Source organism: Typopeltis vanoorti, chromosome 13, assembly GCF_054136105.1.
Source record: "Typopeltis vanoorti isolate ZY-2024b chromosome 13, IOZ_Tvanoo_1.0, whole genome shotgun sequence".
Taxonomy (NCBI): Eukaryota; Metazoa; Arthropoda; class Arachnida; order Uropygi; family Thelyphonidae; genus Typopeltis; species Typopeltis vanoorti.
The window spans coordinates 19,450,412-19,522,500 of record NC_143561.1 but is presented as its reverse complement, the minus strand read 5'-3'; the positions used below and the strand labels follow the sequence as shown (position 1 = coordinate 19,522,500).

Below are 72,089 nucleotides of genomic sequence, written 5' to 3'. Positions count from 1 at the left end.
GTCCATTACTCCTCTCATACGGCTGTAAATCCTTACGAAATCATAGCGAGTCCTGAAATAATGCGACGTTTTTCCGTAGCGCAGTTGCGATTACGTTACAATATTCAACCTTCAGCTGAAACGACCTCAGTTTCAATGCTATCTAAGAGAACTCGAGGAACCTTCATGAATTTTCAACTGTAGGCGAATTAACCGTTTCATCCGGTGGTGATAGGGCTTTTCTTCCGCAAAATTGAATTTTTCATCCTAATAAGGCAGGCACACCGAACCCAGAAAGGCACCCAGTGAGCAGATATACTATAATACTTGAGTTGAATTTCCTGTCTTCGAATTTTGGATTTCGCATAAGATTTGCTTACCTTTATATATTTAACGGGGTAAATGGGGGGAAAAAATCGATTTTTACTTGAAAAAAAAAAAGTTTTTTTATTTTATTCTGGGAGAAATGGACAAAGGAAGCGGAGCCTTATTAAAATAATTAATAAAACTAAATTTAATCTGAGACTTCCTGCATTTTATAGTATGAAGAAACTAGCAGAACTTACGTCAATTTCATTTCCAATAAGCTCTGCTAACTCATATTAATATCTAAAACGTTGTGCTCTGTGAACTTAATGGTTCAGAAATTCTAGTTATTATTATGAAGCGATTTCGTGAGGCTGCATAAAATAATGTCAAGGGTCATAGTCTGCAGATCGCTGTATCCGATTAAGCAATATTGCCAATTCATAGAAGGAAAGTTTCATAGAAGTATTCATAGAAGGTTATAGTTACAGTACATGAAATCATTTTTTTTTATAGGAGATAAACAAAAAAGTTCACGGTTATTTTTATCGCAATTTCTCCCTTCCTGCCTTCTTTTTCTATTATTGCAAGTACCAACTATAGTTTCGTGCACTTCATCTCAAAAGATGAACGAAATGTATAGTAAAAATGGGGCTACAAACTTTGTGTAATCATCCCTAGCATTTGTCATTGCTAAAAGGACTGGTTTCCCTTGAAGGTTAAATAACAAGTGACAGGACGTCATGTATCAGCAACCAGCAAAGTTTTATTTTTTCGTTTTCATTTTGTAGTCTTCAAATCGAGAATAAAAGTGGGGCATTTCAATTGGAATTCTCAATAACTATGCACAAAACATATCCGCTTATTATTTCGAATTAAATGAAAAAAAAAATATAATGACAGCATGAATTCATAAACGTTCTCGTGCGTAGGCAACAGTATGGAATACGTATGATTGTCGTCTGCTTGGCTTTATGAGACGTAACTGCTTGGCTTTGGAAATTTTATTCGTAAAACACGTCTCTACTTCCTCTTTTACAGGATATATGTATATATAAATCGATTTTTATATTTGTTATCATTTTACACTAGTTAACGGAGTTTGTCGTGGTTATATTTCCTGGATAATTCAGTGTTAAATGCGAAACTTTAGAAATGGTTTCTGGAAAAGCTGAAATTTGACGTTTTTTTCTTAGTTCATATATAATGTATATTAGATTAGATATTATTTTTTAGACTCTCATTACCAAATGTCAGTTCATCTTCTGTGTGTACATATCGTTTGCAACTTGGTTTAAAGCAGGTTGTGATGTAATTTTCTTACCATGTTTACAGTGCAAAATGAAATTCCTTACATTTCGTGTATATATATATATATATATATATATATATATATATATATATATATATATATATATATATATATATATATATATATATACATACTTCAGTGTTATAATATATATATGTATACTGTATGCGTGTAATTAATTAATTTATATTAATAATAATTAAATCTATAATATGTAATGAATTTAATTCCATTCACATTAATTTAAATTTAATTTAAAAATATGAATAATTTATGATAATTACTTCCCAAAACTTGAAGACAGGCATTCAAGTCTGTTCAATTAAGATTAAGGGCGATGGTTTCGAACAAGACGATCGAATTTAAATATACTGTGGTGTACAATCTTTGTTTGAACTCAATGAACTCTATGTCTAGTGTCGATGGCATGAGAAGCAAGGCCCGAACCCTCTATAGAAATTTTATGTAATCTTGGTGTCTTGAATTCTGATCGTAGCAAAATGAACCGTTTATTCAGCTGTCACGTGGAGTAGACGCATAGCGTTTGACTCATTCTTGTGTCAATGTTTTGAATATTGTAACTAATTATTTTTCTTTCTCCCTGAATGATGTCCATGTTATAGTGACGAAATGTATAGGAGTTGTTAAGAAAAATATTATTTCCCTTACATGTGTTAAAACTTCTTTTTAAGTATTATTATCTAATATATATTTTAACACTTGCAACAGATATTAACTAACTCACCATAACCGAATCATCAATGAGAACAAATTACTGTACTGATCCTTTTTAACCCACATACATATATTGGATTGTGTTCGTTGGTAATATGGTAGAAGCAATCGAGGATCTGCGGCCTGTGTATTATGTCTGTTTCTTCTGAAGGAGTAGCCTGCTTTGCGAGACTAAAAAAAATTCAGTTAGCAAATCCCTTATAAAGGTTTCTTTCATTTTCTTTTTTTTTTTTTTTTTAGACAATTTGAACGGTCTTTCCGACCGCGGGACGACAATGTTATGTCCTCTTTCTGTTGGAGACATATATGGTAAATCATTAATCTTATCCTTTGTTTGTTTATCAGACATTCATTACTTCGTTCTAAATAGATATCTAACAAGCGAAAGACAACTTTCCTCCTCTGAACATGTAGCTCTGTTTATTGATGGTGATTTTACAAGGAGGAAATTTCGGGAAATAGGTGTGTTTCGAATTTCTTGGAAATGCGTGGGTTAAACAAAGGAAAATACATCGAATTTATGATCCTTTGCAAGATTCGAAAGTATACTCATATTTGTTAAATCTAATGTTGCTATCACTGATTAATGGTTCTAACCATGACCTTTTATAAACTACTAGTTATAACTCCAACCACACTTAATCGTCAAACAGCTGCATCGTTTAAATGGGGCTGTAACTCTACACAGATTTAACAATCTTAATAATAATAATAATAATAAAATTGAGAGTTGAGAGCTTTGAGAATTGTGCGGGAGTTATACTGTTATTGTTCTTGTTCCAAAAGGTAACTTTGGAACATTGAATATTGATTTCAAAAAGGTATCCGTACTTCTGTATATGAAAAATATTATTATCTCCTGATTTTAAAGGTTCTTTTTCTCTTTCTTGATTTTTAAATAATCATTTGCGTCCTCATTATTAGACATATTAATCTGGTCACAGTGTTTGTTTCTTGTCCTAACACTCGTTTGTCCTTGTGTGAGCGTAATTTTCTTTCATTGTGTACATGAGCAGTCAAGCAATTAACTACAGCCTTCAGAGAATACTGTAATTGCTCCCAATTATAAAAATAAATAAATAAAATAAAATAAAAATAAACGTCTTTGTAATTATTTTATTTGTACAGTAGTTGAAAGATACATGATTTGATATAACATGATTTCGTCGCTATGGTTTGTTGCCCATTTATATTAAAAAGAGCTGTTGTTTTTTAAGTAGTGCAGCCACGGTAACTCCATTGCCATGGATTAGATTCTCATAAATTCTCGGGCCTCTTTTTCGAAACTTTTTTAATTTTCTATACGTTCTTTTGTGAAATGAGAATGGATTTATATTATCTCATATTTCTATTAATTTATGTTTCCCGAAATGAAGCCTTTTAGGCTATCCTTCAATAATAATAGTTATCTTTTTAAAAGTTATCTTGTCGCTTCCCAAATAATCATTGCCACCAATAAATCTATAAAAAAAAATAGAAATCAAGTTTAAATTCAGTTAATTTAATAACAGCATTGAAAGAGCGTGTATCTAAAACAAACTGGTAAGTGCAAAATCAATTATTACATCTTTCATTCATTTGCTGAATTATCAATCATTCTTTACTCATATTTTTTATTATTAAAACAGCTTCCGTGATAAATTACGCATTTTAAAGAAAATGCATATTAATAATTATGCAAATTAAATTCGAATTTGTTTAACCCGGTTCCTTTCTCTTGTTTATCGCACTTTAATTGACAAAGGAGGAACGGTGCCATATAGTATGCAAAAAAAAAAAAAAAAAAAAAAAAAAAACGAATATTATACTGTAAATAATTATTAACAAAGAATTGCTACAATTTAAAGGTGATCATTTATTTTAAGGCATCTGTTCCGTGAATATCTAAAGCGTACTCTTTAAAATATTACAAATTAATCTACAGACTAAATATCGAACGAGTTCAAATATTAATCCTAATTTTTTAATATATACGTACGCTGGAAGATTTAGGTTCTATTTCATCCTCTGATTAACCCTACTAGGCGTTTCCTATTTTTCTCTTCTTCCATTCAGTTGATCTTTGACATGGGAAATTAGGCCTGTTAGGCCTAGAAGCAACTCGAAATTTTCATTCCACAATTCGGAAAAATCGACCGAAGAGCATGCACGGGTGTATACAGATAAATTCTCGGTAGGATTTAGAAATGTGATTCTTATTCAGCAGGCTATGGGAATGCACTTAACGACTTCAATGGTGAGAAGTGCAAACCAGCTGCCTACTATTATCAAAATAATAATAACAATAATAAATAGAGTTAGGGTGCATAGCCCTAACTTTAAGCACCCGAGTCCTAAAGCCTTGTGGTAATGTTTCCATAATGTTAAAATAAAAGCCATCGAATGACTGAATCATTATAGGGTGGATTTTGCTCGCCTATTAGATGTATTTTTTCTAAGATTTTTTTTTTTTTTTTTCAGTTGGAGTTCCAGAGTTAACGTTCTTTTGAACTGATAAGTTGTCTTTCAGCCGTTCATCAGAAATGCGAATTTTAATTTCTCAACTCAAAAAAAAAAAAAAAATAGTAGAACTCAGTCATTGATATCAAGAAAGGTTTAGTTGGAACATGAGTTGGCGGCAGTTATCTTCTGTATTCCCTAAGTCACTGGTAGTCACTCACCTTCTCATGACAACTAAAATTTGAGTTAAAAGAGTTCATCCGCCCTTTGGGAAATAAAAGACGTTAGGAGAGTTATTTATTATTACTTTTATATATATAAGTTAGGGTTAAAAGATGTCGCCTACTCCCTTTGAAAAATAAGAAGGCTTTAGGGGATTTCTGATTTCATAGAATAATGGAAAAAGACCAGTACATATTATGAACTATTTGATAATATAAAGACTGTTCCAATAGATGATATCGATTTATCTTCTTCTTCTTTTGCAGTTTGTCCCACTTAAGTTAGGGTCGCCTACTTTTACAGTGAGTCTCCTCCACAAGCTCCCTCCATCTCTTCTTTGGCCGCCCGCGCTTCCTCCTCCCCTGCACATCCATCTGCATGACCTTTCTTCCCACATACTCGTCCTCCCTCCTCAGACATGATCAAACCATCTCAACCTTGCCTCCTGTATCTTTGCTCCTAAGTTCGTAACTTTCATCGTTCCCCTTACATAGTGATTTCTCAGGCGATCCTTTCTGGTCGCACCGCACATCCACCTAAGCATTCTCATCTCCGCTATCTCCATCCTGCTGATGTTATTTTTCCTCAGGGCCACAGTTTCAACAGCATACGTCATAGCTGGTCTCACTACTGTCCTGTAGATTTTCCCCTTTAGATTGACCAGCACCCTCTTATCGCATAGAACTGCAGCCATCTCTCACCAGTTCATCCATCCCGCTGGTATTCTGCATCCCACTTCCTTCTCGGCCTCTCCATCCTCTTTTACTATGGAACCTAAGTATCTAAATTTACTAACTTCCTGATGACCTTACCTTCCAGCTCCAGATCTGTCTCCCGGCCGCCGTCCACTTTGCAACACATCTCTTCCAGTACTTTCCTCCATCTTTCCAAATTAGGTGCCACTTTTTCTCTTGATTCTGCAAACAGAAGATGATATCGATTTATAATTTATATAAAAAAAGACTAGCCCGCGCGGTTAGCAGAGTGGCTATGTGCCTCGCAACCATATGCCTGGGAAAGGAGTGTTCTGGGTTCAATTTCCGTCACTGACATGAGGAACTTAGGATCTTTCTCAGACATAGCCAAGTTAGCTGGTAGTGGGCGTGGACTGCAGGCGGGTGGGTTTCCCAGTTTATCTGGGGTTTTTCATCTCGCAAGCAGGCAAACCGGGCTTGAGAACTCAACGCTTTTATAGACATAGGATACACCGGGAGGCATAGGGCTAACCACCTTATCATTGTGTCCAGTTGGGGTTAAATGAATAGAAAACCCCTCGACACCGCAAAGTAAAAGACGGAAAAGGAAAGAAGAATAATAATAAAAAAAAAAAAAAAAACAGAAAAAAAAATCAAATGCCTTGTCACCTTCGCAGGAGATCCTAGTGTTGACCATGCACCTAAAGCTAGCTTGGTGGGCGTATTACACTTTGAGAAGAAAGAGGAAGTCTTGTCGTTAACGAACAAAGGTAGCTATTCCATAGAGAGAGAGATAATGCCATTATCTTCAAAGCAGATAAGTTTTATTATAGCCATAAGGGAGGTCAGTGTAAATCTGTCAGTCATGTGTTTCCGGGAGAAAAACCCTTCATCTCCACCCAAGACCAATTAACCCAATGAAACACGCCTGGAAAATTTTTCTTCTGGCCTTAACAAGAATCGAACTCGGGTTTTCCAAATAAGAACAACTTTATTCGCTACTTTCAGGTGCGTCATGGGGTTGAGTGAGGTACAGAAGATAAAAGAACCCAATAATAAGAATACATTTAAGACAACCTATAAATGAATTGATATACGGATGTTGAATTGTGCTTCTGTTTTAAGAGATTTGGAAGAATGCATGCGTATAAGTTGTGGGGGAGAATTACGGATGAGTTTATGGATGGAGTGTAAGTACTTGTACTAAGACATAAAGCAGATACAAACATCTGTGTGATTGAATGGGGTTCAGAGAGAGAGAATCGATAGCTGAAATGTTCTCCCATCAATATTTTTTGTTTGGTATCACGTCAAACAATTCAAAAATGAAAGTTTCTGTTTTGAACGGAAATAAAGTGGATACTTTCACAGCATTTTTTAACCACTATTCGAGAGAATGGGTGTGACAGGAAGAGATATTCCGCCGTCAAGTATACAGGAAGCGGGATTGTTAGTGCCTCTGTTATCTCCATGCTATCGCCTGATTTTTATTTTTGTTTAATATGCTTTTATGACATGAGCAGGTTGAAATATTTATATTTTGTTAAAATCTTCTGAAGACTGGCTGAAAATTACAATATTAGTCTTTCCTTCAGGTTTCTTTAGTAAGAGCATGCAAAAATAAGGCTAATATACAGTACAGTGCCCTCTATGGGGATTGCACTGTACTGTACATCCGCATGGAGACCAACCGTTGCCAAGAAAAAATTTTATGTGTTTTCTACTCATGAAAGGTTGAGCCAAAAGAACATTAGTACCGTGGTTGGGCTACAGTTATTATTATTTTTTTTTATATATATAATTAGAAAAACTCTGCTCTAGAAACAGTGAGGCAGTGGATGAGGGCCTGCAGAAGTCGAACCCGCAGTCTGTTGACCACATTAAAGTTGACACTACTTAATTAACAGCGAATATTTCAGTTGAACAATTATCGGATAATTCTATATCGAATTCGAAAAAAAAACTGATAGAATTCTCCTAATACTACGTGTTGTATTGCAACAGTAGGTGGAACCATGTCATAATTAAAAATAAATATAAATAAATAAATAAATAAATAAAACTTTAAAATAAATAACCATTGAAGAAGAACAATAGTAAATCCTGGTTACCTTATATAGGTGTATAAACGGCCCAGTCATTTAGTACAAAATCTTGACTACGACTTGAAAAAGTAAATGTGACATTACCTCCAACCAGCGTACGGTTTTTACCATTAATCGAGAATCGCTATTTAAACAACTAGAAACTCCTGCTCACGTTAGGTCACAAGTTCAAGATGCTAAACTTCCATTTATATGTCTGCATACAATATAATGCTTAGTCATTTGAGGAAATTAGCCAGACGAGAGACTAAACATGAACTTGATCGACTTTTATGTCTGTCACACAGTATACTATAATATTCCGCACAGTATAACCTTTAAACATAATAAATTCTAAAATATTTTATTTAACATGGCTTATCTCCTAAATAGTTTCCTGTAAATTGTATTATTATCGCTTCGTGCATAATTAAAAGGAATCATTAATAACAGCGTTATCACTAAATACAGAAAGCGCATGTCAATTTTCTGTTCACGTGATAACGACAGTTAAGACAAGTCATTTACATAGCATAACAGCTTGTGATAAACAAGAAATTTGTTCTGAAAGACTATTCGGTATTCTTTTTTAAATTTGATTTTGACTAGTCCACTTTATTGTAATTCTAATAGTCTATTTTCAAAAATATACTTTTAGTAGTGAATCGTTAATTGCTAATATATATATAGCTTTTAATTCAACGAACAGTAAACAGAATAAACATTGAAGTATATTATAAATATTTATAATTCATGAAACCTTCATTACAGCTCCATAGTTGGCAGACGACAGCTGCTCATTGCTTGCTACCGGAACAGATGATTTACGAAAACGCCAACAGCAAATCAATAATATCCAAATTTGCAGCCTGCAAGCAGGGTGAAGGTGATTGTCCGATATGAACGTAGAATGCAGTGCAATTATATCGGTTATAAACCTCCTACTTCATCGTGTGTTTATCTTTCTTTTTATTCCGGTGTTCTAGTACTTTAAAAATACAGCATATTTTATGGTGTTTTCACTATAAAAATATAGTCAGTAACAGCCACGTATTTTGGTTTGGCTTGGATTGTTGTTTGAATTACGACCTAAGCAACAAGGCTACGAGGTCAATGTATTATGTAGGTTAGTTGTAATGCTCTTTGGTCCAGTTTGTCTGTCTTGAGTGGAAAAATACGAGTTACCAGTTTGGGAAAAACTTGGTTATCTCCGTATGAGACGGGTGTTCATTAATATTCTGAAAAACTTAACAAGAACCGATTGTAGGCAACTAAACAACTAGATAGCTAAGCATCGTCACTGTGCTGATAGATGGACCGATATGTCAGAAAGAGCAAATGTCTATCGATGTGATTTGAAACTATACAGGTCAAATATCGTTGTTAATGGCCTAGAACAGGTATTCTGGAACACACTTGCATAAGCCACGCATTAAAGTCAGAACAATACGTGTATCGGAATTTTAACAGTGTTCAGTTGTAGATCAAAGTGCTGTTGTTCTTGCCTCTATAGAGGCGTCCAGAATGATATCGTCCCATGTCCTGGAGCTCTCATCGTTCAGCAATGATTTCCAAGAATATGAGTGACTGCTTTTTGTCTTATTTATCTGATTCGAACAGAACATTAAGGGGATAAATGAAATAAGTAGTTAGGTATAGTTATCTACTCTTTCTATATTATCTCATAAGGAAGAGATATGTTTTTATATGATAATATTCCATCATCTCGTTGATTATTTCCAAAAAAAATCGTAGCAATCTTTGAGCTAAAGGACATGTTATGCAATATTCGTATTAGCCAGATGTACAGAATAAATATGATGATGGTTTGTTATGTGAATCTCATCCATGAAAGCTGGAAAACTGAAGCACAGTACAGTGGATGGTACTTCTGAAGACATTCCAAACATCTATGCCCATAACGGATTTCAAGCCCATAACTTGTTTGCTGGAGAATAGACAGTCTACCCACTTAGCCGTAGACAGTCTACTCACTTAGCCAACAAGGGCTACAGTGACTATATGTATTTACATAATAGGTGTAATCACTGCAGTTTACCTTAATGGCCATAAAATAACTTTCCCTCTTTGGAGGCATCTGTAGCTAAAACCAATAAACGGAATTAGACCAAATTTTATATTAAGACTTTTAAAGGCATGGGGAGATGATTTCCGCGAAAAAAAAAAAGATTTAGTACCAAAAGTCGCCGATTGGGGAAATTTTGACGCTGGCGGAGCCGAAAACAAGCGGATAATTACATTAAAGACAGATAAAATGGAATAATAACATTTCGACGGTGTAAGCGACAGCCGCGTCACTCATTCCAGTGTAAAACTCGATATAGCTTGGAAATACTAAAGCGCTTTACATCGATTTTTACAGAGGTCAAGTCTCATGAAATTGTTACAAATATAACCTTGTATGTCTCTATGTATTTTACGCTAAGTATTAACGTAAATAACCCTATGGGAAATGACTGTATTTACTGATTTAACAAAAATTTCTAGAATGTTAAAAAAACAAAGGCAATGGATTGCCACCGGAACTTTGTATAATGTATAATAGCTATGTATAAGCGCACAAGAAAGTTGTTTACGATTTAAGTGTATGAGAAAGTTGTTTGCGATCTCTGCACATAAACACCTTCAAAGTTAGTGTCAAAGAGATCGGCAAGGTTCAGACAAGTTTCCACTGCCCGTCAAGATAGGATTAAAGGAGTGCACGGAGGAGAAGAAAGAATCGGTCGGTCTTAACAGAACATCATGGAGTCGTGCTGAATTCTTTGGGCGTTACAACCCTTCATGCAAGGTCCCGGCGAACTTGAAATAAAAAGGAACTGGGCCGAACATCGAGGTGAGCAGTTATCGGAGCCGGCAGTTAGAGTCGTCAGCAGTTAAAAGCAGAAATATCGGCAGTAGGATCCAGAGGACCGGACGTTATGACAAATCCACGCCAGAGGAGAAGAATGGGAATGACGAGAGAACAGCTGATGTAAATATCCGAGACAGTGTCGGTCCGATGTCTTTTTGCTGCAGGAGATCAACCAAAGAAAAAAACCGCAGAGCGATCTTCAAGCCCATATGCTGAAACCTCTTGCCTGAGCTTTTCAAGTACCAGAACATTACAGTCCAAAGCGCACCAATATCCCGTCGAAATACCCCCTGAAGCAAGACTCTCCAGATGGATGCCTAAGGTCTGAGATGAAAGGAAAAGCATAGTGAATTTAGCGCAGGACCTTTGAATGAGTGTGCGACACAGAGCCTCTGTAAGTTGGTTCCATCTTTTGTTGCACGTTCCTTTTGTAATCTAGGAGCTACATTATAGATGGACTGATAAGAAATAGTAATAAAAAGTGTCTATAAGAGAGTCCTCTGATTTGTTATTAATTGGAATATAATTTGTGAGATAACATGGCATAGCAAGCTAACCTCTTTCTGAGTAAATTAGTTTCAATAATTTGATTTAATAATCAGAGAAGTAATTTGGTAATTATATTGTATAGTCATTTAGTGTTGAAAAGGGAAAGATTGTTTCTTTATGCTAAAAGTCTAACAGATAGGTAGAGAGAGAGAGAGAGAGAGAGAGAGAGTAACCTCCCTCTCCTTTAATTAATGTAATTTGTTATTAATGTAAATAAATGTTTTAATTATATGTCAATAGAGTGTTGCCTGATCTTTTATTTTACAATGCACTGTTCCTAAATAAAGTCGGATAGTGAGTGGAAAACAACTAAGGCATTAAAAGTGTAGTTTAAGTACTTAAGAACCACGACTTTATTGAAGGAATATATGGTAGTAAGAGAGAGAGAGAGAGAGATCTATCGTTACAATAGCATAGCCGACAGGATTAAATCCACAGTAATTAAAGTAAGAAATAGTGAATTGGAACAGTTTTGTAAATAAAGAACAGGCAAATAAATAGAAAGTGTGTATATATATATAGTGTAAGAAAATTTTTTAAGAACCATGAATGTGAAGAGCTGTAACTCGGGAGCTACTAGTACTAACACGATGGGGGATATAGAATTCTTTAGAACAGTAAATCTTCACCTCATCATCACTCAATTCTCTGCAGAGGACCACAATGATGTGTTGTCATTCTTCAAGTTTGTACAGGAGGTAAGGAACATCGAAAACTGGTCGGACTTCCAGCTTCTAATAATATTAAGGAATAAACTGATTGGCAGGGCCAAGAATTTTTTGAATTCCTCTCCCATACAGAGAGACACTTTGGAATACAATAAATTGAAGAATACCCTGATATCTCAGTTTTCCAAAGTTAGAAGCGTGGGTCCGAACCTGTGGAGGCTGAAAAAATGTAGACAAGAGAAAAAAGAATCTATCACTGATTATTACAATAGGCTGCTCACCTTAGCTAATAGCTTGAGCATGTCCAGTGAGGAAAAGAGCCATCTTGATTGGGCAGTCTTCAACCAATTCAGGTCAGGATTAAGAGAGAGACAGCATATAGAAGGAAGATAAGTAATTTAGAAGAATGCTATTGGGCCATAAAAGAAAAAGAAGAAAGGCTAGGCGATCTTCATCCCGCATCTAGTGCCAGCCCGATACACAACATTACAGAGGTGTCAGATCCAAAGATTGAGATTAAGAAAGAGAAAAATCTAGTTAATCCTAAAGGAAAAAGTAAAGACCAACAGAAGAGAGGAAAGGAGGAAAATAAGGCCACAGAAATAAATAACATGGACCACAACAGACTGACTGTTGCAGAGTCTATTAACATGGAAGAACTACACTCTTATATCCAAAAAAAGAGATAGAAATACTACAGCAGCTCTTGATGGAGAAACTTGACTCCATTCTAAACCAATTAGGAAGTTCAAAAAATCTCCAAGGAACAGCTGGGCTCTGAACAAGAGTGTACTGAAAGGGAAAACAGGAGGAAAATACCTCCGTGCTTAATTAGGACACATTGCCAAAAAATTGCTATAGCAGTAAAAGAGACTCAAGTAAAAGTATGAATTGGAAATCTAATGTGGTAATGACTCACCATTATCCCACATGGAGGATTAAGAAGTGGCCAAGAAACATTAGGAATCAGCATGAAAATTCCATGACAGTAATATGGGGGAAAATAAGAGGGCTAAAGTGCAGAGTTTTATTGGACACTGGTTCCCAAGTTTCAGTGATAACCGGATCTCTGTTCAGGAAATTGTGATCCTGAGTATCCGACGGTATCACTAAGCTAAGAACACCTGTCGTTGAAGGGAATAACAAGCCCGACCACTTATGCCTCAGAGAAAGGGAAAATAAACATGTGGTTGCCGCATTTTAAGTTAAGCATTTCACTAGAGTTGTTAATTCTCCCGGAATCCTCTCAAACTACGGAAAAAGTAGTACTTGGAACCGACTTTTTAGAGAAACATAAGTTGTCTTGTGATTTCTCTAAAAGGGTGATTTCTATATTGGGATTTAACCAGGTTGCCCGGCAGAGAGATAGTCAAAGGCGTCGTGCTGGTGAAAATGTTGATGAGATCAACACACAGAACGACCATTCCCAGTTAGGAAAGGGGAGAGCAAGGAAAAATAGAATTGTTGATAAGAAAGACAGGAAAAATTCTTTGCCTGATCCCCCAACTGTTAGAGATACCGAACAGGTAAAAGGGGGGAGACCTTACACATCTCGAGTGTCAAGGTGGCTGCAAATGAGAAAGAGGAATTAGAGACCACAATAAAAAAATGCAAAGAATGTAATAGGAGTGAACACATTAGAAAAAAATAATAGTGGAGGTCACCACCCAGGTAACTGGAGAAATAGAAAGAGTGCAAGAGGTCGGAAGGGAATTAGATGCCCAAGGGATAGTGGCGATCATGAATCGCAACATCAGTCGCGCCAAGAAGAGCACACAGGTCAGACTGACGGTGGTCCCAGCTCAAAATTAGATGACAAACCTGAGTACTGTCCGACCCAGAGAGAATGTACGATGCATGACACAGAAACACTGTATGGAAAAAATTTTATCCATATTCGTTGCTTAAAATTTTTTCATGAAGGGATGGGCCTTGTAAAACTCGATGTAGATTGGAAATACCAAAGCGCTTTACATCGATTTTTTCAGAGGTCAAGTCTCATGGGATTGTTACAAAAAATAACCTTGTTTGTCTCTATATATTTTATGCCAAATATTAACGTAAATAACCCTATGGGAATTGACTGTATTTACTGCTTTAACAAAAATTTCTAGAATGTAAAAAAAAAAAAAGGCAATGTTTTGCCACTGGAACTTTGTATAATAGCTATGTATAAGGGCACAAGAATGTTGTTTACGATTTAAGTGTGTGACAAAGTTGTTTGCGATCTCTGCATATAAACACCTCCAAAGTGAGTGTCAAAGATTCGGCAAGGTTCAGACAAGTTTCCGCTGCCCGCCAAGATAGGATTAAAAGAGTGCACAGAGAAGAAAGAACGGGTCGGTCTTAACAGAAGATCAAGGAGTCGGTCTGAATTCTTCGGGAGTTACAACCCTTCGTACAAGGTCCCGGAGAACGTGAAATAAAAAGAGACTGAGCCGAACATCGAGATGGGCAGTTATCAGAGTCGGCAGTTAGATACAGAAGAGTCTGTAGTTAAAGGCAGAAATATCAGCAGTAGGATCCAGAGGACCGGACGTTGTGTCGAACCCATGCCAGAGGAGAAGAATGGGAATGACGAGAGAACAGCTGTTGTAAATACCAGAGACAGTATCAGTCGGATGTCTTTTTAGTGCAGGAGGTCAACCAAAGCCAAAAGCCGCAGAACGATCTTCAAGTCTGTATGCTGCAACCTCTTGCCTGAGCTTTTTTTTTTTTTGAGTACTGGAAAATTGCAGTCCAAAGCCCGCCAATATCCCGACGAAATACCCCCTGAAGCAAGACTCTCCAGATGGAAGCCTAAGGTCTGAGATGAAAGGAAAAGCATAGTGAATTTAGCGCAGGACCTTTGAATGAGTGTGCGACACAGAGCCTCTGTAAGTTGGTTCCATCTTTTGTTGCACGTTCCTTTTGTAATCTAGGAGCTACATTATAGATGGACTGATAAGAAATAGTAATAAAAAGTGTCTATAAGAGAGTCCTCTGATTTGTTATTAATTGGAATATAATTTGTGAGATAACATGGCATAGCAAGCTAACCTCTTTCTGAGTAAATTAGTTTCAATAATTTGATTTATTCAGCAAAGAAATAATTTGGTAATTATATTGATTAGTCATTTAATATTGAAAAAGAAAAGTTTGTTTCTTTATGCTAAAAGTTTAACATATAGGTAGAGATAGTAACCTCCCTATCTTTTAATTAATGTACTTTGTTATTAATATAAATAAATGTGTTTTAATTATATGTCAATAGAGTGTTGCCTGATCTTTTATTTTACAATGCACTGTTCCTAAATAAAATCGGATAGTGAGTGGGAAACAACTGAGGCATTAAAAGTGTAGTTTAAGTACTTAAGAACCACGACTGTTTATGTAAACTTTATTGAAGGAATATATGCTAGTAAGAGAGAGAGAGAGAGATCTACCGGACGTATTACTGAGTCTTATGCCGATAGAAATACTGGTGGCGCAGTCTTAACAAATAAATTTTCCAGAGTTCAGATGTGACTAGTAAATACGAAAGGTGGATAGACATTTGTACGCAACAGAATAAGTAAGAAAGGTTACAAAAGCAAAAGCGCACTGCTAATTAGAATAAAGAGTTAAGACCCCCATCTGCAATAATCCATTAGACATTTATCATTACACCAGCTGGATATGTGGCCCTTTTCAATGATAATAAGGATAATAATAATTAAACTAAAACAACAACTTGCAAGAGACACAGAAATTAATGTAGTGATTGATCTCACAGGAAATAATGTTTTATTCATCAGAATCAGGGTCCCCTTGACCACATACACGATTTTCAATGTGTTGACCTTTCTTGTGTACGAATTGTGCATGTTGAGCACAATTCGTCAGTCATTCGAATAACTGCCTGAACGTTCCCAATCCCTTTTTAAGTGGAATTGGTGGCGCTGCTCTTACGTACGCACAGTAAAATTTGGATAATCCTTTTTACATGCGTTTATTGCATATATTTGACTGCTTTCGGCTCCGCCAGCGCCAAAATTTTTCCCACTGCGGAAATCGTGCAAATGAACAGAGGCTAATCAGTTATATTGCTAATTTATCCGCGTGAACAAAGCCGCTGCATTGATTGTATCAGAAAAGAACAGCGGTCTGTAATTCGATTTCGTAGCAGGTGTAGAAATACATTGAAAACGCACAGCATAGTATGGGGAAAGTATAATTCTTTTTATACTGAATGCGTGCCCCAAGAAGGCAGAATATGAAATGGTGTACCAAAAGAGAAGCATCTGGAATATCCCCCCTTCTAGCTTAGGGCTTCTTCTATTCTACATACGACCGACAAAACAAAGGTCACAGAGAACGGTCAGTGTGTCCATCAGTATCATCAAATGATAATAAAATTGCAAATGACCACACACTAATTTCTAAACCAAGAAATTAGTGTTCCATGGTTTATTTGGGATTCGTCACAATTTGAAGTAACAAAATCGTCCATATAGCCTTGACTTATTCGTTCAGTTTATCATTTGTTTCAACCACCCGAAGGGCTACCACTCAGCCTCGTCCACTCATTGCAGAATTTGTTTTTGTTTTTTTTTTTAAATGCCGACTCATTATTAATGAATGAATATTGCTATGAACGAAACAAAAATTATTTTTTGAAACAAAAAATTGATTTTTTGAGAAACGAAAACTATTTAACTAATAATAATGAGCATCGGTCATCACTACAACTGGATCACATCATTATAAAGGCACCAATTGAAGACCATGACAACTCAGATGATGGCCACACTCTACCTGTTAATAAATTCGATAAATTAGAGTTATTAGACATGATGAAAGTATTTTAATACTTCACGCTAAAACTTTGAATCAAAATAAGCGAAAAGAATTGATTTTCCTTAATTAAAATAAAATGTTCTCAAAACAAAACCCAGTCCTTTTATCGCCATCGATCACAGCGCCATCTTACATTGCTCATTGTGTCGCAGATACACAAGGTTATTATAATTTTAGAGTTTAAAAACATCAAAATATTTAATGATTAAATAATTATTTAATGGTCCTTAAAAGGACTGGCTTAAAGGGGCAAAGCAAGAATGCTTTTCATAAAAAATCCCCGTTATCTGTAGAGGACAGTGTAAGGATAAGATGTTATTAAGCTATATAAAGCTCTGATCATGGCAGGAGGGTAACAGCAATAGCCGAGCTTCAGTTAGAACTTCATTGGCTACAGCATTGCCATCCATTACCCTCCCTGGGTACCAATTTTAGTCGCCTCGTACGACATGCATTAGCTACATTGGTGCTATTCTTATCCCGGTAACCAGACGGGGATTTTCATGATATATATAACGAAAGTTATATTAATAAATGTATGGTTTACCTTTAAAACTGACTCATTCATTCATAATTATGAATTTAATTGTACTATTTTAAAGACGTAATACTGAATATATAACTTCCCTTTATAATTTAAATGATATACTTAATTTTGCTAAAAGAATTGAATGTGGTGACCGGTGAAAATGTTTAAGTGGGGGTACTGAATATACAAAATAAAAAAATAATAATTCTTTTTTCCCTAATCAGTAACCAATTTATTAATAAAGAAATTTACATATTAAACAATTGCTTTATCGAAAATATTTCACCTTCACACACACACCAATAATTAAAGTTTCGTATCTCACAGAAAAAACTCGCGCATGCATACAATTTATCTGTAGCGACACTGCCCAAACGAGAAGTGTCGAATTCACTTTTTACGTGCAATGACAAGTGCAAAAATATCGGCGAGTCGAGCTGCAATTGGCTGAACGTGATAATTCCGACACTGCGTTAGATCGCAGTGCATTTGTTTCGTAATCTAAAGCGTTAATCGAACAATTCCAATTATTAACTATTCAATCAATGTCAAAACATAAGCTGTAACCTTTAACATGTTGTACTGCATTTATATAATGTTGTGAGCATTGTTATTATTTATAAACACAAACAAAATTTAATTTTTTCATTTTTTCCTTGGGGGTGCTACAGTATCGTAGTGCGAATATAATACCAATTGAAACCCGAAGACTATAGATAATTTTAATAGATCAATAAACAAATTTATTTTAACAGTACGTTTTATAAATTCACGTTGATCAAGTAAGGCTGAATGAATAATAACAATAATAACAAAAAAAAAATTCAGCTAACGCCTTTTTATTCCCGTATACGGGGAGTAGGCGAGCCCATTTAGCCCTATCTAACTTTTGGAGACTGAGTGGGCAGTTCAATCTCCACTGGTACCCAATCAGAGACAGATGGCCCAAGGCTATCACTAATTAAGCGGTACACAGTGAAGAGAGACGGCTCAAATGTGCCGCCATCTCGTGGTTCCTAACCCTAACGCAATATATTTTTAATGTCTGAAATAATGTGGGTTCTACGGAAGATTTTCTTGAGTTTACAGGACGAAAAACCCGAGTTTCCGGGAGGAAAAACCCGCTTGCCCGTGCCAGAAATCGACTAACTCGGGAACCGGTCGAAAAATTTCCTCTAGTCGCCGACTAGACTAGAAACCAAGTCTTCCTTCGTGCGGCCAAGCGCCGTGCAAACCCACATCCACTGAACTACACAGGCAACAACAATAATAATAATAATAATAATAATAATAATAATAATAACATTCTGGTTTATGTAATGCAAACGTATAATTTTCTTTTTCTCACATTTGCCATTAAAAATTAAAATTAGGTAATCAATCCAGAGCCGAGAAATAAGAGGTTATAGGAGGACAGGTGGATAAAACGAATCTATTCTTCTACGATCGTGCATTAGACACAACACACCTAAAAGACTAGAAAATAAATTTAATGACATGTTTTTTTCATTAAGTTTGAGCTTATTATATAAACTCAAACTTGATTCAAGTCTGTTCTCGCATAGAGAACAGAATTTTTTTTTATATCCGAGGGTGCCTTATGTGAAGAATGGTGTTTGCCATTGATATGATGGATCGTCTTGTAATCATTAGAAAGTATTTTATTTTCTTCCATAATTCAACTGCTGAAATCTGGTTGTGAAGAGATAGCGTAGACTCTCTGTGCACAAGAGCTTCTGACGATGTCTGGGAATTTGAACGTCTTATATACATAGAAATTAATGGATCTATCGAGATCGATTTCAACTGGCGAGTAGGCAAATCTTGTCGAAAATCTTGAAGGAAAAACTGAAACATATCTTGCAAGTACGTTTTGTAAATTGATATCGTCAAATGTGATCATAATTTCCGTATGAAGCAAATAGAGGCCTTTAATTTTGTCACTTTTAAGGCTGTTTAGTCTTAGTCTTTCCATTAGTCTTAGACATATTAGAAATATGTCTAAGACTAATGAACAAATGAGTCTTCCATTGCAAACACATATGACATACGCAGCTTTAAATATAACATTGTTCATTTCATTTTCTCCCTTTCTGTGAGGATGTCTTTGTTAAAAGGACGAAATATAAGCAATTGCGTTTTTTTCTTTTTAGTACTTTACATAATTTGCATAAATATTTCCATAATTTAAATTATTCTTAGCAAGATATTCAAAATGAATTCTTTTGTTCTATAAATTATCATAGAAAATAACCGGATAATGATAAAACTTTTCATATAGTTGGAACAAAATATAATTATTTTGAATTAGATATAATTAGGAAGATACAGATACGAATTATGTGTTTATTTATCGTATGGAGTCCTCAAATAATCATGCTATACTTACTGGATGTTAGGACTTTCTATTTATATATCCAAAACTTGAACACTTCCTTAAAACAAGAATAACCACAGACATAATGTTTTTTATAGGGTGTATCGTCATCATTTCCTCCCCATCACTTGTTCTCTGTTGGCTGATGCGTGGAATTCCCGCTGTGAACGTTGAAATTTTTAATCGGCATAAACCTGTATAAAAATCCTTCTCAAATGCTTCGCCTTCAGAATGTCAGTGACGTTTGCATTACCTGTTTTTAGGTTGCAAGTGTTATAGCTTTTCTGGCTGAGTAGTTCGGCATGCAGTCAGCTTTGTTGCTCGGATGCGAGGGCTACAGGCGATGTACAGGTGATAAAGCACCCACAACTAGTTCAGGTAAGTGTTTCGAAAATTACGAAGCAGATATCTGGTGGCGTTTGCATCACTATGATAGTAACTGTTGACTATACGTGCAAGTAGAGTACATTTTACGCTAATATTAATTTGCAGAGTAAATTTCATTTTACTATTTTATATCTTTTTTTTTTTTAAGTTACAGTACTTCTGACTAGATGGTTTTATTGTGTTCTACGCAACCAGGTTTTTAATTCTGATCTTATAAACTTAAGTATTCTTTTAATAGTTAATAATTTAATAATTCGTAATTTATCATGAAGACTAACTGCAATTTAGAATTAGAAATTGAGGATAGAATCGAATCATATAACTTCATATTAAAATGGTTAAAACAAAGCAGAAAGATTCGTAAAACATTTCATAAAATATTCCAGAAATATTTTATGAAACATTTCATGAATATTTTATGAAATATTCATGAAAACAAGTAAAAATCGAGGTTTCTATAAGTACTTCAAAACAAGTTAATCTTGTGTCGACTTAGAATAAATATATGTATCGAACTGGTTAGCGGTAATAATGAAATATGCCAGCAAAGACCAAAGGGCTATTAAGTATCAAGGATCATATAAGTACGACCACAGCTAAGCTTATGAGGTAAAGCAAACAGGGAGCTGTAAAATAACTGTCGCTGTTTACAGCGAGAGTTATTTTACAGCGAGGTGAATACATTCCCCAAAAAGTATTCACCATTTTCAGTTTGTCGATTTACCACGGGTTTTACCGAGTTTCCCCAAAGAAAAAAACTCTATTGTCTCCATATGAGGATCGGCTAACACAGTTTCAATTGAAAATCTTTTATAAATGATTCTCCCCGTCCTAAACTCTAGATAAGAAAGTTTAGACCAATGTTTTGTGACCCCCGACTTGCGCTGAAAGAAAAAAAAAAAAAAAAAAAACCGATAACTATCGGTATTTCTTCATTAAATATTTGAAATAGACTACCGACGAATTTTTGACTTCAGAATTTTATTTAGATTGGAACTTACCAAATTCTTTTTGATCATGCTGGGATAAAATATCCTCATAATTAGCTAAACCTACTCTAACTTAACCAGGACCACGCCACATGTGAACAATTAGTCTTTCAGAACTTCTTGTTTAGGCAGGTAATGTAATCGTCTGCGCATGCCCAAATGATGATGATGTTAATGTTCTCTTAGGTTCAGAGCGCATTACATTGTAAAACAAAGGATAAATATTGAGAATAAACGTTGAGATTAAATTTTAAGTAACCAGAAAAAGTAGTGACTACGACTCGAATTATGGAAATCTGCTTGTGCATTTGAGGGGGGGGGCTGTATTTTACGATATTACCAAATTTTGTGCGCGAAATTTTAATATAGCATGATTAAGCCAGAGCTCCATTACATCTCTATATTAGGCTGTCTTATTCGATTCATATAATACTTCTAACGCCAGTACTTCCTTGTGTAGTATCATATTAGATAATGAAAACAAACACACTTTGTTGTTGTTGTTGTGATAGTTTGATGTCATGAATGCTTGAAATAATGCTGTAAACAAGTAAACTTGTCGTATGAAGAGACGTCTTTATAAAATGCAAACAGGTAAGCTCGGTTTGTTCTTCCAATGCGTATATACTGATTTTGTAGATTGTTTTGTTTATATTCTACGAAATTTGCCATTGTTGTATAATGTCAAAAATGTAATAAGCTGATAGTTCATTATGTCAAAATGAGTGTTTCTTAAATTCTCCATTCGAGGAAGTTAGAGCAGTAATAATAATAATAATAATAATAATAATAATAATAATAATAGCAATAGTAGTAAGAGAAAGAGAGAGAAATATTTAATCTATAAGCATATTTCGTCGATGTAAAACCATGAAGAGTAACATTATATTTGTCCACCTATCTCAGTAGAACGAGATTGCAGATTGTTAATGCTGTGCTAAGCAACGCATGACGCATGTTCAAAATGGACATATTTGAACTGTAAAAATGGTACGCTTACTCCTTACAAGGGGGGGGGGACTATTATTTTGTTCTAAAAAGAAAACGTTAATCGAGAAACTAGTGAAATCCCATGAAGAGTTTTTTACACACTGTATGCTCTTCGGAGGAGGTGAAGGCATGTTTATCATTTAACTTTAACCAATACTTTGCAGACTCCATCCAAGAACTGCACAGAAATATTCCTCCAATCGCAAAACGAGATCCTCCACTTGGACCACAATCAAAACAGACAACATCTCTGCAATACATCAAATCAAACCAAACAAAAGCCCAGGAATTGATGGTATCAGACCTAAAGATATAAAGCAACATGCAAACTAGTTTAAGTCCTATCCTACTAAAATTAATAAATAAAATATTTAAAACAGGACAGATATCAAGTATGCTAAATACCGCCATAATCACACCCATATACAAACATGGAAAAAGAAATTTAATCAGCAATTACAGACCCATAGCAACATTACCAATTATCAATCAAATTATGGAGCGGATCTTAATAAAGAAACTCACAGCATATACAGAGAAATTTCATATTATCCCAAAAACACAAAATACGTTTTCAGTAAAATAAGGAAACAACATCTCTCTCTTGGAAGACTTTACAGACGTAATAAATACCGCTTAGACAAAAACAAAATTGCAATGGTAGTCTGTATTGATCTAACTAAAGCATTCGATACACTTACACATCAAACCTTGTTAGAAAAGCTGAGGCATGTTGGAATAGACGGGACTCTTCACAGGTGGTTTACAAACTACATTCAAAATAGAAAGCATATCACACGTATCGGGTCAAACCGAAGCAGAGAGCTACCAGTAACCTGTGGAGTACCACAGGGAGCTGTACTCCCCCCAACTCTATTCAACATTTACATGCACGATATTAATCAGCTACCACTCAAAGGTAAGATATTCCAATACGCAGACGATACAGCAATAATATCCATCCATAATAACGCAAGCATAGCCCAAACTAATATGCAACAAGACATAAATCTGATCATAGACTGGCTCACGAAAAACTCCATACACCTAAACTCAGAAAAGACAAAATTAATGATATTCAGAAATCCACTGACTCGACCAGTTGATAACAAATATATAACCATCCAACATCCACTTTCCAACATAAAAAATCACACAGAACAGCAAAACCACTACAATTACTCAGGTTGAAACAATACGATACCTTGGAATTTACTTCGATGCAGATATGAACTGGAATAGCCACATAAACCATCCACACAACAAACTCCGAACAATAAGTGGCAAACTCGACAGGTTAAAAGACATAGTTCCCATACGCCTAAAAACACTAATATACAAAGCACTATGCCAAAATATACTTAGATACGCTATAACAACGTATGCTTTCTGTGCACCCTACAAATTAAATAGATTAATGTCGCTACAGTACAAAATGATAAAACTGATGTTTTGGTAACAAAGAGAAAATAACGATCTTATATACATTGCAATGTCAGAACACAAAATACTGACAGCAAAACATTTATGTCACTATGGAGTTTTGCTAAAACATTATTTCGATGCCAACTACAGGACAGTCAGAAATACATACCGTATAACAAGACCTCAGACTACTAATTATATCACATAATTATATCACATAAATTATATCACATGATAAACAAATTAACTTTTGAATACAGAAACCTTACAAACTACAATAGCCTGAAAAGAGCTCTAAGGACATACTACGAACAAGAAACACGCACCCAAAATACCATGCAAACTTAATGAAACACAATATATTCGTTCAGGCTTCCAGTTCAGCGACGCATACATTCCAATTTATTTGTGTGTGTGTGTGTGTGTGTGTGTGTGTGTGTGTGTGTGTGTGTGTGTGTGTGTGTGTGTGTGTGTGTGTGTGTGTGTGTGTGTGTGTGTGTGTGTGTGTGTGTGTGTGTGTGTGTGTGTGTGTGTGTGTGTGTGTGTGTGTGTGTGCGTGCGTGCGTGCGTGCGAGTGCGCGCCCGCGAATTTCTCAATCATAGATTTTGTAACTTCCCAACACAGCAAAAAAAAAAAAAAACAATAAATAATAACCAACTGATGTCATACTCAGATAAGCTTACATATAAGCTTCGAGGATGAAAGCAGAGAAATTAGTTCTCATCCAAGATGTATCACATGTAAACCAAAGTATGTAATGTATGTATTATATGTAATCAAATGTATGTAATGTATCTAATAACTGTAACAAAGTATGCAATATAGAGTGATTATATCCATTGGTATTGTATATATAGAGTGTAAAATTGCGAAGAAACATCTGTAATAATCATCATTATGAATATTATAATAATATATGTTGTAAACAGTTATGGTTATTATTATTATTTTAAAAAAAAATTTATGTACGAGAAAGTATTTGTTATGCATAATTGTCTTCATATAATGTATGTAATTTATCTGAGAAATAATTTTAAAAAAAATGAACATTTGACCTGTTACGAGCGTAAAGAGTGCATTTATATCAAAAACGAAATATTTTCAATAACTAAAACGTTAGCTGAAACACAAATCTTTTGGGGTTTTGGTTATTTGTTTGAAATGCGTTAAATATCTGTAAAATAGCATTAAATTACCTTGTAGCAAATTGCAATGTTGAAGACTTGGACTATTGTGCGCACGTCTGGTCTCTAGGTTTCCATTGTGATTCTATATATTAGAGAGAGTGCAAAGGAGAGTGTTCAAATGGATACCAGGATTGTGGAATAGTGATTATGAAAACCGAATAAGAATTTGTACGCTGCAGACGCTAGCAAACAGGACAAAGAGGGGTGATATGATTGCGACTTACAAAACTTCTGAAAGATTCATACAGGATTTGTATTGATGGAATTTTTCAACTTATGCAGAGTGCGGAAAGGACAAGAGGGCATCCTTGGAAGATGAGAATGAATGCCGCTAAGAAGGCGGTGAGGGCTAGATTTTTCTCTCAGAGGGTGGTGCGTGATTGGAATCGATTGCCATTGGATGTTGTGAGTGCAAGCAGTGTGAATGAATTCAAGAATAAGTATGATAGTATGTGGCCTCCTTCGATGAGTCCCTTACTCCCTGGAGTTCTCTCTTAATAATAATAATAATATGAAAAAACAAAACTTCTGATATGAAGCAATTTCTTAATATAAAAAAGTAACACGTCGTGGGGATAAGAGTAACGGTGCTGCTATTGTGGCGAAGAATTACTAGGTCTATGAAGCCAATTATTATATCTCTTAAGAGTATGTTCTGTGGCCGGTTTTGCCAGTTCAGTGGGATGAAAAACCCCAGTTTCAAGAAAAACTCTGCCACACTTTCATACGAGTCTGGTTAACAATTCAGGATTTGGGCTGATCGATTCTAAGTTGATGCTATTGCTACTGACTAGTTAGTAATCGAATGAATACTTTGGTATTGATGGTAGGATTAGCTTGACAGATGAGCAAGTCGAAGGTGTTAGCGTATTTTCTGTTTAAGGTGATGAAAAATCGAGTTTCTAGGAAGTAAATATCGTTACCTCAGATTAAGACTCGCTAACTTATCTTCATTTGAAAAAGTCCCTTTATAAAGTCTCTTGGCGTCTTGGGAACCCAAGGTCTTTCCAGCCAAACGGCATCTCATTACCGATCTTGCTAATGAGGCTAGTTAGATGAGATTATTGTTTTTAGTTAGACGCAACCAGGAGGCATATTATTAAGAGATATTGTCAAGAGACACATAATTATGTGTCTCTTGACAATATAAGTGTGATGTGCAAACACCACATCTACTGAGCTACACAGGCTCTATTTAATAATAATAATAATTTAAAAAATAATAATAATGATAATTTATTAATTGCTAAAATATTTATACATACAATAAACATCTTGATAATATTACATTTGCACTAAGTGCTGCAATTTTTACATTGGATTTCAATTAAAATTTGCAATAATACTTTTTGCCTTTATATTATGTATTTACAACACATGTTCTTCTAATATTAACAATGAAGATTATACAGAATTTTTTGTATATCTTTATTTCAAAGTTTGAGAAAGAGTGATTATACAAACAAATTTCTGCATTTGTTTATAAGGATTACTTGTAGATGAGTGAGGCAAATTAATCCCACCTTCTTCGAAGCTTGGGTTAGCTTTTATGAAGAGAGTGGGATTTAACTTTCACTGTTTGTGTTGTTGCTACTGTTTATGTATGGGATGTAGGCATTGGATGCTAGTGATTTGCGATGTGTATATTAGTGTTAATGGTATCTTAACTTTGTTGGTATATTTTCCAGAGTTTGTTTTTTAATGTTCTGTAATTATCTACGTGTTTTAAATTTCTTGGTAGGTTGTTGAATTGCGTGGGTATCTGATGTGATCCCACAAAATGTGGGGATGTGGGAATGATAATGGTGTGGGGATGTAGAGCATCTGAAATATTGGGTATCGCCCAGTATTTCAGATGCCAACTTTTAGATGTATAATATATAGAGAACATTACATCACGTGACTGTTCACATTAATAAATGAAATCAATGATGGGCGAAATAAATGTAGCATCTGCATTCTGTAAGCCTTTTTAAATAGATACTACAAGAGAGAGAGAGAGAGAGAGAGAGAGAGAGAGAGAGAGAGAGACCTCCTTTAGATAAGCTAAACTTTTTAACAGAAGTCAGTTGTATCGAATATTATATTCATTCACTTAGGATGTGTCCAGTAGTAAGCATTTGAGAATTATCGGCATATAATATGAAAAATAAATATTATGTCATTGATATTCATGTAGTACAAGGTATGTATCCACTAAATAACATAAGTTATGTGAAGGATTTATTAAATAAGGAAAACGTTTCATTAGGAAAAGATGCATGTAAAGTCAGTAACTATGGATAAAAATCTATCATTTGGATTCAAAACAATGACTCCACAATATGAATTTAAAACATGCAAAGAAAATGGTATATGCAGATCAAACGTTTAGTGCGATCTACAGAAACAGTACAACTCCCTTAGCCAGTACCGTCGACAGAGTGTAGCATAGAGGAAGCCTGCCTCAGGGCGCGGCTTAATAAGGGCGCTCGTTCAACCATGTTGCGGTAGGTGCCGTCGCTATGCTAACAATTCCTGTTAGCGTAGCAAGTGCGGAAAGAAGTTTTTCCAAGCTTAAACTGATTAAAAATGATTTGCCAACAGCAATGGCCCAAGAAAGATTGGTTGGTCTTGCAACTATATCGATAGAGGCGGACACAGCTTATAATTTAAATTTAGAAAAGCTTATAAACAGATTTATTGTCCGATATCATTACGGGACACTTTTTTTAGACGTGCGTTGTGAGAGTAACTGAAGAAGTAGTTGTTAATCTTGTTGAATTATTTTTATAGATTTTGTAACCCAACGATTCTTTTCTTCATCTTTAAGCTTCCCTCTTTCATAGAGAACAATGTGCTATTTGCCAGAGCACCTGTGGAGACGTGGAAAAGGACTTCCTCTTGTGCCTTATCCAATTTGGGATCCGTCTTTTATATGTTGCGACCATACACGCGCGATCCCAACCAACTTGTCGCAGAGCCTGACGTTCGCGGGGGGAGGGGTGAAAGGTATTTTATATATAGAAGTGTGTGTGTGTTCATTGAGCCGGCTTGCCTGTTCTGAAGGACGAAAAACACAATTTTCTGGGAGAAAAAACCCTCTACCTCCTTATGAGAGTGGATAACTCCTCACCTTTAGTCGAAAGAGATTCCCGATAAAAGTCCCTCACAGCATGGACGGGAATCGACTTAGGTCTTTCCGAACAAATGGCTTCGTTCTATACCGACGAAGCTATATTTTATTAAAACGATAACAAGTAAATACATAGTAGTAAAAATAAACACATCATAAGTAGATATATACATCATATATTTACATTTGTTTTAACCTCCTTAGGGGTACTGTATTACTATTTGTTACAAGTAATTCATTTTGTGAATTTACTTCTCATAGTCTTTAACATGGATCAGTTACATGACATTTCAATTCGTCACATTTAGGTTTAACTCTTAATACGTTTGTATTACTGTTATTATACAAAATAAAAATAAATGCACAGCAGTAAAATAGATACATCATTCATAGATATATTCTTAATATGTTTGCATATGCTTTAACCTCCTTAAGGGTATTACCATTTGTTACAAGTAATTCCTTTTGTGAAATTAATTCTCATAGCCTTTAACAGTGAACAGTTACGTGACATTACATTAATAGTTACATTCAGTTTTTAAATCTCAATACCTTTGTATTACTGTTATTAACAATTTTAATTGTAGCTATTTTACCACACCATTATTTGATTACATATTTCGAGTCCTTAAAATTCAGTTAGCATATACAGTATATAGTCAGATTGATGACAAAGAAAATGAAAAATTACAAAGTATCGCGATTTGTAAGTCGAAGTTGAACGAATCTGGCAAAAGAAAACGAAAGTTGTTCCCATAATAATAGGTGCTTTAGGCGCCATCCCTAAAACATTGAAAAAAACATCTAGAAGCACTCGAGTTAGATGGATTAAAAATTGGGCAGCTGCAAAAGGCTTTTTCGGCACAGCATTCATTTTCAGAAAGTATTTCCACAACTCATAGGCTCTTGGGTAGGGCTCGAATTAGTGGAATATAACCAGCCTTTTACTTAAGACTGAGGAAGCAAATCAAGCTTTGATGAATATTATATATACATATAATACATGCAGGCGCAAATTGTTTGCTTACTTGGGAAACATATATATATATATATATATATATATATATATATATATATATATATATATATATATATATATATATATATATATATATATATATATATATATATGAATGTTCTTTCTGTTCAGCTATCTGAAGGACAGCATTAGTTAATTTGATGCAAGAAGTGATTCCTAAGGACTCCCATTCCTCTGCGTTCATCCTTTTCAATTGGATAGAATTCCTCATGACATCTTGCAGGTATCTATGGAATTTTGTTTGGATGTTTTCACCGCCTGTTCTGTCATGCGTATGGTCACACTTGTATGTCCAGATAGTATACATTGTTAAAATAATTATGATTGTTTGTACTCTGCTTAACTTTTTCTCGTTTAGCCAAAATATTAGATTGTCATTAATTATTTGATTCTGTGGCATCCATTGATTCACGAGACTCCAGATTTCTTCTGCTTTTTTACAATAAATCACCATGTGATCAAGTTTTTCTGGCTCTTTACAGAATTGACAGGTTACAAGCCCATCCAGTGGTATTCCTTTTGCTACAACCCACATTTTGGTTGGCAATGCATGATGAACTTTAAAGAAAAAGATTTTGTGGAACCGATTTATTGGAAGACGAAATATATTGTTTAACACTGAACTTATTTTGATCTCCCCTCTTTTTTGTTCTCGATGGTGAGGTATTGAAAAAATGGTTCTAGTTAGTTTTGAATATATTGCTCTTGTTTTCGTATATAGTAATTTCTCAATGCCGTAATTTTTTTCTATAAACCGGTATCCTTCAGCCATTTCAGTGAACATTCTGGGTGGTCTCTTTTTGATCGAAGGAAGAGAGCTGATGACCTTGTCAGGGAGGCACTTTTGTATAAAAGCAATTGCATATCCATGGTATGATTTATTATGTGCTTTTCCTTCAGTTATGGCTCTGATAATCAAGGTCTTTAGGTGTATGTTAACTAGGCCGAAACCTCCAGCTTCTATTTCCTGAAAGAGTGTTGTACGGCGCATTGGTTCATATTGTGAACCCCATATGTATGTTGCAAAGAGCCTGTAAATTTTATCCGCCCACTGTCTGTGGTATGGCATATTGCAAATCCTAGCTTTGCCTCTCACGGAAAGGTGTCTATTTCGCATATTATTGATTTTTAATATGGCTTCAAACAACTCTTCCCATTGATCTACATATGTGTCTATACCTCTAATTTTTATTCCTAAGACTGGCATTTAGTTTTTTCTCACCATTCCGGCCGGTATTTTTGGTTCCTTTTTCCAGTCGCCAACCACCAAACAGCAAGACTTGACCACGTTCACCCTAAGAGCTGAAGCCTTTGCAAAGGAGTCCAATATTTTTATTGTTTCTTCCATGGATTTTTCATTTTCTAGTGTGAGTGCTATGTCGTCTGCATAAGCTAGCAATTTTGCTTCGCTTTCTTCATGAATATTTGTTCCTTGAATTTGTTTATTTGTGATTATTGCTCTGATTAGCATTAGTGATTCGATTGCTAATACAAAGAGGGCCATAGAGAGAGGGCCCCCTTGTCGTACGGAACAATTGATTTGGACAGGTGCAGAAAGTTTTTATTTATGATTATACGACTTTGTGCATTTTCATAAAATATTTTTGCATTTGTTATATTTCTCCCTTTAACTGCGCATGCTTGATTAGGGGATAAAAGTTTCTGTAGAAATCTCTGTATTCTGTTTGTGAGGATTTTTGAGATTATTTTATAGTCAGTGTTTAACAATGTTATACCTCTCTATTATTTTTATATCCTTTGGTTTTTCTGGATCGCAAACTTTTGGTATTTATGTGATGTATCCACTGTTGAAGTTTTCTGGTTTTGCCTGTGTTTCTAACATTTGTTTAATCATCCTCATAAAGAAGTTTTCAAACTTTTGAAAGTATCTTTTGTAGAATTCGCCAGTTAAACCATCTGCTCCGGGAGATGCTTTATTGTATTTTTGCATTTCGATATTATAATGGGGGCATCACTCTCTTCAGCCTCCATTCGAGTTGTCTTGGGTAGAAATGACATGAATTTATTTCGTTCAATGGTATCACTCTCTTTTCCTGTGAATACAGTTGTAAAGTGTTTGTGGGAAACCCTCAGTAAGTCTGCATCTTCTTGCAATGTTTCCCCTTCATAAAGCACAGCCTTTTTCCTTCTTTCGTTGCTGTCTCTTTCGAATACCCAAGCAATGGATGTTTTGCCTTCATCATTTTCTACATCTTTTAAACGCGCCCGTAACCATGCCCCTTCTATTTCCTTGTATTGTAATTCTTTTATTTTATTTTTAATCGATTTATTTCTGCTTTTACTTGTCTGTTTGTTCTGTCTGAGTAGTATAAGCTAGATAACGTTTTAAGATTTTCTTCCTGTTCTCTTTTTTGCTGATTCTTTATTCTACTTTCTATTCGGATAGCTGCCTTTTTGATGTTCAATTTAAATATTTCCCACGTACTGATTGCGTTTTCATATTTTTCAGCTTCTACTATTATATTTTCTACTTCCGTATTAAATCCATTTTACTCTGATAGCTTTTCATTGAATTTCCACAATGGAAAGTTCCGATTAATAAATGTTTTTAGTTTTTCTTTTTTGCGAATACTGAAGTTTAACCTCTACTATGTAATGACCACTGAATACGTTTAACATTCTTTACAGTTGTTCCTCGATGGATTGGAAGGTAAATTCTGTCTATTCTAGATGCCTTACCCGGAACGAATTGGTGAATTCTTTTTCATCGGATATAAAAACCTGAAACCATCAGTAAATTCACAATCTTTAAATGTTAGTGTATTCCTTCTGTGGTACTTCAGTTATTTTTTCTTGGTCTTTTAACTTATTTTCCATAAAATTCATGTCCCCTGCAACCATGGTAATGTTTTTTGCAATAGATGATGTTTCATTTGTTTCCAAAATATATTTTTTTTCTTCATGTTTTGTTGGTTTCCCACGTACTGATTGCTTCTTCATATTTTTCAGCTTCTACTATTATATTTTCTACTTCCGTATTTAAAATACCATATACATTAATAAATGTGCATACTTTGTTTTCTACTACTATATCTGTTTCTAAAACTTTTTGCCTTTTGAGTACCTCACGAGAAAGTAACTGAATGTCTGGGGTGCGTTTTATTAGAGTTATCAGTCCACCACTATTACTATTACTTGCAGATTCGTGGGGTAAGATATAATCGGCAGTTATTCTTTTTCAAACTTTTGAATGGGTTGAATGGAGCAAATTTTTGTTTCTTGTAGCATTATAATATCTGGAAAGGATTTAAATATTTGGTTTACTAGTAAATTTTGAATATCCTTATGATTTAGACCATTACAATTTAGGCTCATCACTTTCATGCTGTGTGTTGTTTATCTCATGATTTGTACAGATTTTTTTTTTTTTTTGTGATATTTGGAGTCACTTTTATTTTCATCCTTCTCTGTTTTGGGTTACAAGGGCCACTCGTTTCGGCTGGGGATATATTCTTTACTTCTCTTTGCATTTTAATGTTACCAGTGGTTTCTGGAACACCCTTTGTTTCTTCATTTTTCTCAATTTGACTTATTTCTATTTCCTGTTCATATTCTGTCTCCACAGTAGTTATACATTTTGTGTTTTGATTTTTAATACTTTCGTCTTTTTTCCCAATTTTCTCAATCGCTTGTTCAAATTCTATTTCCATGTATTTTATAGTCTGTTTTTTATTGCTTTCTTGTCCTGAATCCTTTCTTCTTGTGTCTATAGATATACCGACTGATCTACGGATGCTCTACGTGGCAAATAACTATATTCTGTAATAATGTAAACTTAATTATATTACTACCACAGTACTCTGTATCCCCTTTGAGGATGCATATCAGGAATTGGTGATGATCAGTGGTTAAATTCAGCAGGGCCCTCCGTGCTCGGCCCCGGACTCGGAGGGCCCCTGTTGAATTTAACCACAGCGCCCGGAACTGGAACATTTTTCTGTTTTGTGACTTTTCTCCCTTTACGGTAATTAAGCCTAATGCAAAACAAACAGCAATGGCAGGTTATTAAGACGTGCATATGATTGATGCGGTATTAACAAAAGATCGCGTGACGGAAAGATAATATATATATAATATATATATATATATATATATATATATATATATATATATATATATATATATATATATATATATATATATATATAGGTAAATACAATTATTTATTTTGTGTAGGTCCCTGGATTTTGCATAAACCGTTTTTTTCTGTTTTCAATCGGAAATGTAAATATAACCAAAATACCAGAAAACATTAGCTAAATAAGTGACATTATATCTTCGGATTAATTTAATCTGAAATTTCATTATTTTAGCGTGTTTTTTGTTGTTGTTTTGTTTAAATTATATTTTAAACAGTTAATCACATAACATGGATTACTTCCCCCCCCCCGATCTTTCACTACCGTGATGCAATAAGAAGCCGCCGAAAACGTTGCTGCTATGTGAGTCAGAACACTCCAATAATAGGAATACCCCATGCATCACCAACGTAATATGGACACTATACCCCCAAGTAACAATGACCTTGAAGGCATCTCTAGTTTTCATCCTTAGCTTTCTGCCACGTTCTTATTTCCTTGATGTACAGGGAAAATTGTTACAACGTGTAGTCATAGCACATCCGGGTTTTTTCCTACTCGGAATAAATACTAGGTGTAATCACTCACCCAGTAACCTCCTGCAACAGAAATATAAATCATAGATCTCCTGTAAACTCAATTGCAATTTTTTTTTCATTGACAGGTATTAGTTTTTCTTACAACAATAATAACGAATCCAATAACTGTTTAAGAAAATGTTATTGATGCGAATATAATTTATATTTCTTTACGTATTTCACTTTTCCCTAATTGCTATTATGGCTTTTCATTTTGCCAGTAGATTAAGTATAAGAATGTACATAAACTTTTTTATGCTGACTAGTGGTTTATTTGAGATTACTGTTTGAAAATCAATATGTTTAATTAGTACCGGTGCTTCTTATATTTTATTTTAGTATCCTTTAGACCTCTTATTTTTAATTTCTAAAAACTACATTTATTTAGTTTTTAGAAATTAAATGGTAATTTTCATTGGTTTATCATTAGTTATTTCGCTGTATTGTATCATCTATCATTCCCACGGGTTTCTGTATAATGCAATAGTTGCTGCTATTGCGTCAGAATTTTTTATGCTATAAATAGGCAGAGAGCTAGTTTTCGCATTTTCGAGTTGATAGTGGGATCGTGATTTTGGGGTTGATAGTGAGATCGAAAAAGTGTGATTCAAGCTTTGAATAGAGAACTATTCCTCTCGTGAAATAGCTAAAAGGGTGTCTTGTAGTCAATCGGAAATGGATTGACTTCATATCATCTGAAAAGAAGAAGGGGACAGGAAGAAAGCCACTATCAACCCCATGCCAAGATCCAATTCTAAAGCGGCTGTTCCTGAAAAATCGCCGTGCGTCTCCGGAGAACTGAAACGGGACTGGAAAGAACAAATGGGAGTTGTGACAAGCTCTGTAACTGTAAGGACAATACTCGACAGGAACTGATAGCCAAGCTCCCTAAAATGAAACCCTTGTTAACATAAAAAATGAGATTGGCTCGGTTAAATTGGTGCAAAGAGCATGTCAAATGGATCCCTGATTAGTGGAAAAGAGTATTTTTTTTTCTGACGTGAAAAAAAGTTTAAGCTGCAGGGCGCCGACTGCAGACAAGCAGTTCGAAGCCAATTAGAGAAAAAAATTCAACCCTGACTGTCTGGTCAACAGCAAAATTCTCAGCCAGAGAGATGACGTGGGGTTTCATGTCGTATCATGGTGTTGATCGCTTGCATTTCACAAAATGTTCAGTGAATGCACAAGTGTACCAGAAAATTTTAGCATTGCTGCAGAGATCACTTTATCATAACGACGAACTGTATCTTTCTGGATGACTCTGCCCCTTGTCATAGGGCAAAATGTACCATATGAATTGAGTTTAGTAGTTAAAAAAGATTTTTGTTGCAGGTTAATAACTGGCTCAATGAACACTCGATTCAGCGACTACCGTGGTCAGGAAACAGTCTAGATCTGAACCCCATTGAGAATTTGAGGTACCATATGGAGATTAAAATACACGAGAAAAAGCCTAAAATACTTAGGGAGCTCCAAGAAATCATTATAAGGGTATGGAACCATGAACCGACAGTTGCATCCATCAGGAAATGGATTTTGTCAATGCCTCGCCGATGCCGAGTTGTGATAAAGTCAAGAGGAGGACCCACGAAGTACTAATCAGCAAAAAGTGAATTTTTAACTTTGAATGTTAGCAAAACTGTGTATTTTGATACCGGTATTTGTTTTTCCAGTGAAAATATCACTATCCACTTCATTTCGAAATATTTGCAATTATTTTCAAATTTATTTCATTTCCTAATTATGTGGCATCTTGTATTAAAAAGAGCCAAATAATAACCGAAATAAAAACGTTATATTATCTTCTTCATTATTTGTAACAGTTATTGCTATTATCCCTTTTCAAGCGATGCGGTTTCTATGAACATGAGTGAATATTTTTCGTCAATTATTGCCCTTTGAAATGAATTCAGTTACATAATAGTGGTCACTAGCGCCCTCTGTCATAAACATTCTAAATCCACAGATGCCAATTTCCTCTGTTATAAAATTCAAAGTCCGTTATGAATCTCTTCTGAGGTTTATTACAGACAGATATCTCTTGACCAAAATTTTATTAACAAAAAAGATAGATTTCAAATTATTTCGCAGCAAGGAAAAAGCAATAAAAGAAATAAATCTTCTAATGCTTTTCATTGTTCAAAAGGAGTGGGCGAAATCGGTAGGCAACCTATTAAAAAATCGGAATGTCTTTTAACCAAAAATTCTAATTACTATCTCCAAAGACCGAACAATTTTATTCAGCCGATGAAATCGGCTGAATAAATTTCCTCTAGTTGGCGACCGAATCGAACTTATGACAGCATGAGAAGTAAAAGTTATGAGACTACGTGGATCTATAACGAGAAAACTGAATTTGAATTTAAATTACATTATAATTTATTTGACGTTAGGAAAAGCAAATGTTGGACTACACATAATCATCAAAATGGCAATATTCGAATTATTATTATACAGGCCATCATGATAGGAAATTAGTGACAAAATCAATCAAAGGAGAGAAAATGCTACATTTGGCTCTACGTACTTTCAATTCAGAAACACGGCTACACAAAATACATTATTAAATCAATTGGTTGGTTGACTGGACTGCAACCAAGTCATAATTCTTAAGAGACAGGTCCCTAATTGGGAATTGCTCGATAGGAGAGCAATTAGTTATCAACCGCCTATCAAACACATACACCTCTTTGTAGTACCCGGATAGACCACTTATTCTCTCTTAATGCATCAACTTATTAGCCTAATATGTAAACTAAGTATTTCTCATTTGAACAGGTTTCACCTAGGATCATAAAGAATATCTTTCGGCACGACAGCAAAACTATTCCAACCGGATGTAATTTTTTTTTGGAAGGCTTTTAAAGTAATGGCATTGCAGTTTTCTAGTTAATGGTATGCTTCCAAATTGTGGTTGTTATGTATCTCCAATAATAATTATTGAAGATACATGCATCAGAGCTTGTTATGGATTTTGAATCTTATAGGTTTTTTTACACATTTTACTTATTGTTAATTTATTTATCTTTATTTTATAATCCTGTAGCATTAATTAATCTCTACTTTTATCGTATTTTATTCTGAATTTTCATTTCATTTTTATATCAAACTATAATCGAATAAGAATCAAATTTTTCGTATCTTTCAGTTATTCAGCTATTGTAAACTGACAAAAATATAAATAGCAGATAAATGAGTAAAAATATAACCAGACAAAAGCTCTAATTGTAAATTGCATCAATGATTTAAACGGTAGAGAATTAAATATACATCGAAGAGATTACAGTTAATGACTGTTTCTGGGTGACTATAAAATTTCTGTGTTCTGAAGGTTAGTTTGTCAGTTTCGCAGTGTAGAGAACTGAAGTTTCTGTTGCAAGTGGAAAGAAACCAACTAACACTGCTCCGCATGAAAAAGTAGAAAGACGCTTTCCCATCATTTGTTGACTGGATTTGTCATACTGGACAACTTGCATCCTTTTTACATGCGAAAAACTCTTATCACGACTTTTCTATTGAAGGTGAGTTAGCTAGGTGGAAGGGTTTTCTTCCCCAAAATTGAAATTTTCATCACGCAATCAGGTAAAGCGGACAGATGAACACACGCAATTTACATACAAAATATACTTATGAGCACAACGCTCATTGTGAATAAGGAGTTGAGAAAACAAAGCGGACATGAATAAGCTGCACAGCTAGCAACGTAAAACTCTCTTAAAAGTAATTTTCTTTATTTTCTTCATTGAGTACAGGTCTATATTAGCATCTAACTTTCCCGTTTTGAAAAATCAACGAAAAAGTTCTTTCTTTCTTCTTAAAAAAAAAATGATGAGTTCCAAATCATATTTATCTCCTTGAGTAATCTATTTTTTTGAATTACCGACGAAATAAGCACAAAGATTTCGTTGATTTTTTAAACTTAAGTTTTGTTAGCATTGTTATTTTAATTATAAATAATTTTTTTCTTAATCGTGCAGTCAGGTGAAAAACTCCGGTTCGTGTTAAAACCTAATTAAGACTCTTGTTTTCAGCTGAAAGCTAGTTAGTAGGATTCATGCGTAGGCTGGTTTGCACTGGTCTAGAAGCAGACTTTAGAACACTTCCAGGATCTGCTGCATAGACACCATCCACTTTAATATTTCTCTGTTATCTCGCACTTTATCCAGGTTCCAAATTTTCTTTCCACTAGATCAGGTTTTAGCTCCTAAACGCAGATCTTACCTCGGTCCCATATGCCTTTGATCATTGTTTTCAAAAGTTTATTTAACAGAATCCCCTTTTGTAATGAAAAAAATTCAAATATCCCCCTTCATAAAATAATCAACGCAAATAAACTTATCATATTACGTATTTTATTCCATTAAATTGAAGAATTTAGATAGAAAAAATAATAAAAACACTTAACACGATAGATAGGTTTGTTTCTCATCTTCAAGTTTAATAAAATGAAAACAGCACAATTCAAATTTAGTTTAATCCTTTATCCAAGTGTGAGCAAACAAAGTTTGCGCCTGAAAATATCTTCAGGACTGAGGTAAGATAGTACAACACCGGGCAACTCATAGCAAAGGTGGACCAAACTAACATCACTCCTATCTCAGTATCTCCCATAATGCAAAACACATCTCTTGTGGATATGTATAATGTTATGCATTAAGGGAAGGGCCACTACCCAGACCGGTTTCGACCTTTATTGAGGTCTCGTCAGTGGAAGCCATAACATTATATATATCCGCAAGGAGATGTGCTTTGCATTATGGGAGATATTTAGATAGGAGTGATGTTATCTTGGTCCACCTTTGCTACGAGTTTCCCAGTGTTGTACTACCTTACCTCAGTCCTGAAGATATTTTCAGGCGCAAACTTTGTTTGCTCACACTTGGATAAAAGATTAAATTAAATTTATTATAGTCTAACCAAGTAAAAAATAAACTTTCAGCACAATTCAAAACATTATTATTCGCCTTGCTCTTTTCTCCAAATTTTCCTAAATTATATCTGTATGTCTGACAATCATTCCTACTCTGCTATTTAGATCCCCAACAAGGACCATTTTCATTTTTCATTGTGCCAATTGCTTTTCCTAAAGCCTAAAAATATTCATATTTCATATTTTCAATATTTCCAACATTTCGTATCCGACCAGGGCTTCTGACCTGATATCCAATCTTCACCTTCTCGTGGTGTACCCTGTTAGGTATCTACCTGGATACTGAACGAACGACGATGGGCTGGCAATATGGGATTTAGCCGAGACCAAATTTTATTCTTATTGGCTTAAACCATAAATAAAATGATGGTACAACATGAGAGAATTTCATACTGGCTGGGGCTTTGCCTGGTTAAAAGTCAAATCCTGAAAAACACCCCCAACTCAACAACACCAGAATTCAAGATTGGTACTATCAACATAAGAAGCCTGAATAGCAAAGAAGTGGAGCTAGCTGAGGAATTGGATAAGTACCTGATCGACATAATAGGGGTGACTGAAACAAAAAAGACAAAAATGTGATGTGGGCAAATATCAGAATGGGGAAATTAGACAATAAAACTTATTTGTGCCTATGGTCCCACAGAAGGTTCTGCTAAGGTAGAAATGGAGCAATGTTTTGAGGCCTTATGGAAAGCAACTGGCATAATGAAAAATGAAAAGTTGGTCTTTGTTGGGGATCTAAACAGCAGCGTATGAAATGATTGTCAGACATACAGATATATTTTAGGAAAATGTGGAGAAAAGAGCAAGGCTAATAATAATGGCAAATACCTGTTGGATTTCTGCTCAGGACATGGACTGGTTGTTACTAGCACAATGTTCCAACATAAAAATGTGCACAATTCACATTGAGAGAAGAGGAAAGGAATAAGAAAAGTCTCATTGACTACGTTATTGTTCATAGTGATGTTTTCTCTCTGGTAGAGGACACCAGAGTGTACAGAGGATTTGAAACTGGAAGTGATCACCATTTAGTCTTGAACAAGGTAAACTTGAATTTCATATTGAAAGAAGAACATGTAAGAAAGTTTTAAAGTGAATAAAAGTTGAGCAGCTCTCAGATGTGAACTGTAGACTAAAATACACAAAGATTATTGAAGAAAAAATGAAAGAGTTTGAGAACAGGAACCAAACCTTGGAGATTCAGTGGCAAGCTTTGCAGAAAACCCTGATTGATTCAGCCAGAGAGGCATGTGGTAAGGTTGTCTGCAAGAATAGAAAAATCAGATCTCCATGGTGAACACAGGAAGTTAAAGAGGCGGTGAAGGAGAGAAGAAAGCACATCAAAAGTTCCTGCAAATAAATCAGCTTGTGCTTTTAGAGAACACAGAGACAAATGTAAGGTAAACACTAAAACTAGCTAAACAAAAATCATGGGAAGACTTTGGCAAGAACATAGAAAATAAATATCAAGAAAGTGGCAAGATATTCTGGAGGTTGTTGTAGAAGCTCAGAAATGGAGGCTGTAAAAGGAATCAGAGATGGTAAAGGTAACAAAAAAGGCAAAAATGTGATGTAGGCAAATATCAGAATGGAAAACTGGACAATGAAACTTATTTCATTGTTTAGTTTCCCATTTTGTGGCATGAAAACAGGAGAAAAAGATATCCTTGATGTATATGGGGTAATTACTTCGAGAAATTGCTAAACGAAACAATCAGTGACAGCACAGTGGTAAAAAAACACTGACCATGCATGTGTCAGGAATGCAGTCAGGAATACATATCCATTCTTGAAGTAAAACAGCCATAACAAGCCTGAAATGTGGAAAGGGCTGGATTAGATGATATTCGACCAGAAATGTTGAAGTATGGAGGTATAAAAGTCTTCCGGTGGATGCACTGCATAGTTCAAAAGGTCTGGACAAGGACGCATTCCAGTTGATTGGAGTAGAGCTCTCATAGTACCCATATATAAAGAGGGAAATAAAACTAAATGTGAGAATTACAGTGGTATTTCCCTATATTCCTGGTAAGATTTATTCAAGTATACTTGAGAAACGGTTGAGAAGGATTGTGGAAGAAAAGCTTGGTGAAGGACAAGCTAGATTCAGGCCAAATAGAGGCTGTCAAGGTCAGATTTTCGCTTTACGACAAATAGTTGAGAAATCCTGGAAATATAACAAAGACCTGTATTTAAGTTTTGTAGATTTGGAAAAAGCATGTGAAAAGGTGCCAAGAGAAAAGCTATTCAAAACGCTACAGTTATATGGTGTCAATGGGGCATTATATCAAGCAATACTTAGTCTTTATTTGAGTTGTAAGTCAGCAGTTAGAATTGAAGGAATTAGAAGAAGATGGTTTAATGTTAAATCTGGTGTCAGACAAGGATGTACATTATCCCCTCTGTTATTCATTATCTATATGGATCACATTATGAAGGAAAGCAATATTAAACCTGATATAAAAATTGGAGATGTTAATCTAAGCTGTTTACTTTATGCAGATGATATTATACTTCTAAATAAATCCAGTTCATGTCTACAAGATTCCCTGACTAAATTGAATAACTGTTGTAATAAATTTAGTATGTAAAGACAATGAAATTCGGCAGAAACATTGAAAATATCAACTGCATTGTGAATGGGTGAAACCTATACAATAAGTAAAACATTTCAGCTGCTTAAGCACGATTTTTAGTGAAGATGGTAAATTAAATATGGAAATTGGCAACGGAATCAACAAAGCTGGTATGAAGTCAATTGAATAAAATTATATGGAATAAGAGAGAAATTAGTCAAAACACTATATTAGCTGTCTACAAGATGGTGTTCAAACTAATTTTAACTTATGGATCTAAGAGCTGGGTTAGAAATAAGTGGTATATTGCTAGCCGCATTTTTTGCAATCGGAAATATGTTCCATGACTTTTGATTTAATATCGTAAGTGAAGCTTCACTTTAAGATAATCAATCAAAAATACACTCCCATAGTTAAATTTCAATCTGTTGACTGACTGACTAATGTATCGTCACAGTTTGCGGTTCTACTATGAACTCGGTAAGTGGCACTTTATTAAATATACAAAGTTATATGAATGAACTCTTCGGTATAAATTTGATAAGAAAGCCAAATAATCTCGAATCAAATCATTCAGCATAATTCTGAATCCTAAATAATAGTTTGAAAAATAAAATATTTGATTTGGAGATTTGCAGGAACTGTGCCATGTTAAAACGTAAGTTAGCGTTTATTGGAGTTTCAGTATGAATATAGTAGGGGGGGGGGAATTACAAGAAAACATCGGTGAACTGAAAATAAATCAAAAATGTTCGATTATTTACAGCAAACGACAAATATGAAGGAATCGCAATTGGAAGAAATAAACAAAGTTTAGCAAACAAGCAGAAGTGGAGACACCTAGTATATAATTAATTAAACCATTTTTTATTCGATAAAATAGTCGCATTTAATACAGATTTAATTCGAGTTTAATACTCGAGTTATTCGAGTTTAATACTCGAGTTATTCGAGTTCAAATAATTTAAATGCGGGTTTTAGACTTTTTAACACGAAATCCCAAAACTTAATCCGATTCTGGAACACAAGCGTGACAAAGTGCAATAAAATATTTCGTGCTAAGCGAACTTTTTTTTTTAAGATACGAGAATAGAGTTCTGTGATTATTATTATATTGAACATAAATTGAAGTACCTTCGTTAGCACATTAAGTTACGTACGGTGGCTTTCCGTATTTCGACATGCTCGTAAGAAAGGTAATAATTTTTGCACTTAGAATAAGCATATTTTAAACTTTACTCGCATACACATTGCATCTACTGGAGTTGGGTAATGCAATCTCACAATCGTACTGTGTTTTCGGAGTGAATAAACTGCTGAGTTGTATTCGAGGAATAAAGTTGAATATGAAGACGAAAGAATATCTAAGAAAGTCAATCGTGTGAGTTTGTCATAGCAGAAAGAAAGGCATGTGGATGTATGGTTAATTCTTTCTTCGTATTATGTTTTCAAACAGATGTATAAGAGAATAGTGATTTCTTTATTTGAATATTTCATATTTTGATTTTTTTTCTGCCTAAAATTCGTTTTATTTATCAATATTTAATTAATAATCGATAAAACTATCAATAATTTATTTCAAAACAGACACTGGCATTTTTTCCACACTATAATATTTAAACTATTAAATATTTAAATATTTAATATTTGTTTTATTTTGTATGAATAAATATAGTAAAAGTTCAATGTAAAAGGTCGTCATATCACGAGCATTTTGGGTAGACGATGTACTTTTTTCCCACGTAGAACGAGATCGCAATTGCATTATAAAGAATATTGCATTATTGCGTTATTATTATTATTATTATTATTATTATTATTATTATTATTATTATTATTATTATTATTATTTTATAACTTTTTTAATTTATTTCTTTAAACAATCCTGAAATTCTTCTCTAGAGATCGCACATGGAATTTTTCAAGCTCTCCAATAAGTAGGACAATGTCCTCACACTTGACAATGAAAAATAATCTACCATTTGATAGATTATTTTTTTAATTTTATCTGTTTGTTACGTAATCCAAAAATCATCACTCTGTAGACCAAACGGAGAACTTTTTTAAGCCACTTCAGTCCTCCAAAAAGCATGGAGATGAAACTCATCTCCCATCTAAAAACATACATAAACATCCATCACAAATTAGATTCGAATCCGATGCGTGTTAGTTGGAGATCGAGTACACCAACCATAGGACTAACCAGATCGGTATAATATTCTTTTCTCCACATATTTGAAAGTCATTCTCCACAGTGAACTGATTTACCATTTTTATTAGAACCGTTTAGTGAAACAACTTGTTACTTAGGACAACATCTCAAAAGTGACATGATAATAATAATAATAAAACACTTGAATGGGACAGAAAATAAGTTGTGATATGTGGAAAGCCTTCGTTTTCACTTTCATCCAAATTATTTAGACATATTAGATAAAAATATAAAGTTAAGATTGAAAATTCATCTCAAATTTTACAATATTAACCAATTAGTTAACCAAAAACGACATAAATAAGATAATTAAGTAACAAATATTTTGCTAGATTTCAAACTAGCACTTCGGGACACAACTTGGTCACGATTAATAACAGTGCTTAGAAAGAAATCAAATTGTAACGGACAAACGAACTCAATCCCTAACTGGGCGTTTGTAATGTCGGATTTAAAGACATTTTAAGCTGTCGGGAGTTTGTCTTAAAATGACCGTCTGAACATTTTAGGTAAAATACCCCTCCTTAACAACGAACCTTTCTTGTTGTTAGTTATGTCTGTACATTGCGGTAGCTTATGTTGTGGAAGAACAACTCCCACCTCTGGGTGCTCCACTGTTTTTTTATGTACTATATCCAGGTTGTTCTGATATAGTAATGATTAAAGATTAAGCTGATTTACTGAACTTTCTTTGTGTAATCTGTGAATTTATAATCTTATTAAAACTCGTCATCATGCATTCTCATCATTATGGAGTCCGCTATTGCTAATTCATAAGGAGTATTCCTTTGTCACAATCATTATGTTACAACTTTATATAATTTTGTTTTGTCATTGATCCAAAATGCAGATTCCATCTGCATTTATTGTGCGAAAAAATTTTTAAAAAAATGCATTTTCACTTATAATCGGATTCGTTTTGGGATTACATCTTTTCCACAATTTACAACTCACAAATAAAGCGAAATATTGAAGTAATGTTGAAAAAAACAAGCAAGTGTATCTTATTAACCCAGCAAATTAATAGACCGAATAAAAACTAATAAAGAATATTGAAAAGCATGTTCGGAAACAAATCACAAGGTCCTTATGCAGCGAACTGTGACCAAAAAAGTTGACTCGGTCGTAAGGTATTTGCATCATTTCTTCTCAACCTTGTAAACATGTAGAGTTCTCAGTAATTGACTAAGTTGATCCTTTAAATGTGATTATTGATTTAATTATAAACATTTACTAAGAGTTTTATCCTATAAGCAATTAATACTTTCATGTAAGAGTATAAAAAAGCCCGCATATGTATTTTTAGTACCTTTTATTGCATCAAACTACAGCAACTAGTTTATTGGTGATTCAAATTGACACAATGAAAAAAAAAAAAACATTTCGTCATACTTGCGTGTCTCTGCATGCATTTAGTTGAAACGTTTCATTTTGTGCGCTGCATAAAACAACGTGTCACAGAAAAAGTTGTCTCAGTGAAGTGAGTCAGCAACAGGATTGTTACACGTCGCTACCATGGTTGTAATGAAACCATAGAAACCATGATGGGATATGCTTGAAATCTGTAAGTGTAAAATGCCCAGTAGAATTAATGATTTTTTTAAATAAAGTATAGATAAACTATAAACTAATAGCATTTTAAAATTAACCCACAGCGCCAAATAAGTACTTTGGCAAAATAAGAAAAGAACAGAAGTTGTTCAATGCCATATCCCTATCTTTTCAAAAACTGAGAATTAATGACAAAGAAAATTTATGAACAGTATTCTATACGATTTAGTTTTCGGTTTTGCAAATGGAAATCAGAATAGAAGACAAAGTTTTGTTGAGTAAACTTAAGTAAATGAGTTTAGAATTTAGAGTAAATGCCCTCCCTCAACGAGTCTTTGGACTCCCTGGAGATGTCAAATAATAATAATGATTCAAACGTTCAAGATGTTGAGAGGTATTTACCGGAAGGATATGGGAGTGATTTTTCAAATGGCAAAACAAGTGGAGTGGTCAAGGACTAGGGTCCTCTCTGAGAGTTGCGGAAGGGAGTGGAGAATAAGTGAATGAGAATTTTTTTTTTATTTATTACAGAGCGAGAATGGACTGGAGAGGGTAGTCAATGGAATTCATTGTCTGAATATGTTGTAAATGTTAAGCGTGTGAATGAATTTAAGGTTCAATATGAGAGATATGTTGCAGACAGAGCAGACCTTCCCATGATGAGTCTGTGAACTCTTGTGAGATTTCTTTTTGATAATCAATGTTTTAATATTTTATGTAGAAACTTCTACCCTGATGCGGTCTACTACTTGAGAAGCATCATAGTAATAAGAATAACAACAATAATAATGATGATGCTCTTACCATAATACCAGCTTGCATAAGAAAGACTGTTATAGTTGATACCTCCAAATTATCGAAAGGTCAGCTTTCTGTAACGGCTAAAAATACTCAAGAAACAGTTAGGGCTAAAAGAAGCTCCACCTACTCTCTTTGGCGAATAAAAAACGGACTTAGGCGATTTTTGCTTATCACTGATGGACTTGTTAATAGAAGAGATGGACCAATAACCACAATCATCAGTGTTTTGTAAAGCTAATTTTCTCCAAAGCTGATGTAATATCTAAAAACTTCAAGTATACAATATAAGCTTTCATGGCTAATCCTTGAATCGAGTGATGTGATATAACGAGAATGCTTTAAGCGATATTCCAAATTATATCAGCTCATTTTAACTCAGAGTACATGAATTTTAGCCTTTCTTCTTGAGAATCTGCCATGACAGCGAAATGTAACAAAAGGAAGCATCAAATGCCAACTATTTCATTCAAATGGAATGCATCGAATTGGAATGCCGTGATCACTGTGAAAAGCGAGTCATCAAGAACATTAACAAAGTAAATGGACATTTTACTTCCTGTCATCGTTTTAGGTTTTACATCATCTTTCATGACAACACAGTTATTCAGTGAATTTGCTTATTTCTTAACATCTCAATAGTAGATGTCGCTAGCGTTAACCTTCTAGCGGTGCTTAACAGGACAAACATGAAAAGATAATATGAATATTTTAAGAAACAGCAGAGGAAATTCTTTACGCTACCCTGTGCTTATTTAAATAGATGGTATTAAATGGGAGATAATAGTTATTAGGCTGCTTGGAGATCTTCATTACTGTAATTGCTGTAGGAGCGTCCGGAAATATGAACATTGCAATTGCAATTAATTTTTTTTTTAATGTGAACTCAACAGCAGTTACTTTTCTTACTCCTGCTCCAGAGGAGTAAAAAAAAAAGCTTTTTTTTTTTAATTGGAGAGCTGCATAAATATTGAACAGTATTTGTAATTGAATACCAGAGGTTCGATATTTTAATTAAATTCGAAACTTTAATTAATTTTAATTTAGAAATATGAGGAAACAATTAAAAATACTTATTGTTTTAGTAGTTCTTGTTTAGATAAAATAAATTCTCTACCGCCTCTTACTCTCCAATGGGAGTAGGTGGATCGTTTTTGTCCTAACAAACTTTTTGAAATTGGTAGATACCTGATTTCAAACTTTAGGCCGTCACCAAAGCTGTATCCATAGCTATCGATAACATTAAAGGCATCTTGTGATCATCAACCTCAAGATTCGTATTATTGTCTGTAAATGTAAGTTATGTTATCAATTGGTCTGAAATATGGAGTCAAAAACCTGAGTTTTTATAAGAAGATACTTTACTTGTCTGCACCAAGCATCGAACGGCCATCAGAATCGAATCTGTAATAGTCTTCCTTCAGTCAGTCTGATATTTACCTCAAGGCAACTGCTGTGATTTCCTTGGGGTGCATAAAAATTTCTCTATTAGTTGAATCTAATAGGTACAACAATATATGACTAACAACTCCGTTAATAATACTTCCTGCATTTTGTATGAATATATCAAATTAACTTGGCCACTTGCAGACATGTACTTCAATTAAGGTTTTTATTTATATGCTAACACAATCTTTCAACTTTCAACTTGGTATACCTTGGCATCTGATTGAAAAGTGGGCACACCACTTCTTTACCTTATTCCTATGGAATGCAGTGAAATCTGTTTAGCCAATAGGTTAACACTTCCGATAACAGACTTATACCAGAAATTACTTGTGATATCTGAACATGAATTTTTTTTTTCTTTTTACTGTGAGAGCACCTTTGGAAATTAGTCATGGGATCAGTAGAACTGAAAGTACCAAGAGTTTATCATTTAGTAATCTTTCTATTTTCGCCACAGCTAATTACATTTGCTTTGTCAAATCGACAGCCACATCAGAAAGCGCGGTCTTGGACGATTCTCTCTCTCTCTCTCTCTCTCTCACACACACACACACACACACACACACACACACACACACACACACACACACACACACACACACACACACACACACACACACACACACACACACGCACGCACACACGCGCACGCACGCACACAGGAACGCACGCATAAATATTTAACAGCTCTAAGTATGTCCACACTCATAGAAAAGTTATCGAAAAAAGATCTTGTAATTTGGTGATTCCGCTAAAATTACACAGATATGGCTTATAGTGTTGAAATCGAAATGTTAGTACAGAACAACTTTATATTAAGGATTGTTTTTAAATGATAACAGAAGATACATGATGAATAAGATAAGAATATTGAACTCAAAAGCTAAAATAATGTGTAGCAACAGAACCACATAACCTTTGTCAGTGTTATGTAGTTTCACTACTGCAATCTGCAAATGAGAGAGATTTAAAAAAAAAAGAAGAAGAAAAAAAAAAAAGACATAATACTAAAAATGCTTCAAATGGAAAGTGGCCACACCTTTCTCTGAAATTTAGAGAAGAACAGAGTTAATATGGTCGCTACTGCTAAATAATTATTGGATGCATATTGACAACACTTTAAACTGAGACTGCATAAAATAAAAATAAATAAAATATCCTCGGACTCCTTTTATTCCCACCTAAAGAAGGAAGCGTTTTTTTTTTTTTTTTTTTTTTTAAGTTGGGTTACAAAGTGTTTTACAGGCGAAATGAAATCCTACTTACCTCCATTAGAAATCGACTGACTCGGATCAGCTGGGAAAAAAGTTCCTCTCGTTCATTACCGGAATTAAATCTCTCTTTCTTGTGGTTTATCGCTATGGGTAGCTTGTGGGGTGGGGGGGGGGGAGAGACGACATTTCTACAGGGTCTGTACAGGAAGTGGGTGGGCTATTGCAAAGCATACAAGGCACATATAATTTATGCCTTCATGCACTTCATAAAAATAAAACAATTCTGGTTCTCACTTGCGAAACTATCAATACAATTACATTGCCTCCTGCGCCAGAATTATCGGATGCAGCAGACTGATAAACTTAAATACAACTTAGTCGGGGGGGGGGGGGGAATTAATAATTGGTATAGAATGAGTTAACTTTGAAATCTTTAGTAGCTTATTTTTAACTTGGATAAAGGAAACCATTCTGGCAACGCAATTCGTGACCAGCAGTAGAATGATTTGAAATAAAAAGCTTGAAATAACTACACAATTCGTTCATAATAGCATACTTATTATGGAAAACAATAATATTCTCATCCACCAGCTATGTTGTAAAATGGTATTGCAATGCAGTTCTAATTGCACGTCTGTGTACTCCTTTTTCTAATTTTCCACGGCTTTTTTACGCGTTTTACTTCTTACAACAATCATAAAAACTTAAAACATGGCATGAATTTTGCTACATGCTGTTGACTACGTGCATATATCGATCGAATAATGTCCAATGATGATAAATCTTTCAACTCACACAATATGTGTTACAAAAAAATTTTAAATATTGGCCCAAAAATAAGACGTTTAAAAGGAAAATGCGGACAGCCTCCGTAGTTCAGTCGATTTTGACATTACCTCAGGAGTTTCAAAATTTGGAAAAATCTTGGTTCAAATCCCGTCTGGGATGCAAAGAACCTTTATCAGCTTTTTAAATAAATATGAGTGAGTCTTTCTCATACGGTAATGGAGGGTTTTTCATAGGACTAACCACCGAATCATGGTTACGAAATCTGTCAAGAACTATAGAAGAAGACTGCATACTAGACATATTGTTTTACACTTAGACGGTTAACATCTGTAGAAAAAACAGAATTAAATCTCCACTATATTTCATCTCGAGTAGCAGGTATATCATCAGGGACAAAAGAGAAGATTAGTTAACTACACTGGAATATGAATCACAACATATGAGTTACAGCATGTGTTTATAGTTCGTGTCTGGTGACAGCTGAGTTGACAGGAGAATGCACTATTGAAGTTCCAAAGAATAAATTTGATAGTTTCATTTTAAAAAATTAAATAACCTTAATCACTTAAACATTAAATAACCTAACGAAATTAAAAATTAAATAGCCTTATCAATATTTGCCAAACGGTTGATCTATTTAAATTCAGAAAAAGCAAGGAAATTGAACAACGATGGGCAATCTTATCTCACTAGCTTTGGCTGATTATTTTTTGATCATAGAAAAGCAACTCTTCAATACAAGTTTCTCCTAGACAATTTCTGAATAAAATAAACTCCTTGTACTTCTATATCAAACTCAATATTGAACGTGAATCCAAAACAGTCTTCTCTTTTTTTGGATACCTTAATAATCCGTAACTTTGCAGGTCGTGTTGCATTTGCTGTTTATAGAAAACATTCCGATACTGGCAGATACATCCATCCGTTTTAACACCATCATCCATCACAGAAGACAGGTATTATCAAAAGACTTGTACACAGAGCGCACGCAATTCGCTCTTCTGATTCCCTTCTGTTTAAAGTCACTCTGGTGACTAATGGTTATAACGAAACTCCAATCTAAAAAAAATTATCGAAAATTATCATCCCACAGCCAGACTACAACCTGATATAAAAAGAATTTCCGTGAGCGAATGAGTGATTATCATTGAAACGGTATAAAAGACATGAAAAAGATTTCTTTTTTTTTTTTTTTTTTTTAATGGCGAATAAATGGAATCCATTGCCAGAATGTGTTGTGAATGGTTAAACGTCGGTTGTTTCAAATTAGAGTCTAATAGATTTGTAATCAGTGACTGTTTGTCCCCTACAATGAGTCTTCGAATTCCATGGAAGCTTCGGAAATAATACTAATATTAATAATTACCAAAAATGAAACGTAGTTTACAAACTACACAGTCTTGCTATAAATACTGTTACAACTTCTGCACACCTCTGCGCTGCCCACAGAATTGCGCGAGTCCGGTTCCGTTAGTGGAATTGTGTGCAGCCAACATTCGCGTGTTTATCAGTAGAGGAGTTGTCCAGCTGAACGGGTTAACATGCTTTAGTGGGGAGATTGTGAGAACAAGCTGTAAAAACACTTCGCAAGGTTGGAATGTGGCCACCTGTTATTTTCAACACGCTAAAAACAATCAGGATCAGTAGGATGCTTGTATGTCGGACTATTAACTGTTATAAACAATAGAGAAGACGTATCTGACCGCCAAAGAACAGATCAACCACGCTGCGTTAGGACGCAACAGTTTGTGAGAGCTACGAAGGTATGCCTCCGCCGTAATCCTGAGAGAACTCGGAAAGTAATGTCTCCAGCAGTGGCGTCTCGTACATAAGCACTGCGACACTGCAGCACCCCCAAGGGAAAAAAATTAAATTCTGTTTGTGTTTATAAATAATAACAATGCTTACAACATTATATAAATGCAATACATGTTAAAGGTTACAGCTTATGTTCCTACATTGATTGAATAGTTAATAATTGAAATTGTTCCATTAACGCTTTAGATTACGACACAAATGCACTGCGATCTAACGCAGTGTCGAAATTATCACGTTCGGTCAGTTGCGGCTAGACTCGTTGACATTCGTTTGCACTTGTCACTGCACATAACAAGTGAATCTGACACTGCTCGTTGAGCAGTGTCGTTGCAGATAAATTGTATGCTTGCGCGCGTGATTTCTGTGAGATATGAAACTTTTATTAGTGTGTGTTCGTGGTGAGGGTAATTTCGCAAATTACAAATTTTAATGAAAAGGTTATTGAAAAATTTTGTCAAGGCAAAAATAGAAGAATGGATTTTATTTTCAAATAATATTTTTAATAAAACAAAGTTTTTTAATATGTAAATTTACTTTTTAATAAATTGGTCACTGATTAGGAAAAAAATGAATTATTTTTCTTATTTTGTATATGCAGCCCCCCCCCCACTTAAAATTTTCACCGGCCACTGCTGGTCTCGAGAGATGAACGTTTCGCAGAGAATGATGTCATGTGTGCTGATTGTGTTCACCTGGGGGTGAGAACCTATCGTCGTTTACTGGACACTTCCTAACACCACACCTTATGCAGCAGAAGATGATGAAATCAAAGGTACTTTTTCTGTGGTACGCGAATAGACACACAGATAACTTCTTCACAGATAAGAAAATTTTCACCGCTGAAGAGACGTTTAATCGCCCAGAATGATCGGATATACTCGTATGCCCAGGATAGTTGGGATCGTCGCACAGCACGTGCTATAGCACCTAGGTAGTGATGGTTTGGTGGAAGGGTGACTTATTAGGAGGGATATCCAAGTTGCATTTCCGCGAGCAAGGGTCAAAACCTCTGCCAAAGTGTATCAAGACACCGTGCTGAAAAACCTGTGGTACGGATCATGAACAAGACCTTGTTTCGCTGTAGGCAGTGAATCTTCCAAAAGGACTAAACTCCTGTACACAAGGCGAGAATCACACAACAGTTGGAGGCAAATGTACCGGACCACATATCACCATTTGATTAGCCGTGTGGAAATCCCAACCTGAATCCGCTGGACTTCCAATTGTGGTCGAAGCTTGAAAGAGAGAGAGACTAGCCTGCAAGAAACGACTCCAGCATCACCAGCTTGTGGGTGGATTTGTAGCGATCAGTGGCAGCATTTCCGTTGGATGTTGTGCGTCCGAAATCATGCGACCACACAAACTTCGGGAGTCCATGAAGGTAAAAGGGGAACATTTCAAACATTGAGTGTTGCTATATGCAAATTATACATGTGGTTTGTATATGCCGAAAGCTGCAAATGATTTACTCAGAGATTAAAAGTTTATGCGCTGTTCAAGTTGTAACAGTATTTACGGTATTTTTGTCAAATCTTTTGTATTTCATAATTCACCACTACTCACTTTCCTTTTATATTGCAGATGGATGCAGTGCTCGTAACAATTACCTTGAAATGGCTTCAGTTTAGCTGGAAGAGGAACGGGATTAGTGAAGACATCAAAAGTGCCTTGAGAGGATATCCAAAAAGAATCATTTTTATTGCCTTCATCGAAAATTCCAAATGGAAACCGTAATGCCTTCAAAGTACTCCATTAATTTTGAAATGACAATCAACACCACTCCAGTTCTTGTGACGGATATCTTTGTATTCGAGGTTAACCAGACAACAGGCAATGTTACTACAAATGCTTCTTATCAGCCTTCAGTACAAGAATACTATCCAGTCATCATTACAGATCTGGTTTTATCTGTAGTATGTCTTTGCATTATCTGCATCGTGTACTGTGCTATGAGTGATTTTTACAATGTTCCTGGACGAACAGTATTATCTCTGAGCTTCTGTCTGTTAATTACATATACTTGTTTTGTTGTCGATTTAGGTTTTCGTAAATATCTACCTCGCAAGTCTTGCACAGCAATCGCAGTTATAATTCATGTGACTTTTCTCGCTACATTCTTCTGGACCAACGTAATGGCGTTTGATATCATGAAGACCATACACGATCTCAGTCCAAATATCCAAGTACATTATGATAAGAAAAAATTCTATATTTATACACTATATTCCTGGACGGGCACAAGTATAGTGACTCTACCAGCTCTTATTATGGACTTTGGGGCTTTAGGTCCCGAAAAGTATAGACCAAACTTTGGAAAAACTCGCTGTTGGCTTGGTGCCTATCCAGCTCATTTGTTATATTTTAGTGGTCCGGTGGCATTGATTCTATTAAGTAATATAATCATGTTCATATTGACGTCTTTTACTATTTATCAAATCAGAAGCAAAGCAGTTGCTTCACAGACAAAACAGAAGAGGAGGTAAGTTTGTTGTTGTTTTTTTTAATTCGTACAATTTGGCAGAATTTCTGTTTGTTGTGCTTAATCTATGCATTAAACATGAAATATTTTAAATTCAGTTCCTCAAAAAAAAAATAATAATAATAAATAAATAAATAAATAGTTTAGAATTAGATACTTTATATTCGAAATATTACTTATCGATTATTGGGCACATTGCTTTTGACACTAAGCTTTCTGCAGGGTCCGTCTACTTGGCCTATGAGGTCCAACTAGTTCGAAACAATGCTTTCAAGTCAGTGGAACTCTTAAGAAACATACTTAAATAAAGTATGTTTCTTAAGAGGGTCTTAAGAATATCATCTGATTAAAATAAAGAGATTAACATCTCCAATTTTGATATCTGGTTTAATACTGCTTTCCTTCATAAGTGATCAAACCTAGTTTTCTGCATGTACTTGAATTAATAATTAATTACGGCTAGAGTGTATGTTATAAATGTAGAAATGATGTAAACAACTTACAAATAGGGGGGGGGGGCGGTTTCTGCAAAAGTAAAGCAACTGATCAAGAAAGAATATATCTTAAAACCCTTTTAACCCCCATGTTTCGTAAAATTGTAATAATTTGTCCATTTTCTTTTAGGATATATAAGAAGACATGTCAGACATGTCAATTCCTTCATGTGATTATCACAACTTTTCAGCACACCTTCGTATCTGAAAATATCCTATTCTTGTATATATTAAAGGAATTATAAAAATAATAATAAGAAGAAGAAGAAATTCTCTACTCCTTTTTATTTTGCAAAGTGAGTAGGTATGTCTTCTTCAAAATGCAACAACTGCCCAGATGACAGAAGACACCATTCAAATCCGCCTTAACAAAAATAGAAATAAACCATTCAGGAACACATATGATCCGAAAGCAAATCAAAATAATAGTAATGTATACAGAACTAATCTTCACAAGGAACTACAGAATATATATCTGAGAAAACAGATACCTGCCTGCACCGTAGCTAAATAGAAACAACAATTAAAGCCTCAAGTAAAAACTGAACATTAACAAATACTTAAGGGCGGGGGGGGGGAGACAAGACTCTCTCTCAAAACACTGAAAGTACTGTATTATGAAAAAGAGAATTATTGTTAAATAGTAGGAATGACTTATCAAGATATAAAATCGAATTATGCCTAACTGAGCAGACGCGCGCAAAAAGAGATGAGTACAAGGACATGTGGAATACGAGCACTAACACTAATTTAAAAATAGTAAAAGGTAATTAAAAAATAGTATTTTTTTCCTTCTGTTGTAGGATCTACAACAGAAGGGGAAAAAATCTTCAAAATACTATTTATTTATTTATTTATTTTTACTAAATTAACTTTAGTAAATAATGAAGTTTTTGAAATGTTACAATTTGGATTGGCCTAGAAGAATTGTTACGTATTTTGGTGAAATGTTACAAATAGTGTTGGATGGCCAAAACCTGTCGCTAGAATTAAAAAAATAAGACTAATCAGTCTTATTTCCCATAGTTGTTCATCAGAATTATTGGTGTCAGAACAATACCTTCAATAAAAGCAATTCAGAACCTCTGGATAGTCAAAAAATAAGCCATTATTAGAAAGATCTTGTTCTGGATACAATGAACATTCATAAGGACTTTTCACCTGAAGTTGAGTTAGTCAGTTTCCTATGGAAGTGGCAAGATTTTTGCCTCTTGGAAAATAGAGCTTTAATTCCACAAAACAAAAAACTGATAAGATAAAACACGCAGTCGGTAGACATATCTGAATATGGAAATAAGAATAACTGCTCTGTCGTAGAACACATTGAGTTTATTTTTATTGGCCTTCGGAAACATTTCTGACTTCGTCATGTTAAACTGCCCAAATAGGATAATCATAAGTTCAATCCAAGTGACTGGAAGAACCTTTTTTTAGACTTTCTGTCAGTATGTTTTGATACTGACAGTACTATTGGTGGTAGTCGGCGATAGGTGGCGTTGGTGTTAGATGATGAAGGTTGGCGGAGTAGTGAGATACCCTCCCTCGATGAGCCTTTGGATTCCCTGGAGGTGTGATGTAATAATAATGTTTTGAGGTTGCTGATATTTCACACAAACAACTAGGTCCCCCATTCTGATACTATTTCAGAATTAATATGTCCCTTAACATATAAGATCATGTGGTGGCGGCAGTTATCTGATATACTCTGCTGACAAGCCTTTCAAATTACCACTAGCCCGTTATCGGTGACGCTGTGTTTCTTATAATTTTTCACTTTTAATGATTCACATATAGAAAAGTAAATAATACTAGGTATTTACTGAGATAAAGAGAAATGTTTACCTAGGTAAAACAAACTAAGTTTTTGGTCAGGACTTCTCTTTTCACGTACTTGAAATTTCATTACATTTATGTCTCAAGAAAAGTGCTAATCATAATGTAATTTTTTTAAAACGTTTCTCTTTCAGGTTTTATTTATACATCAAGCTTGTGTTAGTCATGGGACTTATCTGGCTGACAGAATTCATACCAATGATTACAGGAATATACAAACTGTATGCACTCGCAGGAATTTTAAGTTCGCTTCAAGGAGTGTTTTTATTCGTTATTTTTCTGTGCAAGAAAAAAGTGTGGAAACAGATATGTCTGGCATGCAAATGTTCCATGTCAAAGAAAAAGGCAACTCTCGTTATTGGACGGCAAACAGCTTCATCTCTCGTCAGTGTTACAACAACCCTGAGTATCTCCAGCATCACGAACAATCCCGAAGGAAAATGAAATTCGTATTATGAAAATAATTTTCAGTTTTGGTGCTAATCTCAGGTTGTGTTATTTATTTATAATAAATAGACGTTGAATCTTTTAAGCACAACTTCACCGCAATCAAAATACAAGATATAAACAAGATATAAAATCTACCTCTGTGTTTACTCGAAATATTTATTCTAAATATTTTTAAAATACATTTTAAAATAGTTTGCCAATTGTCAAATATATATATATATATATTGCTTTTCTGAGCCATCAGGTGTGAAATCTGTCTCCCTGCTCTCACTCAGCGCTTTCGTTTTAAATATTTATTTATATTTCAAAATATTTATTGTGATATTTAAAAATAGAACTTGAGTCGTATTTGGCAGACGAAGAAACACACAAGTAATTATAACGGTTTTATTCGAACGAACTTAAAAGAACCACATAAATATTATAATGAATGCTGGACTAGTGGCATTTCTTTTAATACATCTAGATATTTAGTGCCTAGCCACAACTAAATGTTTTTGCTCCCAGAAAAAAAAAAAAAAAGTTACTAATTATGTAGCCCCTGAAAAATTTACATTCTTGGCGAATAATGATTATGCACTTAGATGAATCTCACTTAGTTGTTAATTTTAATTTTCGGATTGCGTCTTTAAATAATGCATTTATAAATAATATATAAATTGTCGGAATACTTTTTTTAGACTGATAAGGTTGAATGCTAAGTATGTCAGCAATCTCATTCGTCACTGTAAAATTATATTCAACAGCAATAAGTTTGTTTCATAGTATTATATTTCATTTGTAAACATCATATATGGTTTATTGTAGATGATGCTATGTTATTGCATATTTTCTAAACTATTTTTTGCATTTAATTGTTTTTTTCTCTTAATAAAAATATGATTAACTTCGTCGGCTGTTATAAGAGGGCGGTATATTAAACAATGGCTTTCTCTTACTAGAGTTGCCACCTCTTCCCAATTAGCATGTTTGGTGTGTGTGTGGGGGGGGGGGAATAAATAAGACAGCAAGTTTGTATTGCGAGGAAGTAACTGTCCACTAGGATATTTTCATAACTTCAAATGCTTGATTTGTCGATTAAAATAGGGAACTAAATTTAAAAAAAAAAACTTCGAACGAATTCAAAAATACTGGAAAAACATGTTACCAAGATTGACATGCGTTGTCAAAATTTTTTTGATTTTGTCAATAAACCTAAAAGACTTCATCTTCTTAAAGGAACATTGTGCAATTACAAATATTCGTAGAAAATGTTATAAGTTTATTGTGATGTTGTAGTGCATATTACTATATGTGATTTTTAGGATCTTTGTTTTCAGGATCTGATTTAAGTTATTGAAGGACAGATCCATATTTTTTTTTTATAAAATACAACAGATTTCTTAACCATAATATATAATATTTATTGATATATTTTTTTTCGCTTTCACAACTCAAAGTCAGTTTTGACGTCATCGAAACATGGTTTCAGAACTCATCGAACATTGGGCCCTAGAGATTTGGAACCCACGGTTTAAGTGCTGTACTCTGTCCGTTAAATCCTGTGTTGTACACTGGCAAAAGCATTTAATTTTTAATAAGCTCTAAACTAAAAATTAAAAATCTATATATCTGTAAAAAGGAAGTCTAGGGACATTGGTCATTCAAATTGTTATCCACAATTTTGACAGATTCTTCTATACCTGTCAAAACATGTATGCTATCTAGCCTAACTCTGTATTGAATTCCTCTGTTAATATCATAATTGCATGGATACAGTTCTTTATAAATTGTTTTCGCTCTGTAAGTGAAGAGAATTGAACTGCCCACAGTTTAAGTGGTTTTAATACAACAAAAGTATTAATTATAATTAAATTCTGTAGGCAAACAAAGGCTTTCCAATTTCCGAAAAATGCTCTGTAAACTTTTTTTTTTTTTTTGTATACTGAAAGACATTCTATGGCACATTGTACTCATTGTAAATTTATGTTTATTTGTATTTGTATTCGTATAAAAACGTGTATGTTTTGTTTAGGTAATACCAGTTATACTTTTTATATTCACTTTTATATGTATATCAATTTTGTATATGATTTTATCAGTTAATAAACAATTTTGTAAGATTATATCCTTCGAGATCAAGATCAGAATTGAAATATTAGAATATTTCTGGTTTGAATTATAAACAAAAAACAATATTAAGAGATTAGACTTTTATATTTTCTTACTTTTAATATCAAATAAAATGTCAAGTGAAAATTAGTATAATTTACAGGTTTTAACACTTTTGTGACTTTGATTAGTTGTTTTGTCTCCTTTTCTTTTAATTTTCTGAATAAGAAATGTATACTAAGCATTTGCTGAAGACTAAATGCAACACATTTGTGTGGTGTCAACAAATCAATACTTTTTTAATATAACATGTATTGTAACGTACTGGTGATTAAAAAATTAATTTCATTTTAATTTTTTAATCATCTGTATGTTACTATACATATTATTTTAAAAACGTATTGATTTGTCGATTTTTATTTTATTTAATTAATTCATTTATTTTTTTTCACCAGAGGTCAAGTTGGCATAAACAATTAACAAAGCGCTTAAGATTTAGCTTACTTTTGTGTAGTATCAAGATAGCTTATGTGTCGTGTGGCTTATGCGACCTGCGCTACAAAATTTCAAGTCAATTTGACCTTATGGTTGCATTTTTATCGATCTATGAACGTTTTAAAAGTGCACAGCAATCAGCGCTCATCTTAATTTTCTTCAATGCAATTAATTAAAGGATAACTTTCACTGCTTTAATTTATCAATTAATATAAATTTTAAATATAGAAAGCATAAAAGTCAAATGAACAATAGCTAGATCTGATACTGTATGAGGTGCAACATGGCTTTGTGAAGGGGTAAGTCATGCCTTAGTAATTTACTAACTTTTTATAATAGCTGAATTAGATAAAGGAAATGGCTACATGATGATTTTGCAAAGGTATTTAACAGAATACCACATGGAACCCTGTTACTCAAATTAGAATAAATGGGGATGATACGACACTGGTTTGTGTTGACAAGAGGCTGGTTGCTCGACAGATATAAAAAAAATGGTATATGGAGGGTCAGAATCGAGTCAAAAACACTAGCAAAGACTAGTGTTTTTGCCACGATGGTCCCAGCTTAGAACCTTGCGGCACACCACTAGCAAAGACTAGTGGTGTGCCGCAAGGTTCAGTGCTGGGACCACTGCTGTTTAATTTGTACATAAATGATATAGGAAATAACCTAAAAGAAAATATTCAGCTGTTTGCTGATGATGCGAAATTAGGTAGAGTAATTGTTAATCAAGGTGATGTGGGGAGCTTGCAGGACGATTTAAATAGGCAGTCAGTATGGGTAAAAGATCATGGGTCAGTTTAATGTTGAGAAATGCAAAGTTATTAATTTTGGGATGAACAGATTACAATCTGTGTACCACATTGATAGAACTGTACTCCGGGAAATAGATGAAGCTAGAGATTTTTAGGTAGTGGTGGTAGACAGAGAGTTAAAGTTTAGAGGAAATATTGCTAAGGTAGCCCATAAGATTACTTGGCTATTGAAGAACATATTAACAAGTAAAGTTAAGTTGTCATTCTTCTTTATAAGGAATTGATACGTCCACGCCTGAATTACTGCGCTCAGATCTGTGTCCTGGGTTTCCTGGGGATGAGGAAGCGGTGGAGGAGATTCAGAGGGAGTGACCAAGATGGTGAATGGTCTGTGGAATGTTTCCTATGAGAATAGATTGAGGGATTGTAGAAGTTGGTTGATAGGAGGGAAAAAAAGGAAATTTGATAGCAACATTTAAGTTTCTTAAGAGATTTTATAGAATTGATGCAAGGGAAATGTTTTAACTCTTGGCTAGAGGGGCCAAAACAAGGGGGGTGATCCCTAGAGGTTGAATAAAGGTTGGTTAGTAGAGGTGTGAGGACTACATTTTTTACTTGGAAAGTTGTGAATGAGTGAAATGGGTTGCCAGAGTCAGTTGTGAGTGCTTTGTCTGTTAATGGGTTTAAGGAGGGGTATGATAGAATGTGTGGATAGTTTGGGTTTCCCGTGATGAGTCTTCAGACTACATGCAGGTGCCCGTACAATAATAATAATAATAATAATAATAATAATAATAATAATTATTATTATTATTATTATTATTATTATTATTATTATTATTATTATTATTATTATTATTATTATTATTATTATTATTATAGCTATGCTTCACACTCTTCAGTTATGTGAGAAGCACAAAGGGTTTACGTTTCGTCGCGAAATGAGATCATTGGCAAATACCAGTGCGAGACACGGATAATTTGAATTTTAATATGATTTTTAAATACAGTCATATAATCAAAAATCGGAAAAGTATCACTTGGAAAATTATTATTTTTGGGATTAAATAACTCGTTTTACTTATTTATGCACAAGTTCCAGCCTCCGAATAGAATTAATCATACAGGGTGGCCATAAATTAACTTTCCCTCTTTGGAGGTATCTGTAGCTAAAACTAATATACGGAATGAGACTACATTTTATATTGAAACTTTCGAAGGCATGGGGAGATGAATTCCGCGAAAAAAAAAAAACGATTTAGTACCAAAAGTCGCCGATAGGGGACATTTTGGCGCAGGCGGAGCCGAAAGCAGTCAGATATTTGCAGTAAACGCAGGTAAAAAGGATTATGAAATTTTACTGTGCATATGTGACAGCAGCACCACCAATTCCACTTAAAAAGGTATTGGGAACGTTCAGGAAGTTATTCGAATGACTGACGAATTGTGCTCAATGTGCATCCTACCTTGCCTCAGCGTGCTTTATTTGTTAAGTTGTTTTACCTTAAACAGTGCAATCCAGTAGCGGCCCTTCAGGAATTTAGAAGGCTTCATAAACTGCGTCTTATGTCAGCTGTAGCACTGAGATCTATGATTAAGAAGTTTGAAGAAACTGGATCACTAGGAGTTAGATAGGAGTTAGACCTGGCAGAGGACAGAAAGCAGTGCAAGAAGAGACAGTAACAGACGTTGCTACTGCGGTGTTCGACGACACAGGGACCAGTACTGGTTAAAGCGTTCGTGCCATAGCTCGCAAACTTGATATGGCTTATGGTACAGTCTGGAAAATCATACGGAAAATGCTTCACTTCTATCCGTATAAGTTCAGTCATGTGCAAGCACTAGCTACCGCAGATTATGATAAGCGCATGCCCTTCGCACTAACATTTCTTGCTCGAATGGAGGTCGACAATGACTGGTCTTGGAGAATATTGTGGGGTGATAAGGCTCATTTTTATCAGAACGGGCCAGTCAACACTCACAACTGTAGACTTTGGGCATCTGAACATCCCCAAGCGATCCAGCAAGTACCACTGCATTCTCCTAAAGTAACCGTGTGGTGTGGCTTCACAGCCGATTTCATAATAGGACCATACTTTTTTGAGCGTATTACTCTTACAGGTCCTGTAACCTGCTCCATTACTGGAGAAGATTTATCGACGAATGCTTTATCGACGAGCACGGCGACACATTGAACTTTCGGTACAGCCAAATGAAATGCCTTTTACGCCAGCATTTCAGTAATGAGAGGGTTATCAGTCAGTTCTTTCCGACTGCATGGCCGCCTCGATTCCCCGGACATCACTCCATGTGACTTTTGGCTGTGGGAGTATTTCGAATCCGTTGTGTATGTTGGTGGCGTTCCCAACTTGCATGTCTTGAAAGAGAACATAAAACGGGCAGTTATGAACATCCAATCCGACTTCTTATGCTCAGCTGTAAAGCATGTCGCACACCGGATGCTATTTGTTGTACACAAGAAAGGTCAGCGCATTGAAAATCGTATATGTGGTCCAGGGGACCCTGATTCTGATGAATAAAACATTATTTCCTGTGAGTTCAATCGCTACATTAATTTCTGTGTCTCTCGCAAGTTGTTGTTTTAGTTTTATTATTATTATTATTATTATTATTATTATTATTATTATTATTATTATTATTATTATTATTATTATTATTGTTGTAACGCGCCACATATCCAGCTGAAATGAGTGACGCAGTGTCGCTTACACCCCCGAAATATTATTATTCCATTTTATCTGCCTTTAATGTAATTATCCGCTTGTTTTTGCCCAAAATTTCCCCTATCGGCGCCTTTTGGTACTAAATCTTTTTTTCGCGGAAATCATCTCCCCATGCCTTCAAAAGTCTCAATATACAATTTGGTCTCATTCCTTTTATTGTTTTATTTGGTTTTAGCTACAGATGTCTCCAAAGAGGGAAAGTTATTTTATGGCCACCTTGTACAATCTGCAAAAGCTCTGAAAGAAAACGGGATATTGAGTAGATCGTCAACACTGTTTCCCATTGTAAATATAGGCATAAAAGTAAATCATTAATATAAATTATTTATAGAAATTATATATTAAAAACTTGTCTATATCGGTGTCCTAGTTCACATTTTACTCATACAAAACAGATGAAACTCAGAAAACAAAAACAGTAACTCATGACAAATGACAACTTTCAATTGGATTGGTTGAGACAATAACCAATCACAACAACTGGTTTCTGGGTGCTATTGTCTCAGCGCACACCTTTCCTCGCCTTCTGTGTGGTTTGAAACCACTGGAACTCTAAGAATATGACCCCCGGCATCATCTATACATCTATTGAAAGGCTTTAAAGATGTTCGTATTTGTACCCGCACAACTAGGCTATTAACGCAAATGTGGTGCAATGTTTACGACTCGAAAAGTGAAGTATTAGCATTTTGTGTTTAATTTTAGGAAACAGGCAAAGCCAGGAAACAATTAGAGCGGTCTTTAACAGGAATAAATGCAAAAATATAATTAGTGATATTACTATTTCGCAGGTGTGCATCGCATACTTAGCAGACCTTGAAGTTAAGCTCCTGATATCTGACTTATATATTCAAAAAATAAAAATAAAAAATACAAATACAAACGTTACCTTTATAGTATTATCATTAACTTGTATTTACGCCATTATCATTCACTCTGTAGGGATTCAACTGATGTGTAAACGATACCACGTACTCGAGATCAAATGCTTTCAAATTGTTATGATTTTTTTTTGTTTTTTTTCCCATCGGCGAAAGGTAATCCTAGTACATTAGTAATCTGAGTAGATGAAATCTTATATAATCATATGTTATATAATATAAGTGCTATAAAATTAAAAGAAACCGGTTCTGCAAGCTAAAGACAACCCACAAGATTTTTATCGATATGCTGCAAGTAAAAGAAAGAATAACTCAACTGAATGCAGATGGTTTGACGCTGACAGATGCAGGAGGTTGTTCAGATAATGAGTGCCCATTTTGCTAAAAGCTATCAATCTGGTGTATGCAATGTTGAGTTCACTGCTACTTTTTCAGTGGATGAAGAAACTCAGGTGTATGAAAAGGAGGTATGAGAGGTGTTGCACAAACTATATAACAATTCAGCAAAAGGGACTGATGGGATATCACCACAGGTGCTTAGAGTGTTCAGCTGAACTGGCTATTCCTTTATCCGGGATATATAATTTGAATTTCAGAACAGGGAGGATTCTGCAGGAATGGAAATCCCATTGAACAAGTATAGTGCAAAGATCGATGTATCCAACTATTGACCAATCAGTATCTCAGGAATGGCGGTGAAAGTTTTGGAAAAATTAGTTAGGGCTTGCATTCAGAAATGGGTCGACAGTGAATCTCTGCTTTGCAATGAACAGCATGAGTTTATTAAGGGAAGGTCATGTTTTAGCAACTTGCTCACATTCTATAATAATGTTACCATTGAACTAGACAAGTAGAATGGATACACGATGATACTTTTAGATTTTGCTAAGGCTTTTCACAGAATACAGCATGGAAGACTTTCATAAATTGGAGAATATGGGTTTAGATTATAAAATATTAGCGTGGATAAGAAAATGGCTGAATGACAGATATCAGAAAGTGGTATACTGGGGAGATGGAAGTCTGCAAGTTTTAAGGTTACCAGTGGTGAGTCACAAGAATCAGTTCTTCGTCCACTGTTATTCAATCTCTATGTTATAGACTCTGGGAAGGATTTGACAGGCGACATACAGCTATTTGCTGATGACGCAAAGATAAGTCGGGTAATCCGGAATGCTGCTGATATGCAGTGCTTGCAGAATGATTTGAATAGGCTAGAATTGTTGGCACGGGAAAATAGATATCAGTTTAATGACAGTAAATGTAAAGTCGTGCACTTTGGGGTGACTAAATATCCGATGTCGTATTATATTTGTGGGATTACGCTAGAAGAAGCTGATAAGGCTAGGGATCTTGGAGTTTTATTAGATAGAAAGTTGAAATTCTGGGGCCATGCAGCAAATATTGCAAATACAACTCAAAAAACAATTGCAATGCTGAAACGAACTTTCACGTGTAAGGATAAGGATGTCATGTTACCTCTTTACAACGCCTTGATAAGACCTTACTTAGACCAATGTATGCAGGTCTGGTCTGCTAGTTTCTGTTGGGATTATGATAGAGTGGAGAAAGTGTGTTAAAAATGATATCAGTATTTTGGAATACTGATTATGAAGACAAATTGAGAATTTGTACACAGCAGACAGGAGAAAGAGGGATGATACAACTTCTGAAAGGGGAATACAGGATTTCAATTGATAGAATTTTGTATTTTATGGAAGGAGGCGAATGGACAAGAAGGCATCCTTGGAAGCTGAGGATGAATGCCAGTGAGAGGGGGGGTAGATTTAATTTTTCTCTCAGAGTATGGTGTGTGTGTGTGTGTGTGTGTGTGTGTGTGTGTGTGTGTGTGTGTGTGTGTGTGTGTGTGTGTGTGTGTGTGTGTGGGCCTCCTTCGATAAGTACCTGACTCCCTGGAGGTAATAAATAGTAATAATAATAATAATCGCTAAATCTAGAGACCGACATGAAATATTTTAAGTCACTTCTACTCTTCAATAATGGTCTCTCACTGGCTGCAGCCTTAGAAGTTACCTACTATCAAAAAAAATCCATGTCCATGTAGTACTGGAACGATTTAATAGAATTGCAGCGATTATTAAACGTAACTCTGCTAAATGCATCACCTACCTTTGATACACAGTCCTTCTCCTTCCTCACTACACCATGACATGACATCTTGAGACTTAGGGAAACCAAGCGTTGAGGCCTGTTTTCCCAGTACATCTAATTGAAAACTACTGTATTTATTAAGGGGAACCTTTCAGTGGATTGGCATAACGCAGTTGAACGTGATCAGACTGAAGAAATAACTGCAATATCAGAAGGATTGAATCATTTTGCGCCATATTCGGGAACGTTATCCTTATTACCACAATTTTCGCGAATAAGAATAGCCCACTCAGAGAATTCAAGACAAAGCACCCCACAATTAATTTGATGTCATGCTTTTGTTCCGTTACAATGTATGGATTTTCATTGTTTTTTCCTTAAACTTGACAATTTTTAAATTCCACTCTCGACTATGAATTCTAATGACCCAAGAGTTAGTACTGCCGATGAGCATTTGGTTGAAACTTTGCTCTAGAGACAAACCATAGTATTTTATTTTTTTAAGGCGCTTCAAGCCTCCATTAATTGAGTGATGGTGCCATATCAGCTGTGAAAATCATCCACCTAAATTTGTGCCTGTATGCATCAACAGAAACGGAACAAAAAAGGTAATATGGTCGATTGATGACATTGTCGTCGTCGTGTGCCCACACGATATATACTCTGAAAAAAGTTGGTTGGTGTTCCATCTAATCTTTGGTTAGTATGCCAACTACTTTTCTGCTTTATTTACATTGAATTCAAAGTTGATATACTGGAAGATCTTTAAACTTAGCAAAACAAGTTTGCAAACTTTGAGATAACCAGCTAATAACTTGTGCATCTCCTTGAATGATTGGGTTCCACAAATACTGCAGAGGCATCCACTCAATGCAGACATAATGAATGCCTGCACTTTTATCAGATTTATTGGCAGTGATCCCTGTCACCTTCATCTGCTTTGGTACGTTATTATGTTTAAAGGGTCATCACATGAAAGATAACCAATTTATCAACATGAATGCGTGTACCTGATCGCTAACGATATTCATGTAGGCAGCCCCATTCGAAGAGCAAAAACCAATATTATACTATTGGTTTTTGCTCTTCTTGTATAATACCATGAGATCTAACCAGAATAGAAATATATACAGAGAGTATAATTCCATCGCAATAACCCTGTGCTGTTCTGGTTGCATTAAATAACGGACAGTGGAATTAATTATTCCTTGTGACCTTTAAGAAAAAAAGTTCAATATCCACCCTTAATTGTAGCTCTTGTTTTTATCGGACAAGCGTAGATCTGCTCAGTGATCGTCGACTTGTTTTTATCTGATGTGGGAAATTCCACGCATAGTGAGTTCATATACACCTCGCCGGAATTGTGCAGCCTTTTGACCAATTGCAGTAAGTTCTATTGAACTTTCTGACATTTCGATTCTTCATCTATTTTTTCCATCAGATGTTTCTGGTAATGATCAGCGTTAGCTTGGGTGTTTTCTGTTTATGACATCATAATTAGGTACAGCTGAGATTGTACGTGGTCATTCTAAGGAGGACTATGGTTTCCGACTTAGGCTATCATGCCATTTTCAAGTTAGGTCACACGTTTATGCATTAATATGTATACATACCAATCTAAATATAGCACTATCTCTTGAGGATCAATCACTTATTCATAGCCAATGACTGCCTCGAATATCTTGTCTCATGTAAATGGCAGATTGCATTTAGTATGACGATAGCACTTTTGCACAGACGCCTACACAGAGAAAGTTAATATAAGTTGTTGCAAGTTGCTTATCACAAGAATAATTAAATGTATCTGGCAATAAAGTAATATTATCTATGTCTGTTGTTTCATTACTTTACACCATACTTCATGTGAGTGAAAATCACTAACGCATTTTATTCTGGTAAAAGGAGTAAGCAAGGCCATCTTAGCCTTAACCAACTTTTTGAAAATCCGTGGGCAGCCACTCTCCATCTCAGCTATCAGTGATAACTAACTCAAGGCTATCAATGATTTTCAAAGGCATCCAGTAGCTTTTCAGGTAACTGAAAAGCTACCGGATACATATGAATGGATGCTTTTCACCTACCTCTGGTGAAAAGAAGGTAATGAAAGCAACTCAAGTGCATCCTAAGCAGATGATTTATGCAAAGGCCGAAGATCAACATCGGAAGATAAGGGAATCGATTATTTTACCTCACTAGTCTTCAGATCGCTAACAACTTCGACAGCAGCTGTTGATTATGGTTCCTTTACATGTCACAAATTTTGATCATTTTTACCTCCTGCCGATTTCTGTTTGATTCAGTTAAAGGTGCGTTAGTCGATCTCTAACCCTGCTACCTCCTTTTGAGTTAGCCGAACTCAAACGGAGGTAGCAAGGTATTTTCTACCCGCATACAGGCCATCGGACAACAGGATAAACACAATTTAACAAAATATACTATTGGTAGTGGTGGTAGGCGCTAGATGGCGTTGTGTGTGTGTGTGTGTGTGTGTGTGTGTGTGTGTGTGTGTGTGTGTGTGTGTGTGTGTGTGTGTGTGTGTGTGTGTGTGTGTGTGTGTGTGTGTGTGTGTGTGTGCTTATGGCAGTAGTCTTGTAGTGTGTTGTTGGAGGATTAAGTAGCGGAGACAGTGAGTTGTGTAGTGGAGTGTGCCCTCCCACGATGATGTGACATCTCCAAGTACTCCTTGGAGATATCACTTAATGACAATAACGATAATAATAGAAATAAATGCAAACCAAAAATTACTCAACAGAAAAATATGCACACGTCATTCCAAGAGACGTATCTGGCTGGGGATTACACAATTATAAAGATAACAACTTTTCAGTTTAAAAAGGAACATACTGAAATCCAACGTACACCCGTTGTACTTGATAAGATGTTTACATTTTTACGTCAGGTGGAAGGTGACTTTTGATTCTCGCCTGCCTATCAAATGAAGTCAGGCTAATTATCTGAAATACTTGTCGACAAGAATATCTGCTCGGTAACAATCATATGATGAATCAAGGAATAGTGAATCAAATATCAACTGGATTTGTAAAAACAAATCGCAGAGACACCTACACCATAGAAGCTTGATGATATATTATTTTATTATATGATTTAAATGCTATTGTTTTTTAAAAAAATTAAATATAAATCAAAGGGAATAATAAGATTTATTTGACATTTAACATGAAATAACGAGAAACAAACAATTAAAAAAAAAACTGAAAATATCTTCAAATTGTTAAATCTAAAGATGAGTTCAATGTTAAAACATCAAAATTTAGGACGTGAAGTAGTAATAGTAGAAGATTTGAAATTAATTGAAAATGTTCTTTCATTTTCAATTATATGTAGGTTTGTAGAATGCATCAGTTTAATCATGGCGGGGTTTGTTTTCTTTCAGATGCTTCATGTTCTTAATGTCTAATCCTCACCTTCTGTTGCACCCTTAGTAGGTACAGACCTGGATACCGAACGAAACAGGAGTGGTTAGCAGTTTGGGATTTACCCGACCAAACTGTATCCTTATGGGTTCAAAACAAAATAAAATGATGGTACAACATGATAGAATTTGATACTAGTTGCTGCTTTGTCCGGTTAAATGTGGCCCCTGATGATTTTTGTTCTAGATCCAGGATGAACAGCAAATATTCAGCTACCGAAACAAATCCTAACTCCAAATCAGCAGGATTAAAGATTGGCACCGCCAACGTAAGAAGAATCAACAGCAAAGAAATGAAACTAGCAGAACACCTGTATAAGTATAATAGATCTACGCAATACCTGTTATCGACATAAAGACAAAAACAGGCGAGATTTTTCTAAGCAACAATACAAAATGTTATATGTAGGCAACAGTGATCAGATAAAAGGAGTAAGAAATACTAAAGGCAAAGATAATCTTGAACGGTAGGCAGATTGAAGTAGAGATATGGGCGAACATCAAAATGGGAAAATTGAGCATCGATATCTACTTGTGTCTATGCTTCAACTAAGGAAGAAGGTTCTACTAAAGAAGAAGTGGAGGTTTCCAAGTCATCAGAGAAGACTGGTGACACAAAGAAAAAAGAAAGAAAAAGTTGGTCCTTGTTGAAGATCTAAAAAGTGGAGGTAGAGTAGTAAATTATTAACAACCATATGGAATGTTTGGGAAAATTTTGCAGAAAAGAGCAAAGCTAATAATAATATTATTATTATTATTATTACGGGCAACTCCAGGGAGTCATTAGACTCATCGAGGGAGCCCCCAAATCATTTTCATCACAACTATTCGACATTCATACAGTATCTATCATACCTCGCCTTAAACTCATTCACTGTCACAGCATCCACCACAGACTCAGGGAGCGCATTCCACTCATTCACTACTCTAAAAGTAAAGAACCCAGCTCTAACACCTTTACTAACCACACTTTTGCCCAGTTTCCATGGGTGTCCCCTAGTCCTCCCACAACCAGCCCTGTTCTCAAAAATATCTTCTGAATTAATTTTATAGAAACCCTTCAGTAATTTGAATGTCTCAATCATATCTCCCCTCCTCCGCCTATCAACCAATTTTTGCAACCCACAAATCCTCAACCTGTTCTCATACGGTTCATTCCACAGACCTGCTATCATCTTGGTCACTCGCCTCTGGATCCTCTCCACCTCCTCCCCATCAAGAAGAAACCTAGGTGACCAAATCTGAGCACAGTAGTCGAGATGAGGTCTTCTCAAGGCTCGATACAGAGGAACAATAACCTGCTTGTCTCTGCTTGTCAACGTATTCTTCAGCAACCAAGTGATTTGATGAGCTGATTTGGCCACTTTTGCAATGTGTCCCCTAAATTTCAATTCCTTATCCTAAATCTCGTGCCTCATCAATTTCCTGGAGCACGGTTCCACCAATGCAGTAAACTGCCTCCCATCTTTTCACCCCAAAATGCATAACCTTACATTTTGCCACATTAAATTGACATCCATTCTCCCTAGCCCAGACCTCCAATCTATCCAAATCATCCTGCAAAATTTTGACGTCATCTGCATTCACTATTGCCCTACCCAACTTCGCATCATCCGCAAACAAATGAACTGTTCCTCTCAGATCCTTTCCTATATCATTTATGAACAAATTAAACAGCAGTGGTCCAAGAACAGATCCTTGTGGTACACCACTAGTCACAGGCCGTCTTGTGGACTCTACTCCTGAGTAAACCACTCTCTGATATCTCTCCGTCAACCACCCTCCTATCCATCTCACCAACCCTATGTCCATTCCCATATGCTGCAATTTACTGATTAGAATTCCATGTGGTATCCTGTCAAAGGCCTTAGCAAGGTCCAGCAGAATCACTGTAAACCCATTACCCTTATCCAGTTCAGCCGTCACTGTGTTATAATACGTGAGCAAGTTACTGAGGCATGACCTACCCTTCACAAAACCATGCTGTCCCCGATACAGTATCCCATTTTCTTCTATCCAATCTTGTATTTTCCTCTTGACTATTTTCTCTAAGACCTTGATAATGATTCCTGTTATGCTGATTGGCCGGTAATTTTCAACAGCAGCCTTGGAACCACCTTTGTGCAGTGGAACTATTTTCCCCTCTTTCCACCCCCTTGGGACTGACCCAGTCCTGAGGCTCAAATTAAACATAATGGTCAAGGGCACTGACAATTCTTTTGCCGCTTCACGTACGACACGAGCTGGTATACCATCCAATCCTACAGATGTATTGACATTGAGGTTCTGTAACAGACTAGTTACCTCTACCTCATTCATCACAATTCCAGTATAAGCTGTTGGTTCCTCCATTTCCGCAAGGCCACCACCTGGATGATATACTCTTGCAAAGTGCTCTCTCAGTAATTCCACAACATCGACTGATTCAGTTACCTCCCTACCCTCAGCATTTTTTAAGATCATTCTACCATGAGCATTTTTCCTTTTACTTGCAACATATTGAAAAAACTGTTTGGGATTCTCTTTAGCCTGCATGGCCAATTTCCTTTCGTAATCTGCTTTTGCTTTTCTTACCACCCTTGTTACCATCCTGGCCTGAGCTTTATACTGTTCATGCACCTGATGGTCACCCTTCTCCTTAAATTCCCTCCACAATTGTTTCTTTTTTTGCAGCTCAAGCTTAATAGTGTTATTTATCCATTTAACCCCTACCTGATTTATTATTCGGACTCTTGGTATACAGTCAACCATTGCCTCCTGCAAACAGTTCTTGACCACCTCCCATGCACCATCAACATCCAGCCCTTGCAGTTTTACATGCCATGGCATTGAGCCAAGCACACACCTAAGCTTGTCATACTTACCAGCCCGATAATTCCACATATACCCTGTCTTAATTGTAAATTCGACTCCTTTAGCCACCTCCCAAGTCATGACCTTATGGTCACTCTCACCAATTGGTGGCAACAAGGTCATGTTCGTTACAGCCACATTCTCAGTTGCAATTACTAGGTCCAGCACTCTCTGCCCCCTGGTATTTTCCAATACATGTTGCCGTAGATAGTTGTCCCTTAATAACTGCATAAAATCCAATTCCTTCCTCCCATGTGCCCTCTCCTCTTTCCAGTCAATATTACCATAATTGAAATCACCCATAATAATTACCCTCTTTCCATTCATTTCTTCTATTTGCTTATGCATACTATTCCCACCATCCACTCCATCACCCGGTCTATAGCAGCACCCAATTGTATATTTTGTTCTGCTAGATTGTATCTCACACCAAACAGCCTCAAATGTGCTTTTTTCCCCATCCTGCAGTTCAACTTCTATACTCCTTGGCTGAAGCTCATCAGCTATCATCAATAACACTCCTCCCCCCTTTTTATTCACCCTGTCACTCCTGAACACGCTATACCCATCGCATTCAATCCCACTAGCTTTATCATCTTCTGTCAGCCATGTTTCACTAATACCGACAACCTGTGGCCTGGAAGTGCCAACCATGGCCAAAAACTCTTCCTTCTTGTTCCTAATACTCCTGGCATTAGTGTACATGAATCGCAGAAGCCCATTTGTC

The 72,089-nt window shown here is 35.2% G+C and overlaps 1 protein-coding gene across 1 annotated transcript; it reads left to right on the top strand.

The window, feature by feature from the left end:
* Nucleotides 1-19,728: 19,728 nt before the first annotated feature.
* On the top strand, nt 19,729-55,989 carry LOC150099974 (putative G protein-coupled receptor Mth-like 1). The gene is made up of 3 exons (XM_090403185.1): nt 19,729-19,963; nt 52,321-53,218; nt 55,680-55,989. The coding sequence occupies exons 2-3, from the start codon at nt 52,461-52,463 to the stop codon at nt 55,987-55,989; spliced, it is 1,068 nt and encodes a 355-aa protein (XP_090259311.1). The 5' UTR covers nt 19,729-19,963; nt 52,321-52,460.
* Nucleotides 55,990-72,089: the final 16,100 nt, after the last annotated feature.

Coding starts and splice junctions, on each gene's coding strand:
- LOC150099974 (XM_090403185.1), top strand. CDS start 52,461: ATGGAAACCGTAATGCCTTCAAAGTACTCCATTAATTTTGAAATGACA. Junction 53,219..55,679: donor CAGACAAAACAGAAGAGGAG/GTAAGTTTGTTG, acceptor TTTCTCTTTCAG/GTTTTATTTATACATCAAGC.